Source organism: Somniosus microcephalus, chromosome 4 (assembly GCF_052327205.1).
Source record: "Somniosus microcephalus isolate GS21.2 chromosome 4, FLI_Smic_1.0, whole genome shotgun sequence".
NCBI classification, from domain to species: domain Eukaryota; kingdom Metazoa; phylum Chordata; class Chondrichthyes; order Squaliformes; family Somniosidae; genus Somniosus; species Somniosus microcephalus.
The window spans coordinates 22,356,137-22,428,225 of NC_140990.1; positions in this window are offsets into that span (position 1 = coordinate 22,356,137).

Below are 72,089 nucleotides of genomic sequence, written 5' to 3' on the forward strand. Positions count from 1 at the left end.
CCTGTTCCTATGCTGGTGTTACTGGCCTGCGGTCAGATGCGGTTGGAGTTACGATACAGGTTAAACATGATCTCATTGATTGGCGGAACAGGCTCGAGAGGCTGAACGGTCTCCTCATGTTCCTATGTTGGTGTTACTGGCCTGCGGTCAGATGCGGTTGGAGTTACGATACAGATTAAACATGATCTCAATGATTGGTGGAACAGGCTCGAGGGGCTGAACAGTCTCCTTCTGTTCCTATGTTGGTGTTACTGGCCTGCGGTCAGAGGCGGTTGGAGTTACGATACGGATTAAACATGACCTCATTGATTGGTGGAACAGGCTCGAGGTGCTGAACGGTCTACTCTTGTTCCTATGTTGGTGTTACTGGCATGCGGTGAGATGCGGTTGGAGTTATGATACAGATTAAACATGATCTCATTGATTGGTGGAACAGGCTCAAGGGGCTGCACGTTCTCCTCCTGATCCTATGTTGGTGTTACTGGCCTGCGGTCAGATGCGGTTGGAGTTACGATACAGATTAAACATGATCTCATTGATTGGCGGAAGAGGCTCGAGGGGCTGAACGGTCTCCTCCTGTTCCCTCCTGTTCCTATGATGGTGTTTCTGGCCTGCGGTCCGTTGCGGTTGGAGTTACGATACAGATTAAACATGATCTCATTGATTGGTGGAACAGGCTCAAGGGGCTGCACGTTCTCCTCCTGATCCTATGTTGGTGTTACTGGCCTGCGGTCAGATGCAGTTGGAGTTACGATACAGATTAAACATGATCTCATTGATTGGTGGAACAGGCTCGAGGGGCTGAACGGTCTCCTCCTGTTCCTATGTTGGTGTTACTGGCCTGCGGTTGGAGTTACGATACAGATTAAACATGATCTCATTGATTGGCAGAACAGGCGCGAGTGGCTGAACGGACTCCTCCTGTTCCTGTGTTGGTATTACTGGCCTACGGTCAGATGCGGATGGAGTTACGATACAGATTAAACATGATCTCATTGATTGGCGGAACAGGCTCGAGGGGCTGAACGGTCTCCTCCTGTTCTTATGTTGGTGTTACTGGCCTGCGGTCAGATGCGGTTGGAGTTACGACACAGATTAAACATGATCTCATTGATTGGCTGAACAGGTTCGAGAGACTGAACGGTCTCCTCCTGTTCCTATGTTGGTGTTACTGGCCTGTGGTCAGATGCGGTTGGAGTTACGATACAGATTAAACATGATCTCATTGATTGGCGGAACAGGCTCGAGGGACTGAACGGTCTCCTGTTCCTATGTTGGTGTTACTGGCCTGCGGTCAGATGCGGTTGGAGATACGATACAGATTAAACGTGATCTCATTGATTGGCGGAACAGTCTCGAGGGGCTGAACGGCCTCCTCCTGTTCCTATGTTGGTGTTACTGGCCTGCGGTCAGATGCGGTTGGAGTCACGATACAGATTAAACATGATCTCATTGATTGGCGGAACAGGCTCGAGGGGCTGAACGGTCTCCTCCTGTTCTTATGTTGGTGTTACTGGCCTGCGGTCAGATGCGGTTGGAGATACGATACAGATTAAACATGATCTCATTGATTGGCGGAACAGGCTCGAGGGGCTGAATGGTCTCCTCCTGTTCCTATGTTGGTGTTACTGGCCTGCGGTCAGATGCGGTTGGAGTTACGATACAGATTAAACATGATCTCATTGATTGGCGGAACAGGCTCGAGGGGCTGACCGGTCTCCTCCTGTTCCTATGTTGGTGTTCCTGGCCTGCGGTCAGATGCAGTTGGAGTTACGATACAGATTAAACATGATGTCATTGATTGGCAGAACAGGCTCGATGCGCTGAACGGTCTCCTCCTGTTCCTATGTTGGTGTTACTGGCCTGCAGTCAGATGCGGTTGGAGTTACGATACAGATTAAACATGATCTCATTGATTGGCGGAACAGGCTCCAGGAGCTGAACGGTCTCCTCCTGTTCCTGTGTTGGTGTTACTGGCCTGCGGTCAGATGCGGTTGGAGTTACGATACAGATTAAACATGATCTCATTGATTGGCGCAACAGGCTCGAGGGGCTGAACGGTCTCCTCCTGTTCCTATGTTGGTGTTACTGGCCTGCGGTCAGATGCGGTTGGAATTACGATACAGATTAAACATGATCTCATTGATTGGCGGAACAGGCTCGAGGGGCTGAACGGTCTCCTCCTGTCCTATGTTGGTGTTACTGGCCTGCGGTCAGATGCGGTTGGAGTTACGATACAGATTAAACATGATCTCATTGATTGGTGGAACAGGCTCGAGGGGCTGAACGGTCTCCTCCTGTTCCTATGTTGGTGTTACTGGCCTGCGGTCAGATGCGGTTGGAGTTACGATACAGATTAAACATGATCTCATTGATTGGCGGACCAGGCTCGAGGGGCTGAACGGTCTCCTCCTGTTCCTATGTTGGTGTTACTGGCCTGCGGTCAGATGCAGTTGGAGTTACGATACAGATTAAACATGATCTCATTGATTGGCGAACAGGCTCGAAGGGCTGAAACCTCTCCTCCTGTTCCTATGTTGGAGTTACTGGCCTGCGGTCAGATGCGGTTGGAGTTACGATACAGATTAAACATGATCTCATTGATTGGCGGAACAGGCTCGAGGGGCTGAACGGTCTCCTCCTGTTCCTATGTTGGTGTTGGTGGCCTGCGGTCAGATGCGGTTGGAGTTACGATACAGATTAAACATGATCTCATTGATTGGCGGAACAGGCTCGAGGGGCTGAACGGTCTCCTCCTGTTCCTATGTTGGTGTTATTGGCCTGCGGTCAGATGCGGTTGGAGTTACGATACAGATTAAACATGATCTCATTGAGTGGCGGAACAGGCTCGAGGGGCTGAACGGTCTCCTCCTGTTCCTATGTTGGTGTTACTGGCCTGCGGTCAGATGCGGTTGGAGTTACGATACAGATTCAACATGATCTCATTGATTGGCGGAACAGGCTCGAGAGGCTGAACGGTCTCCTCCTGTTCCTATGTTGGTGTTACTGGCCTGCGGTCAGATGCGGTTGGAGTTACGATACAGATTAAACATGATCTCATTGATTGGCGGAAGAGGCTCGAGGGGCTGAACGGTCTCCTCCTGTTCCTAAGTTGGTGTTACCGGCCTGCGGTCAGATGCGGTTGGAGTTACGATACAGATTAAACATGATCTCATTGATTGGCGGAACAGTCTCGAGGGGCTGAACGGTCTCCTCCTGTTCCTTACTGTTCCTATGTTGGTGTTTCTGGCCTGCGGTCCGTTGCGGTTGGAGTTACGATACAGATTAAACATGATCTCATTGATTGGCGGAACAGGCTCGAGGGGCTGAACGGTCTCCTCCTGTTCCTATGTTGGTGTTACTGGCCTGCTTTCAGATGCGGTTGGAGTTACGATACAGATTAAACATGATCTCATTGATTGGAGGAACAGGCTCGAAAGGCTGAACGGCCTCCTCCTGTTCCTATGTTGGTGTTACTGGCCTGCGGTCAGATGCGGTTGGAGTTACGATACAGATTAAACATGATCTCAATGATTGGTGGAACAGGCTCGAGGGGCTGAACAGTCTCCTCCTGTTCCTATGTTGGTGTTACTGACCTGAGGTCAGATGCGGTTGGAGATACGATACAGATTAAACATGATCTCATTGATTGGTGGAAGAGGCTCGAGGGGCTGAACGGTCTCCTCCTGTTCCTATGTTGGTGTTACTGGCCTGCGGTCAGAGGCGGTTGGAGTTACGATACAGATTAAACATGATCTCATTGATTGGCGGAACAGGCTCGAGGGGCTGAACGGTCTCCTCCTGTTCCCTCCTGTTCCTATGTTGGTGTTTCTGGCCTGCGGTCCATTGCGGTTGGAGTTACGATACAGATTAAACATGATCTCATTGATTGGTGGAACAGGCTCGAGGGGCTGAACAGTCTCCTCCTGTTCCTATGTTGGTGTTACTGACCTGAGGTCAGATGCGGTTGGAGATACGATACAGATTAAACATGATCTCATTGATTGGCGCAACAGGCTCGAGGGGCTGAACGGTCTCCTCCTGTTCCTATGTTGGTGTTACTGGCCTGCGGTCAGATGCGGTTGGAGTTACGATACAGATTAAACATGATCTCATTGATTGGCGGAACAGGCCCGAGGGGCTGAAACCTCTCCTCTTGTTCCTATGTTGGTGTTACTGGCCTGCGGTCAGATGCGGTTGGTGTTACGATACAGATTAAACATGATCTCATTGATTGGCTGAACAGGCTCGAGGGGCTGAACGGTCTCCTCCTGTTGCTATGTTGGTGTTACTGGCCTGCGGTCTGATGCGGCTGGAGTTACGATACAGATTAAACATGATCTCATTGATAGGCGGAACAGGCTCGAGGGGCTGAACGGTCTCCTCCTGTTCCTATGTTGGTGTTACTGGCCTGCGGTCAGATGCGGTTGGAGTTACGATACAGATTAAACATGATCTCATTGATTGGCGGAACAGGCTCGAGGGGCTGAATGGTCTCCTCCTGCTCCTATGTTGGAGTTACTGGCCTGCGGTCAGATGCGGTTGGAGTTACGATACAGATTAAACATGATCTCATTGATTGGCGGAACAGGCTCGAGGGGCTGAACGGTCTCCTCCTGTTCCTATGTTGGTGTTACTGGCCTGCGGTCAGATGCGGTTGGAGTTACGATACAGATTAAACATGATCTCATTGATTGGCGGAACAGGCTCCAGGAGCTGAACGGTCTCCTCCTGTTCCTGTGTTGGTATTACTGGCCTGCGGTCAGATGCGGTTGGAGTTACGATACAGATTAAACATGATCTCATTGATTGGCGCAACAGGCTCGAGGGGCTGAACGGTCTCCTCCTGTTCCTATGTTGGTTTTACTGGCCTGCGGTCTGATGCGGCTGGAGTTACGATACAGATTAAACATGATCTCATTGATTGGCGGAACAGGCTCGAGGGGCTGAACGGTCTCCTCCTGCTCCTATGTTGCAGTTACTGGCCTGCGGTCAGATGCGGTTGGAGTTACGATACAGATTGAACATGATCTCATTGATTGGCGGAACAGGCTCGAGGGGCTGAACGGTCTCCTCCTGTTCCTATGTTGGTGTTATTGGCCTGCGGTCAGATGCGGTTGGAGTTACGATACAGATTAAACATGATCTCATTGATTGGTGGAAGAGGCTCGAGGGGCTGAACGGTCTCCTCCTGTTCCTATGTTGGTGTTACTGGCCTGCGGTCAGATGCGGTTGGAGTTACGATACAGATTAAACATGATCTCATTGATTGGCGGAACAGGCTCGAGAGGCTGAACGGTCTCCTCCTGTTCCTATGTTGGTGTTACTGGCCTGCGGTCAGATGCGGTTGGAGTAACGAAACAGATTAAACATGATCTGATTGATTGCCGGAAGAGGCTAGAGGGGCTGAACGGTCTCCTCCTGTTCCTATGTTGGTGTTACTGGCCTGCGGTCAGATGCGGTTGGAGTTACGATACAGATTAAACATGATCTCATTGATTGGTGGAACAGGCTCGAGGGGCTGAACAGTCTCATCCTGTTCCTATGTTGGTGTTACTGACCTGCGGTCAGATGCGGTTGGAGTTACGATACAGATTAAACATGATCTCATTGATTGGTGGAACAGGCTCGAGGGGCTGAACGGTCTCCTCCTGTTCCTATGTTGGTGTTGCTGGCCTGCGGTCAGCTGAGGTTGGAGTTACGATACAGATTAAACATGATCTCATTGATTGGTGGAACAGGCTCGAGGGGCTGAACGGTCTCCTCCTGTTCCTATGTTGGTGTTACTGGCCTGCGGTCAGATGCGGTTGGAGTTACGATACAGATTAAACATGATCTCATTGATTGGCGGAAGAGGCTCGAGGGGCTGAACGGTCTCCTCCTGTTCCCTCCTGTTCCTATGTTGGTGTTTCTAGCCTGCGGTCCGTTGTGGTTGGAGTTACGATACAGATTAAACATGATCTCATTGATTGGCAGAGCAGCCTCGAGGGGCTGAACGATCTCCTCCTGTTCCTATGTTGGTGTTGCTGGCCTGCGGTCAGATGCGGTTGGAGTTACGATACAGATTAAACATGATCTCATTGATTGGCGGAACAGGCTCGAGGGGCTGAACGGTCTCCTCCTGTTCCTATGTTGGTGTTACTGGCCTGCGTTCAGATGCGGCTGGAGTCACGATACAGATTAAACATGATCTCATTGATTGGCGGAACAGGCTCGAGGGGCTGAACGGTCTCCTCCTGTTCCTATGTTGGCGATACTGGCCTGCGGTCAGATGCAGTTGGAGTTATGATACAGATTAAACATGATCTCATTGATTGGCGGAACAGGCTCGAGGGGCTGAACGGTCTCCTCCTGTTCCTATGTTGGTGTTACTGGCCTGCGGTCAGATGCGGTTGGAGTTACGATACAGATTAAACATGATCTCATTGATTGGTGGAACAGGCTCGAGGGGCTGAACGGTCTCTTCCTGTTCCTATGTTGGTGTTACTGGCCTGCGGTCAGATGCGGTTGGAGTTACGATACAGATTAAACATGATCTCATTGATTGGCGGACCAGGCTCGAGGGGCTGAACGGTCTCCTCCTGTTCCTATGTTGGTGTTACTGGCCTGCGGTCAGATGCAGTTGGAGTTACGATACAGATTAAACATGATCTCATTGATTGGCGAACAGGCTCGAAGGGCTGAAACCTCTCCTCCTGTTCCTATGTTGGAGTTACTGGCCTGCGGTCAGATGCGGTTGGAGTTACGATACAGGTTAAACATGATCTCATTGATTGGCGGAACAGGCTCGAGGGGCTGAATGGTCTCCTCCTGTTCCTATGTTGGTGTTGGTGGCCTGCGGTCAGATGCGGTTGGAGTTACGATACAGATTAAACATGATCTCATTGATTGGCGGAACAGGCTCGAGGGGCTGAACGGTCTCCTCCTGTTCCTATGTTGGTGTTATTGGCCTGCGGTCAGATGCGGTTGGAGTTACGATACAGATTAAACATGATCTCATTGAGTGGCGGAACAGGCTCGAGGGGCTGAACGGTCTCCTCCTGTTCCTATGTTGGTGTTACTGGCCTGCGGTCAGTTGCGGTTGGACTTACGATACAGATTCAACATGATCTCATTGATTGGCGGAACAGGCTCGAGAGGCTGAACGGTCTCCTCCTGTTCCTATGTTGGTGTTACTGGCCTGCGGTCAGATGCGGTTGGAGTTACGATACAGATTAAACATGATCTCATTGATTGGCGGAAGAGGCTCGAGGGGCTGAACGGTCTCCTCCTGTTCCTAAGTTGGTGTTACCGGCCTGCGGTCAGATGCGGTTGGAGTTACGATACAGATTAAACATGATCTCAGTGATTGGCGGAACAGTCTCGAGGGGCTGAACGGTCTCCTCCTGTTCCTTACTGTTCCTATGTTGGTGTTTCTGGCCTGCGGTCCGTTGCGGTTGGAGTTACGATACAGATTAAACATGATCTCATTGATTGGCGGAACAGGCTCGAGGGGCTGAACGGTCTCCTCCTGTTCCTATGTTGGTGTTACTGGCCTGCTATCAGATGCGGTTGGAGTTACGATACAGATTAAACATGATCTCATTGATTGGCGGAACAGGCTCGAGAGGCTGAACGGCCTCCTCCTGTTCCTATGTTGGTGTTACTGGCCTGCGGTCAGATGCGGTTGGAGTTACGATACAGATTAAACATGATCTCAATGATTGGTGGAACAGGCTCAAGGGGCTGAACAGTCTCCTCCTGTTCCTATGTTGGTGTTACTGACCTGCGGTCAGATGCGGTTGGAGATACGATACAGATTAAACATTGATGCACTATCAATTGCTACAAAAGACTGGAGATTGAGTAAGTAATAAACAGGCTTTTATTACCAAAGAACAGAGCATGCCTCTTGTGGTTGCCTGGTATCCAAAAGGGCTGGAGGCTTCTGAGCAGCGACCTTTATACCCAGCCATGAGGGTGGAGCCAGGGGCGGAGTCAGCTGAGGCATGCACAGACAAGTACAACAATATGCAAGAGTGAACAACAGTACTAACAGTGAACAACAATACTAACAACAGTGGTTTACCACATTCACCCCTTGTTTAGAATTGAGTCCGGCGGGGTGAAGTGCACTAAAAATTTGTGTACTGAAGTCTATCAGGAGGCCTTGTAAGCCGTCCTGAGCGTCGCAGCAGCGGCGGTGATGGTGCAGCATCCAATGGTGAACCCGGTGTCTCGTTCAGAGGAGGTGTAGCAGGTGGCGGACCCTGGGGCTGCTGCATGCCGTCTACAGGGGTCAGAGCATGGGTAATGGGAGGTAGCGATGGTGGTCTCTCAGAGGCACCCGAAGGTGCGAGGTCTCGTGCGGGGACTGTGTCCTGGGGGTAGGCAGGAGTAGCGGTGGGTGGCGAAGAGGGTGTTTCAGGAGCACCTGCAGGTGCGAGGTCTCGAATGGAGACTGTGTCCTCCCGCCCGTCCGGGTACACCACGTAAGCATACTGCGGGTTGGCGTGGAGGAGGCTCACCCTCTCGACCAGGGGGTCCGCCTTATGGGTCCTCACGTGCTTCCGCAGTAGGACGGGACCTGGAGAAGTCAGCCATGTTGGTAGCGAAATCCCCGACGTGGACTTCCTGGGGAAGGAGAACATTCTCTCGTGAGGAGTGGCATTGGTGGGTGTACAGAGCAGCGACCGAATGGAATGGAGCGCCGCAGGGAGGACCTCCTGCCAGCGGGAGGTCGGAAGGCCCTTAGATTTTAAGTTTAAAAGGACTGCCTTCCAGACTGTCGCATTCTCCCTTTCCACCTGGCCGTTACCCCGGGGGTTGTAGCTGGTGGTCCTGCTTGTAGCAATGCCTCTCGCGAGCAGGTACTGCCGAAGTTCGTCGCTCATAAAAGATGAGCCCCTGTCGCTATGGATATAGCTAGGGAAACCGAACAAGGCGAAGAGGTCATTCAGACATTTAATGACCGTGGTACTGGTCATGTCCGAGCAAGGGATGGCAAACGGGAAACGGGAGTACTCATCAATTATATTGAGGAAGTACACATTGCGGTCAGAGGAGGGGAGGGGCCCTTTAAAATCGATGCTCAGCCGCTCGAAGGGGCGCGTGGCTTTGATCAGGCTCGCTCTGTCTGGCCTATAAAAATGCGGCTTGCACTCGGCACAGATCTGGCAGTTCCTGGTCATGGTCCTGACCTCCTCGATGGAGTAGGGCAGGTTACGGGATTTGATAAAATGGAAGAACCTGGTGACCCCCGGGTGGCAGAGGTCATTGTGGAGGGTCTGTAGCCTATCAACCTGCGCGTTGGCGCACGTACCACGTGATAGGGCATCTGGGGGCTCATTGAGTTTCCCGGGCCGGTACAAGATATCGTAATTGTAGGTGGAGAGTTCGATTCTCCACCTTAAGATCTTGTCATTCTTGATTTTGCCCCGCTGCTTATTATGAAACATAAAAGCCACTGAATGCTGGTCAGTGAGCAGGGTAAATCGTTTTCCGGCCAGGTAATGCCGCCAATGTCGCACGGCTTCCACAATGGCCTGGGCCTCCTTTTCGACAGAGGAGTGTCGAATCTCGGGGCCCTGGAGGGTCCTTGAGAAAAAGGCCACGGGTCTCCCCGCCTGGTTAAGGGTTGCAGCTAGGGCAAAGTCGGATGCGTCGCTCTCCACTTGAAAAGGAAGGGACTCATCCACAGCGTGCATTGTGGCCTTCGCAATGTCTCCTTTTATGAGAGTGAAGGCTGCACAGGCCTCTGCTGTCAGGGGGAAGGAGGCGGACTTGATGAGGGGTCGGGCTTTATCCGCATAGTTGGGCACCCACTGAGCATAGTAAGAGAAAAACCCCAGGCATCTCTTCAGTGCTTTCTGGCAGTGGGGGAGGGGGAGCTCCATAAGGGGGCGCATTCTATCGGGGTCTGGGCCGATGACTCCGTTCTCCACTACGCAGCCAAGAATAGCGAGGCGCGTAGTACGAAACATACATTTGTCTTTGTTGTATGTGAGATTCAGCCGCTGGGCCGTCCGGAGGAATTTCTCTAGATTAACGTCGTGGTCCTGCTGGTCGTGGCCGCAGATGGTGACGTTGTCTAGATACGGGAAAGTGGCCTGGAGCGCGTTCTGGTCAACCATCCGGTCCATCTCCCGTTGGAAGACAGAAACTCCGTTGGTGACGCCGAAGGGAACTCTGAGAAAGTGATAGAGCCGACCGTCAGCTTCAAAAGCTGTGTACTGGCGGTCCTCAGCCCTGATGGGGAGCTGGTGGTATGCCGACTTCAGATCAATCGTCGAGAACACCCGGTATTGTGCTATCTGATTGACCATGTCAGATATGCGGGGGAGTGGGTATGCATCTAGTTGGGTGTAGCGATTGATCGTCTGGCTGTAGTCAATAACTAGGCGCTGTTTTTCGCCAGTCTTCACTACCACCACTTGTGCTCGCCATGGGCTGGTGCTACTTTCAATAATCCCTTCCTTCAGGAGTCTCGCTACCTCGGATTTAATGAAGCTCCTATCCCCAACACTGTAACGCCTGCTTTTGGTAGCGATGGGCTTACAGTCGCGGGTGAGGTTAGCGAACAAGGAGGGGGGGGGAACTTTAAGGGTGGAGAGGCTGCAAATGGTGCACGGCGGGCGATTTAAAAGCTGCTGGCTGCAGACTGTGAGTGGGGGGAGGGGTCCGTCATACGCTAATGTGACACTCTTAAGGTGGCACTGAAAATCCAACCCCAGTAGAACGGCAGCGCAGAGATGGGGCAGGACCAGAAGTTTAAAATGTTTGTATTCTGTGCCCCTTACTGAAAGGGTCACTACACAGTAGCCACCGACGTCCGCTGACTGGGCTTTGGAAGCCAAAGAGATCCGATGGCGCGTCGGCAGGACCGGGAGAGAGTAACTGCGCACCGTGTCGGGGTGGATAAAACTCTCCGTGCTCCCGCTGTCAAAAAGGCAGGTAGTGGCGCGGCCGTTTACCGTAATATCCATCATGGACCTGGACAGTTGATGAGGGAGAGATTGGTCCAGCGTCACGGAGGCCAGCGTATGGTCGAGCGAGTCGATGTGGTCGTCAGATGAGGCGGTGGTTGAGTCCGGCTCCCCCGTGGTTGAAGTCGGAGGCGTCCAAGATGGCGGACAAAATGGCGGCGCCCACGGTCCCGATCCCCACGCGGCTGGGGGAGCCCAAGATGGCGGACAAGATGGCTGCGCCCACGGTTCGCACGCAGCGCTGCTGGCGTTAGCGGTCTTCCCTTTGCAGGCGCTAACGTAGTGACCTTTCTTCCCGCAGCCGGAGCAGGTAGCATTCTTCGCGGGGCAGCGTGCTCTAGGGTGTTTAGCTTGGCCACAAAAATAGCATTTTTGTGCCTTGGACATCGCTGCAGCAGTCGGAGGTGGCGGTCCCATGGCCCAAGATTGCGGCGTCCACGGCGCGGGGCGATGAGGGGAGAAAGCGTCCATATTTCTGTGGGCCGCGTCGAGCGAGAGCGCGAGGGACACTGCCTTTGTCAGGTCTATTTCACCCTTCTCCAGCAGCCTCTGCCGGGAGTAGTCGGACCTTAGACCCGCAACGAAAGCGTCTCGTATCAGTCCCTCCGCATGTGCCGCGGCCGATACTTCCTTGCAGTCGCAGCCGCGTCCGAGTACCCGCAGTGCCCGTAGGAAGGCTTCCACCGATTCCCCGGGCTGCTGTCTGCGAGATCTTAAAAGGTGCCTGGCATAGACCGTGTTAACCGGGCGTGCATACTGCCCTTTCAGTAGGTCGATAGCCGCCGCGTAGGTCGTCGCATCTTGGATTAAAGTATAGACTTGGTGGCTCACCTTCGAGGCCAGGATTTTCAGTTTATTTTCATCAAGAGTCACGGTCGAGGCTTCCAGATACGCCTCAAAGCAACGCAGCCATTGTGCGAATTTAGTCGACGAACCCGCTTCTTGGGGGTCTAGGTCCAGGCATGTTGGTCTGAGGGCTCGCAGCAGCGCCTGCTGCTCAGCGTTTTGCGCCATCGGTTGATCAGCATCCGCAGCCAACATTTAACTTTGGTAATAAAATTGATGCACTATCAATTGCTACAAAAGACTGGAGATTGAGTAAGTAATAAACAGGCTTTTATTACCAAAGAACAGAGCATGCCTCTTGTGGTTGCCTGGTATCCAAAAGGGCTGGAGGCTTCTGAGCAGCGACCTTTATACCCAGCCATGAGGGTGGAGCCAGGGGCGGAGTCAGCTGAGGCATGCACAGACAAGTACAACAATATGCAAGAGTGAACAACAGTACTAACAGTGAACAACAATACTAACAACAGTGGTTTACCACAAACATGATCTCATTGATTGGTGGAAGAGGCTCGAGGGGCTGAACGGTCTCCTCCTGTTCCTATGTTGGTGTTACTGGCCTGCGGTCAGAGGCGGTTGGAGTTACGATACAGATTAAACATGATCTCATTGATTGGCGGAACAGGCTCGAGGGGCTGAACGGTCTCCTCCTGTTCCCTCCTGTTCCTATGTTGGTGTTTCTGGCCTGCGGTCCGTTGCGGTTGGAGTTACGATACAGATTAAACATGATCTCATTGATTGGCGGAACAGGCTCGAGGGGCTGAACGGTCTCCTCCTGTTCCCTCCTGTTCCTATGTTGGTGTTTCTGGCCTGCGATCCGTTGCGGTTGGAGTTACGATACAGATTAAACATGATCTCATTGATTGGCGGAACAGGCTCCAGGAGCTGAACGGTCTCCTCCTGTTCCTATATTGGTGTTACTGGCCTGCGGTCAGATGCGGTTGGAGTTAGGATACAGATTAAACATGATCTCATTGATTGGCGCAACAGGCTCGAGGGGCTGAATGGTCTCCTCCTGTTCCTGTGTTGGTGTTACTGGCCTGCGGTCAGATGTGGTTGGAGTTACGATACAGATTAAACATGATCTCATTGATTGGTGGAACAGGCCCGAGGGGCTGAAACCTCTCCTCCTGTTCCTATGTTGGTGTTACTGGCCTGCGGTCAGATGCGGTTGGTGTTACGATACACATTAAACATGATCTCATTGATTGGCTGAACAGGCTCGAGGGGCTGAACGGTCTCCTCCTGTTGCTATGCTGGTGTTACTGGCCTGCGGTCTGATGCGGCTGGAGTTACGATACAGAGTAAACATGATCTCATTGATTGGCGGAACAGGCTCGAGGGGCTGAATGGTCTCCTCCTGTTCCTATGTTGGTGTTACTGGCCTGCGGTCAGATGCGGTTGGAGTTACGATACAGATTAAACATGATCTCATTGATTGGCGGAACAGGCTCGAGGGGCTGAATGGTCTCCTCCTGCTCCTATGTTGGAGTTACTGGCCTGCGGTCAGATGCGGTTGGAGTTACGATACAGATTAAACATGATCTCATTGATTGGCGGAACAGGCTCGAGGGGCTGAACGGTCTCCTCCTGTTCCTATGTTGGTGTTACTGGCCTGCGGTCAGATGCGGTTGGAGTTACGATACAGATTAAACATGATCTCATTGATTGGCGGAACAGGCTCCAGGAGCTGAACGGTCTCCTCCTGTTCCTGTGTTGGTATTACTGGCCTGCGGTCAGATGCGGTTGGAGTTACGATACAGATTAAACATGATCTCATTGATTGGCGCAACAGGCTCGAGGGGCTGAACGGTCTCCTCCTGTTCCTATGTTGGTGTTACTGGCCTGCGGTCTGATGCGGCTGGAGTTACGATACAGATTAAACATGATCTCATTGATTGGCGGAACAGGCTCGAGGGGCTGAACGGTCTCCTCCTGCTCCTATGTTGCAGTTACTGGCCTGCGGTCAGATGCGGTTGGAGTTACGATACAGATTGAACATGATCTCATTGATTGGCGGAACAGGCTCGAGGGGCTGAACGGTCTCCTCCTGTTCCTATGTTGGTGTTATTGGCCTGCGGTCAGATGCGTTTGGAGTTACGATACAGATTAAACATGATCTCATTGATTGGTGGAAGAGGCTCGAGGGGCTGAACGGTCTCCTCCTGTTCCTATGTTGGTGTTACTGGCCTGCGGTCAGATGCGGTTGGAGTTACGATACAGATTAAACATGATCTCATTGATTGGCGGAACAGGCTCGAGGGGCGGAACGGTCTCCTCCTGTTCCTGTGTTGGTGTTACTGGCCTGCGGTCAGATGCGGTTGGAGAAACGATACAGATTAAACATGATCTGATTGATTGCCGGAAGAGGCTAGAGGGGCTGAACGGTCTCCTCCTGTTCCTATGTTGGTGTTACTGGCCTGCGGTCAGATGCGGTTGGAGTTACGATACAGATTAAACATGATCTCATTGATTGGTGGAACAGGCTCGAGGGGCTGAACAGTCTCATCCTGTTCCTATGTTGGTGTTACTGACCTGCGGTCAGAAGCGGTTGGAGTTACGATACAGATTAAACATGATCTCATTGATTGGTGGAACAGGCTCGAGGGGCTGAACGGTCTCCTCCTGTTCCTATGTTGGTGTTGCTGGCCTGCGGTCAGCTGAGGTTGGAGTTACGATACAGATTAAACATGATCTCATTGATTGGTGGAACAGGCTCGAGGGGCTGAACGGTCTCCTCCTGTTCCTATGTTGGTGTTACTGGCCTGCGGTCAGATGCGGTTGGAGTTACGATACAGATTAAACATGATCTCATTGATTGGCGGAAGAGGCTCGAGGGGCTGAACGGTCTCCTCCTGTTCCCTCCTGTTCCTATGTTGGTGTTTCTGGCCTGCGGTCCGTTGCGGTTGGAGTTACGATACAGATTAAACATGATCTCATTGATTGGCAGAGCAGCCTCGAGGGGCTGAACGATCTCCTCCTGTTCCTATGTTGGTGTTGCTGGCCTGCGGTCAGATGCGGTTGGAGTTACGATACAGATTAAACATGATCTCATTGATTGGCGGAACAGGCTCGAGGGGCTGAACGGTCTCCTCCTGTTCCTATGTTGGTGTTACTGGCCTGCGTTCAGATGCGGCTGGAGTCACGATACAGATTAAACATGATCTCATTGATTGGCGGAACAGGCTCGAGGGGCTGAACGGTCTCCTCCTGTTCCTATGTTGGCGATACTGGCCTGCGGTCAGATGCAGTTGGAGTTATGATACAGATTAAACATGATCTCATTGATTGGCGGAACAGGCTCGAGGGGCTGAACGGTCTCCTCCTGTTCCTATGTTGGTGTTACTGGCCTGCGGTCAGATGCGGTTGGAGTTACGATACAGATTAAACATGATCTCATTGATTGGTGGAACAGGCTCGAGGGGCTGAACGGTCTCTTCCTGTTCCTATGTTGGTGTTACTGGCCTGCGGTCAGATGCGGTTGGAGTTACGATACAGATTAAACATGATCTCATTGATTGGCGGACCAGGCTCGAGGGGCTGAACGGTCTCCTCCTGTTCCTATGTTGGTGTTACTGGCCTGCGGTCAGATGCAGTTGGAGTTACGATACAGATTAAACATGATCTCATTGATTGGCGAACAGGCTCGAAGGGCTGAAACCTCTCCTCCTGTTCCTATGTTGGAGTTACTGGCCTGCGGTCAGATGCGGTTGGAGTTACGATACAGGTTAAACATGGTCTCATTGATTGGCGGAACAGGCTCGAGGGGCTGAATGGTCTCCTCCTGTTCCTATGTTGGTGTTGGTGGCCTGCGGTCAGATGCGGTTGGAGTTACGATACAGATTAAACATGATCTCATTGATTGGCGGAACAGGCTCGAGGGGCTGAACGGTCTCCTCCTGTTCCTATGTTGGTGTTATTGGCCTGCGGTCAGATGCGGTTGGAGTTACGATACAGATTAAACATGATCTCATTGAGTGGCGGAACAGGCTCGAGGGGCTGAACGGTCTCCTCCTGTTCCTATGTTGGTGTTACTGGCCTGCGGTCAGTTGCGGTTGGACTTAGGATACAGATTCAACATGATCTCATTGATTGGCGGAACAGGCTCGAGAGGCTGAACGGTCTCCTCCTGTTCCTATGTTGGTGTTACTGGCCTGCGGTCAGATGCGGTTGGAGTTACGATACAGATTAAACATGATCTCATTGATTGGCGGAAGAGGCTCGAGGGGCTGAACGGTCTCCTCCTGTTCCTAAGTTGGTGTTACCGGCCTGCGGTCAGATGCGGTTGGAGTTACGATACAGATTAAACATGATCTCATTGATTGGCGGAACAGTCTCGAGGGGCTGAACGGTCTCCTCCTGTTCCTTACTGTTCCTATGTTGGTGTTTCTGGCCTGCGGTCCGTTGCGGTTGGAGTTACGATACAGATTAAACATGATCTCATTGATTGGCGGAACAGGCTCGAGCGGCTGAACGGTCTCCTCCTGTTCCTATGTTGGTGTAACTGGCCTGCTATCAGATGCGGTTGGAGTTACGATACAGATTAAACATGATCTCATTGATTGGCGGAACAGGCTCGAGAGGCTGAACGGCCTCCTCCTGTTCCTATGTTGGTGTTACTGGCCTGCGGTCAGATGCGGTTGGAGTTACGATACAGATTAAACATGATCTCAATGATTGGTGGAACAGGCTCAAGGGGCTGAACAGTCTCCTCCTGTTCCTATGTTGGTGTTACTGACCTGCGGTCAGATGCGGTTGGAGATACGATACAGATTAAACATGATCTCATTGATTGGTGGAAGAGGCTCGAGGGGCTGAACGGTCTCCTCCTGTTCCTATGTTGGTGTTACTGGCCTGCGGTCAGAGGCGGTTGGAGTTACGATACAGATTAAACATGATCTCATTGATTGGCGGAACAGGCTCGAGGGGCTGAACGGTCTCCTCCTGTTCCCTCCTGTTCCTATGTTGGTGTTTCTGGCCTGCGGTCCGTTGCGGTTGGAGTTACGATACAGATTAAACATGATCTCATTGATTGGCGGAACAGGCTCGAGGGGCTGAACGGTCTCCTCCTGTTCCCTCCTGTTCCTATGTTGGTGTTTCTGGCCTGCGGTCCGTTGCGGTTGGAGTTACGATACAGATTAAACATGATCTCATTGATTGGCGGAACAGGCTCCAGGAGCTGAACGGTCTCCTCCTGTTCCTATATTGGTGTTACTGGCCTGCGGTCAGATGCGGTTGGAGTTAGGATACAGATTAAACATGATCTCATTGATTGGCGCAACAGGCTCGAGGGGCTGAATGGTCTCCTCCTGTTCCTGTGTTGGTGTTACTGGCCTGCGGTCAGATGCGGTTGGAGTTACGATACAGATTAAACATGATCTCATTGATTGGTGGAACAGGCCCGAGGGGCTGAAACCTCTCCTCCTGTTCCTATGTTGGTGTTACTGGCCTGCGGTCAGATGCGGTTGGTGTTACGATACAGATTAAACATGATCTCATTGATTGGCTGAACAGGCTCGAGGGGCTGAACGGTCTCCTCCTGTTGCTATGCTGGTGTTACTGGCCTGCGGTCTGATGCGGCTGGAGTTACGATACAGAGTAAACATGATCTCATTGATTGGCGGAACAGGCTCGAGGGGCTGAATGGTCTCCTCCTGTTCCTATGTTGGTGTTACTGGCCTGCGGTCAGATGCGGTTGGAGTTACGATACAGATTAAACATGATCTCATTGATTGGCGGAACAGGCTCGAGGGGCTGAATGGTCTCCTCCTGCTCCTATGTTGGAGTTACTGGCCTGCGGTCAGATGCGGTTGGAGTTACGATACAGATTAAACATGATCTCATTGATTGGCGGAACAGGCTCCAGGAGCTGAACGGTCTCCTCCTGTTCCTGTGTTGGTATTACTGGCCTGCGGTCAGATGCGGTTGGAGTTACGATACAGATTAAACATGATCTCATTGATTGGCGCAACAGGCTCGAGGGGCTGAACGGTCTCCTCCTGTTCCTATGTTGGTGTTACTGGCCTGCGGTCTGATGCGGCTGGAGTTACGATACAGATTAAACATGATCTCATTGATTGGCGGAACAGGCTCGAGGGGCTGAACGGTCTCCTCCTGCTCCTATGTTGCAGTTACTGGCCTGCGGCCAGATGCGGTTGGAGTTACGATACAGATTGAACATGATCTCATTGATTGGCGGAACAGGCTCGAGGGGCTGAACGGTCTCCTCCTGTTCCTATGTTGGTGTTATTGGCCTGCGGTCAGATGCGTTTGGAGTTACGATACAGATTAAACATGATCTCATTGATTGGTGGAAGAGGCTCGAGGGGCTGAACGGTCTCCTCCTGTTCCTATGTTGGTGTTACTGGCCTGCGGTCAGATGCGGTTGGAGTTACGATACAGATTAAACATGATCTCATTGATTGGCGGAACAGGCTCGAGGGGCTGAACGGTCTCCTCCTGTTCCTATGTTGGTGTTACTGGCCTGCGGTCAGATGCGGTTGGAGTTACGATACAGATTAAACATGATCTCATTGATTGGCGGAAGAGGCTCGAGGGGCTGAACGGTCTCCTCCTGTTCCTGTGTTGGTGTTACTGGCCTGCGGTCAGGTGCTGTTGGAGTTACGATACAGATTAAAAATGATCTCATTGATTGGCGCAACAGGCTCGAGGGGCTGAACGGTCTCCTCCTGTTCCTATGTTGGTGTTACTGGCCTGCGGTCAGATGCGGTTGGAGTTACGATACACATTAAGCATGATCTCATTGATTGGCGGAACAGGCTCGAGGGGCTGAACGGTCTCCTCCTGTTCCTATGTTGGTGTTACTGGCCTGCGGTCAGATGCGGTTGGAGTTACGGTACAGATTAAACATGATCTCATTGATTGGCGGAACAGGCTCGAGGGGCGGAACGGTCTCCTCCTGTTCCTATGTTGGTGTTACTGGCCTGCGGTCAGATGCGGTTGGAGTAACGATACAGATTAAACATGATCTCATTGATTGCCGGAAGAGGCTCGAGGGGCTGAACGGTCTCCTCCTGTTCCTATGTTGGTGTTACTGGCCTGCGGTCAGATGCGGTTGGAGTTACGGTACAGATTAAACATGATCTCATTGATTGGTGGAACAGGCTCGAGGGGCTGAACAGTCTCATCCTGTTCCTATGTTGGTGTTACTGACCTGCGGTCAGATGCGGTTGGAGTTACGATACAGATTAAACATGATCTCATTGATTGGTGGAACAGGCTCGAGGGGCTGAACGGTCTCCTCCTGTTCCTATGTTGGTGTTGCTGGCCTGCGGTCAGCTGCGGTTGGAGTTACGATACAGATTAAACATGATCTCATTGATTGGCGGAACAGGCTCGAGGGGCTGAACGGTCTCCTCCTGTTCCTATGTTGGTGTTACTGGCCTGCGGTCAGATGCGGTTGGAGTTACGATACAGATTAAACATGATCTCATTGATTGGTGGAACAGGCTCGAGGGGCTGAACGGTCTCCTCCTGTTCCTATGTTGGTGTAACTGGCCTGCGGTCAGATGCGGTTGGAGTTACGATACAGATTAAACATGATCTCATTGATTGGCGGAAGAGGCTCGAGGGGCTGAACGGTCTCCTCCTGTTCCCTCCTGTTCCTATGTTGGTGTTTCTGGCCTGCGGTCCGTTGCGGTTGGAGTTACGATACAGATTAAACATGATCTCATTGATTGGCAGAGCAGCCTCGAGGGGCTGAACGATCTCCTCCTGTTCCTATGTTGGTGTTGCTGGCCTGCGGTCAGATGCGGTTGGAGTTACGATACAGATTAAACATGATCTCATTGATTGGCGGAACAGGCTCGAGGGGCTGAACGGTCTCCTCCTGTTCCTATGTTGGTGTTACTGGCCTGCGTTCAGATGCGGCTGGAGTTACGATACAGATTAAACATGATCTCATTGATTGGCGGAACAGGCTCGAGGGGCTGAACGGTCTCCTCCTGTTCCTATGTTGGCGATACTGGCCTGCGGTCAGATGCAGTTGGAGTTATGATACAGATTAAACATGATCTCATTGATTGGCGGAACAGGCTCGAGGGGCTGAACGGTCTCCTCCTGTTCCTATGTTGGTGTTACTGGCCTGCGGTCAGATGCGGTTGGAGTTACGATACAGATTAAACATGATCTCATTGATTGGCGGAACAGGCTCGAGGGGCTGAACGGTCTCCTCCTGTTCCTATCTTGGTGTTACTGGCCTGCGGTCAGATGCGGTTGGAGTTACGATACAGATTAAACATGATCTCATTGATTGGTGGAACAGGCTCGAGGGGCTGAACGGTCTCCTCCTGTTCCTATCTTGGTGTTACTGGCCTGCGGTCAGATGCGGTTGGAGTTACGATACAGATTAAACATGATCTCATTGATTGGCGGAACAGCCTCGAGGGGCTGAATGGTCTCCTCCTGTTCCTATGTTGGTGTTACTGGCCTGCGGTCAGATGCGGTTGGAGTTACGATGCAGATTAAACATGATCTCCTTGATTGGCGAACAGGCTCGAAGGGCTGAACGGTCTCCTCCTGTTCCTATGTTGGTGTTACTGGCCTGCGGTCAGATGCGGTTGGAGTTACGATACAGATTAAACATGATCTCATTGATTGGCTGAACAGGCTCGAGGGGCTGAATGGTCTCCTCCTGTTCCTATGTTGGTGTTACTGGCCTGCGGTCAGATGCTGTTGGAATTACGATACAGATTAAACATGATCTCATTGATTGGCGGAACAGGCTCGAGGGGCTGAACGGTCTCCTCTTGTTCCTATGTTGGTGTTACTGGCCTGCGGTCAGATGCGGTTGGAGTTACGATACAGATTAAACATGATCTCATTGATTGGCGGAACAGGCTCGAGGGGCTGAACGGACACCTCCTGTTCCTATGTTGGTGTTACTGGCCTGCAGTCAGATGCGGTTGGAGTTACGATACAGATTAAACATGATCTCATTGATTGGTGGAACAGGCTCGAGGGGCTGAATGGTCTCCTCCTGTTCCTATGTTGGTGTTACTGGCCTGCGGTCAGATGCGGTTGGAGTTACGATACAGATTAAACATGATCTCATTGATTGGTGGAACAGGCTTGAGGGGCTGAACGGTCTCCTGCTGTTCCTATGTTGTACTGGCCTGCGGTCAGATGCGGTTGGAGTTACGATACAGATTCATAATGATCTCATTGATTGACTGAACAAGCTCGAGGGGCTGAACGGTCTCCTCCTGTTCCTATGTTGGTGTTACTGGCCTGCGGTCTGATGCGGTTGGAGTTACGATACAGATTAAACATGATCTAATTGATCGGCGGAACAGGCTCGAGGGGCTGAACGGTCTCCTCCTGTTCCTATGTTGGTGTTACTGGCCTGCGGTCAGATGCGTTTGGAGTTACGATACAGATTAAACATGATCTCATTGATTGGCGGAAGAGGCTCGAGGGGCTGAACGGTCTCCTCCTGTCCCTAAGTTGGTGTTACTGGCCTGCGGTCAGATGCGGTTGGAGTTACGATACAGATTAAACATGGTCTCATTGATTGGCGGAACTGGCTCGAGGGGCTGAACGGCCTCCTCCTGTTCCTATGTTGGTGTTACTGGCCTGCGGTCAGATGCGGTTGGACTTACGATACAGATTAAACATGATCTCATTGATTGGCGGAACAGGCTCGAGGGGCTGACCGGTCTCCTCCTGTTCCTATGTTGGTGTTCCTGGCCTGCGGTCAGATGTGGTTGGAGTTAGGATACAGATTAAACATGATCTCATTGATTGGCGGAACAGGCTCGAGGGGCTGAACGGTCTCCTCCTGTTCCTATGTTGGTGTTACTGGCCTGCAGTCAGATGCGGTTGGAGTTACGATAAAGATTAAACATGATCTCATTGATTGGCGGAACAGGCTCCAGGAGCTGAACGGTCTGCTCCTGTTCCTGTGTTGGTGTTACTGGCCTGCGGTCAGATGCTGTTGGAGTTGCGATACAGATTAAACATGATCTCATTGATTGGCGCAACAGGCTCGAGGGGCTGAACGGTCTCCTCCTGTTCCTATGTTGGTGTTACTGGCCTGCGGTCAGATGCGGTTGGAGTTACGATACAGATTAAACATGATCTCATTGATTGGCGGAACAGGCTCGAGGGGCTGAACGGTCTCCTCCTGTTCCTATGTTGGTGTTACTGGCCTGCGGTCAGATGCGGTTGGAGTTACGATACAGAATAAACATGATCTCATTGATTGGCGGAACAGGCTCGAGGGGCTGAACGGTCTCCTCCTGTTCCTATGTTGGTGTTACTGGCCTGCGGTCAGATGCGGTTGGAGTTACGATACAGATTAAACATGATCTCCTTGATTGGCGAACAGGCTCGAAGGGCTGAAACCTCTCCTCCTGTTCCTATGTTGGTGTTACTGGCCTCCGGTCAGATGCGGTTGGAGTTCCGATACAGATTAAACATGATCTCATTGATTGGCTGAACAGGCTCGAGGGGCTGAACGCTCTCCTCCTGTTCCTATGTTGGTGTTACTGGCCTGCGGTCAGATGCGGTTGGAGTTACGATACAGATTAATCATGATCTCATTGATTGGCGGAACAGGCTCGAGGGGCTGAACGGTCTCCTCCTGTTCCTATGTTGGTGTTACTGGCCTGCGGTCAGATGCGGTTGGAGTTACGATACAGATTCAACATGATCTCATTGATTGGCGGAACAGGCTCGAGAGGCTGAACGGTCTCCTCCTGTTCCTATGTTGGTGTTACTGGCCTGCGGTCAGATGCGGTTGGAGTTACGATACAGATTAAACATGATCTCATTGATTGGCGGAAGAGGCTCGAGGGGCTGAACGGTCTCCTCCTGTTCCTGTGTTGGTGTTACTGGCCTGCGGTCAGGTGCTGTTGGAGTTACGATACAGATTAAAAATGATCTCATTGATTGGCGCAACAGGCTCGAGGGGCTGAACGGTCTCCTCCTGTTCCTATGTTGGTGTTACTGGCCTGCGGTCAGATGCGGTTGGAGTTACGATACACATTAAGCATGATCTCATTGATTGGCGGAACAGGCTCGAGGGGCTGAACGGTCTCCTCCTGTTCCTATGTTGGTGTTACTGGCCTGCGGTCAGATGCGGTTGGAGTTACGGTACAGATTAAACATGATCTCATTGATTGGCGGAACAGGCTCGAGGGGCGGAACGGTCTCCTCCTGTTCCTATGTTGGTGTTACTGGCCTGCGGTCAGATGCGGTTGGAGTAACGATACAGATTAAACATGATCTCATTGATTGCCGGAAGAGGCTCGAGGGGCTGAACGGTCTCCTCCTGTTCCTATGTTGGTGTTACTGGCCTGCGGTCAGATGCGGTTGGAGTTACGGTACAGATTAAACATGATCTCATTGATTGGTGGAACAGGCTCGAGGGGCTGAACAGTCTCATCCTGTTCCTATGTTGGTGTTACTGACCTGCGGTCAGATGCGGTTGGAGTTACGATACAGATTAAACATGATCTCATTGATTGGTGGAACAGGCTCGAGGGGCTGAACGGTCTCCTCCTGTTCCTATGTTGGTGTTGCTGGCCTGCGGTCAGCTGCGGTTGGAGTTACGATACAGATTAAACATGATCTCATTGATTGGCGGAACAGGCTCGAGGGGCTGAACGGTCTCCTCCTGTTCCTATGTTGGTGTTACTGGCCTGCGGTCAGATGCGGTTGGAGTTACGATACAGATTAAACATGATCTCATTGATTGGTGGAACAGGCTCGAGGGGCTGAACGGTCTCCTCCTGTTCCTATGTTGGTGTAACTGGCCTGCGGTCAGATGCGGTTGGAGTTACGATACAGATTAAACATGATCTCATTGATTGGCGGAAGAGGCTCGAGGGGCTGAACGGTCTCCTCCTGTTCCCTCCTGTTCCTATGTTGGTGTTTCTGGCCTGCGGTCCGTTGCGGTTGGAGTTACGATACAGATTAAACATGATCTCATTGATTGGCAGAGCAGCCTCGAGGGGCTGAACGATCTCCTCCTGTTCCTATGTTGGTGTTGCTGGCCTGCGGTCAGATGCGGTTGGAGTTACGATACAGATTAAACATGATCTCATTGATTGGCGGAACAGGCTCGAGGGGCTGAACGGTCTCCTCCTGTTCCTATGTTGGTGTTACTGGCCTGCGTTCAGATGCGGCTGGAGTTACGATACAGATTAAACATGATCTCATTGATTGGCGGAACAGGCTCGAGGGGCTGAACGGTCTCCTCCTGTTCCTATGTTGGCGATACTGGCCTGCGGTCAGATGCAGTTGGAGTTATGATACAGATTAAACATGATCTCATTGATTGGCGGAACAGGCTCGAGGGGCTGAACGGTCTCCTCCTGTTCCTATGTTGGTGTTACTGGCCTGCGGTCAGATGCGGTTGGAGTTACGATACAGATTAAACATGATCTCATTGATTGGCGGAACAGGCTCGAGGGGCTGAACGGTCTCCTCCTGTTCCTATCTTGGTGTTACTGGCCTGCGGTCAGATGCGGTTGGAGTTACGATACAGATTAAACATGATCTCATTGATTGGTGGAACAGGCTCGAGGGGCTGAACGGTCTCCTCCTGTTCCTATCTTGGTGTTACTGGCCTGCGGTCAGATGCGGTTGGAGTTACGATACAGATTAAACATGATCTCATTGATTGGCGGAACAGCCTCGAGGGGCTGAATGGTCTCCTCCTGTTCCTATGTTGGTGTTACTGGCCTGCGGTCAGATGCGGTTGGAGTTACGATGCAGATTAAACATGATCTCCTTGATTGGCGAACAGGCTCGAAGGGCTGAACGGTCTCCTCCTGTTCCTATGTTGGTGTTACTGGCCTGCGGTCAGATGCGGTTGGAGTTACGATACAGATTAAACATGATCTCATTGATTGGCTGAACAGGCTCGAGGGGCTGAATGGTCTCCTCCTGTTCCTATGTTGGTGTTACTGGCCTGCGGTCAGATGCTGTTGGAATTACGATACAGATTAAACATGATCTCATTGATTGGCGGAACAGGCTCGAGGGGCTGAACGGTCTCCTCTTGTTCCTATGTTGGTGTTACTGGCCTGCGGTCAGATGCGGTTGGAGTTACGATACAGATTAAACATGATCTCATTGATTGGCGGAACAGGCTCGAGGGGCTGAACGGACACCTCCTGTTCCTATGTTGGTGTTACTGGCCTGCAGTCAGATGCGGTTGGAGTTACGATACAGATTAAACATGATCTCATTGATTGGTGGAACAGGCTCGAGGGGCTGAATGGTCTCCTCCTGTTCCTATGTTGGTGTTACTGGCCTGCGGTCAGATGCGGTTGGAGTTACGATACAGATTAAACATGATCTCATTGATTGGTGGAACAGGCTTGAGGGGCTGAACGGTCTCCTGCTGTTCCTATGTTGTACTGGCCTGCGGTCAGATGCGGTTGGAGTTACGATACAGATTCAAAATGATCTCATTGATTGACTGAACAAGCTCGAGGGGCTGAACGGTCTCCTCCTGTTCCTATGTTGGTGTTACTGGCCTGCGGTCTGATGCGGTTGGAGTTACGATACAGATTAAACATGATCTAATTGATCGGCGGAACAGGCTCGAGGGGCTGAACGGTCTCCTCCTGTTCCTATGTTGGTGTTACTGGCCTGCGGTCAGATGCGTTTGGAGTTACGATACAGATTAAACATGATCTCATTGATTGGCGGAAGAGGCTCGAGGGGCTGAACGGTCTCCTCCTGTCCCTAAGTTGGTGTTACTGGCCTGCGGTCAGATGCGGTTGGAGTTACGATACAGATTAAACATGGTCTCATTGATTGGCGGAACTGGCTCGAGGGGCTGAACGGCCTCCTCCTGTTCCTATGTTGGTGTTACTGGCCTGCGGTCAGATGCGGTTGGACTTACGATACAGATTAAACATGATCTCATTGATTGGCGGAACAGGCTCGAGGGGCTGACCGGTCTCCTCCTGTTCCTATGTTGGTGTTCCTGGCCTGCGGTCAGATGTGGTTGGAGTTAGGATACAGATTAAACATGATCTCATTGATTGGCGGAACAGGCTCGAGGGGCTGAACGGTCTCCTCCTGTTCCTATGTTGGTGTTACTGGCCTGCAGTCAGATGCGGTTGGAGTTACGATAAAGATTAAACATGATCTCATTGATTGGCGGAACAGGCTCCAGGAGCTGAACGGTCTGCTCCTGTTCCTGTGTTGGTGTTACTGGCCTGCGGTCAGATGCTGTTGGAGTTGCGATACAGATTAAACATGATCTCATTGATTGGCGCAACAGGCTCGAGGGGCTGAACGGTCTCCTCCTGTTCCTATGTTGGTGTTACTGGCCTGCGGTCAGATGCGGTTGGAGTTACGATACAGATTAAACATGATCTCATTGATTGGCGGAACAGGCTCGAGGGGCTGAACGGTCTCCTCCTGTTCCTATGTTGGTGTTACTGGCCTGCGGTCAGATGCGGTTGGAGTTACGATACAGAATAAACATGATCTCATTGATTGGCGGAACAGGCTCGAGGGGCTGAACGGTCTCCTCCTGTTCCTATGTTGGTGTTACTGGCCTGCGGTCAGATGCGGTTGGAGTTACGATACAGATTAAACATGATCTCCTTGATTGGCGAACAGGCTCGAAGGGCTGAAACCTCTCCTCCTGTTCCTATGTTGGTGTTACTGGCCTCCGGTCAGATGCGGTTGGAGTTCCGATACAGATTAAACATGATCTCATTGATTGGCTGAACAGGCTCGAGGGGCTGAACGCTCTCCTCCTGTTCCTATGTTGGTGTTACTGGCCTGCGGTCAGATGCGGTTGGAGTTACGATACAGATTAATCATGATCTCATTGATTGGCGGAACAGGCTCGAGGGGCTGAACGGTCTCCTCCTGTTCCTATGTTGGTGTTACTGGCCTGCGGTCAGATGCGGTTGGAGTTACGATACACATTAAGCATGATCTCATTGATTGGCGGAACAGGCTCGAGGGGCTGAACGGTCTCCTCCTGTTCCTATGTTGGTGTTACTGGCCTGCGGTCAGATGCGGTTGGAGTTACGGTACAGATTAAACATGATCTCATTGATTGGCGGAACAGGCTCGAGGGGCGGAACGGTCTCCTCCTGTTCCTATGTTGGTGTTACTGGCCTGCGGTCAGATGCGGTTGGAGTAACGATACAGATTAAACATGATCTCACTGATTGCCGGAAGAGGCTAGAGGGGCTGAACGGTCTCCTCCTGTTCCTATGTTGGTGTTGCTGGCCTGCGGTCAGCTGCGGTTGGAGTTACGATACAGATTAAACATGATCTCATTGATTGGCGGAACAGGCTCGAGGGGCTGAACGGTCTCCTCCTGTTCCTATGTTGGTGTTACTGGCCTGCGGTCAGATGCGGTTGGAGTTACGATACAGAATAAACATGATCTCATTGATTGGCGGAACAGGCTCGAGGGGCTGAACGGTCTCCTCCTGTTCCTATGTTGGTGTTACTGGCCTGCGGTCAGATGCGGTTGGAGTTACGATACAGATTAAACATGATCTCCTTGATTGGCGAACAGGCTCGAAGGGCTGAAACCTCTCCTCCTGTTCCTATGTTGGTGTTACTGGCCTCCGGTCAGATGCGGTTGGAGTTCCGATACAGATTAAACATGATCTCATTGATTGGCTGAACAGGCTCGAGGGGCTGAACGCTCTCCTCCTGTTCCTATGTTGGTGTTACTGGCCTGCGGTCAGATGCGGTTGGAGTTACGATACAGATTAATCATGATCTCATTGATTGGCGGAACAGGCTCGAGGGGCTGAACGGTCTCCTCCTGTTCCTATGTTGGTGTTACTGGCCTGCGGTCAGATGCGGTTGGAGTTACGATACACATTAAGCATGATCTCATTGATTGGCGGAACAGGCTCGAGGGGCTGAACGGTCTCCTCCTGTTCCTATGTTGGTGTTACTGGCCTGCGGTCAGATGCGGTTGGAGTTACGGTACAGATTAAACATGATCTCATTGATTGGCGGAACAGGCTCGAGGGGCGGAACGGTCTCCTCCTGTTCCTATGTTGGTGTTACTGGCCTGCGGTCAGATGCGGTTGGAGTAACGATACAGATTAAACATGATCTCACTGATTGCCGGAAGAGGCTAGAGGGGCTGAACGGTCTCCTCCTGTTCCTATGTTGGTGTTGCTGGCCTGCGGTCAGCTGCGGTTGGAGTTACGATACAGATTAAACATGATCTCATTGATTGGCGGAACAGGCTCGAGGGGCTGAACGGTCTCCTCCTGTTCCTATGTTGGTGTTACTGGCCTGCGGTCAGATGCGGTTGGAGTTACGATCCGGATTAAACATGATCTCATTGATTGGTGGAACAGGCTCGAGGGGCTGAACGGTCTCCTCCTGTTCCTATGTTGGTGTTACTGGCCTGCGGTCAGATGCGGTTGGAGTTACGATACAGATTAAACATGATCTCATTGATTGGTGGAACAGGCTCGAGGGGCTGCACGGTCTCCTCCTGTTCCCTCCTGTTCCTATGTTGGTGTTTCTGGCCTGCGGTCCGTTGCGGTTGGAGTTACGATACAGATTAAACATGATCTCATTGATTGGCAGAGCAGCCTCGAGGGGCTGAACGATCTCCTCCTGTTCCTATGTTGGTGTTGCTGGCCTGCGGTCAGATGCGGTTGGAGTTACGATACAGATTAAACATGATCTCATTGATTGGCGGAACAGGCTCGAGGGGCTGAACGGTCTCCTCCTGTTCCTATGTTGGTGTTACTGGCCTGCGGTCAGATGCGGTTGGAGTTACGATACAGATTAAACATGATCTCATTGATTGGCGGAACAGGCTCGAGGGGCTGACCGGTCTCCTCCTGTTCCTATGTTGGTGTTACTGGCCTGCGGTCAGCTGCGGTTGGAGTTACGATACAGATTAAACATGATCTCATTGATTGGCGGAACAGGCTCGAGGGGCTGAACGGTCTCCTCCTGTTCCTATGTTGGTGTTACTGGCCTGCGGTCAGATGCGGTTGGAGTTACGATACAGAATAAACATGATCTCATTGATTGGCGGAACAGGCTCGAGGGGCTGAACGGTCTCCTCCTGTTCCTATGTTGGTGTTACTGGCCTGCGGTCAGATGCGGTTGGAGTTACGATACAGATTAAACATGATCTCCTTGATTGGCGAACAGGCTCGAAGGGCTGAAACCTCTCCTCCTGTTCCTATGTTGGTGTTACTGGCCTCCGGTCAGATGCGGTTGGAGTTCCGATACAGATTAAACATGATCTCATTGATTGGCTGAACAGGCTCGAGGGGCTGAACGCTCTCCTCCTGTTCCTATGTTGGTGTTACTGGCCTGCGGTCAGATGCGGTTGGAGTTACGATACAGATTAATCATGATCTCATTGATTGGCGGAACAGGCTCGAGGGGCTGAACGGTCTCCTCCTGTTCCTATGTTGGTGTTACTGGCCTGCGGTCAGATGCGGTTGGAGTTACGATACACATTAAGCATGATCTCATTGATTGGCGGAACAGGCTCGAGGGGCTGAACGGTCTCCTCCTGTTCCTATGTTGGTGTTACTGGCCTGCGGTCAGATGCGGTTGGAGTTACGGTACAGATTAAACATGATCTCATTGATTGGCGGAACAGGCTCGAGGGGCGGAACGGTCTCCTCCTGTTCCTATGTTGGTGTTACTGGCCTGCGGTCAGATGCGGTTGGAGTAACGATACAGATTAAACATGATCTCACTGATTGCCGGAAGAGGCTAGAGGGGCTGAACGGTCTCCTCCTGTTCCTATGTTGGTGTTGCTGGCCTGCGGTCAGCTGCGGTTGGAGTTACGATACAGATTAAACATGATCTCATTGATTGGCGGAACAGGCTCGAGGGGCTGAACGGTCTCCTCCTGTTCCTATGTTGGTGTTACTGGCCTGCGGTCAGATGCGGTTGGAGTTACGATCCGGATTAAACATGATCTCATTGATTGGTGGAACAGGCTCGAGGGGCTGAACGGTCTCCTCCTGTTCCTATGTTGGTGTTACTGGCCTGCGGTCAGATGCGGTTGGAGTTACGATACAGATTAAACATGATCTCATTGATTGGTGGAACAGGCTCGAGGGGCTGCACGGTCTCCTCCTGTTCCCTCCTGTTCCTATGTTGGTGTTTCTGGCCTGCGGTCCGTTGCGGTTGGAGTTACGATACAGATTAAACATGATCTCATTGATTGGCAGAGCAGCCTCGAGGGGCTGAACGATCTCCTCCTGTTCCTATGTTGGTGTTGCTGGCCTGCGGTCAGATGCGGTTGGAGTTACGATACAGATTAAACATGATCTCATTGATTGGCGGAACAGGCTCGAGGGGCTGAACGGTCTCCTCCTGTTCCTATGTTGGTGTTACTGGCCTGCGGTCAGATGCGGTTGGAGTTACGATACAGATTAAACATGATCTCATTGATTGGCGGAACAGGCTCGAGGGGCTGACCGGTCTCCTCCTGTTCCTATGTTGGTGTTACTGGCCTGCGGTCAGATGCGGTTGGAGTTACGATACAGATTAAACATGATCTCATTGATTGGCGGAACAGGCTCGAGGGGCTGACCGGTCTCCTCCTGTTCCTATGTTGGTGTTACTGGCCTGCGGTCAGATGCGGTTGGAGTTACGATACAGATTAAACATGATCTCATTGATTGGCGGAACAGGCTCGAGGGGCTGAACGGTCTCCTCCTGATCCTATGTTGGTGTTACTGGCCTGCGTTCAGATGCGGTTGGAGTTACGATACAGATTAAACATGATCTCATTGATTGGCGGAACAGGCTCGAGGGGCTGAACGGACACCTCCTGTTCCTATGTTGGTGTTACTGGCCTGCAGTCAGATGCGGTTGGAGTTACGATACAGATTAAACATGATCTCATTGATTGGTGGAACAGGCTCGAGGGGCTGAATGGTCTCCTCCTGTTCCTATGTTGGTGTTACTGGCCTGCGGTCAGATGCGGTTGGAGTTACGATACAGATTAAACATGATCTCATTGATTGGTGGAACAGGCTTGAGGGGCTGAACGGTCTGCTGCTGTTCCTATGTTGGTGTTACTGGCCTGCGGTCAGATGCGGTTGGAGTTACGATACAGATTCAAAATGATCTCATTGATTGACTGAACAGGCTCGAGGGGCTGAACGGTCTCCTCCTGTTCCTATGTTGGTGTTACTGGCCTGCGGTCTGATGCGGTTGGAGTTACGATACAGATTAAACATGATCTAATTGATCGGCGGTACAGGCCCGAGCGGCTGAACGGTCTCCTCCTGTTCCTATGTTGGTGTTACTGGCCTGCGGTCAGATGCGGTTGGAGTTACGATACACATTAAGCATGATCTCATTGACTGGCGGAACAGGCTCGAGGGGCTGAACGGTCTCCTCCTTTTCCTATGTTGGTGTTACTGGCCTGCGGTCATATGCGGTTGGAGTTACGATACAGATTAAACATGATCTCATTGATTGGTGGAACAGTCTCGAGGGGCTGAACGATCTCCTCCTGTTCCTATGTTGGTGTTGCTGGCCTGCGGTCAGATGCGGTTGGAGTTATGATACAGATTAAACATGATCTCATTGATTGGCGGAACAGGCTCGAGGGGCTGAACGGTCTCCTCCTGTTCCTATGTTGGTGTTACTGGCCTGCGGTCAGATGCGGTTGGAGTTACGATACGGATTAAACATGATCTCATTGATTGGTGGAACAGGCTCGAGGGACTGAACGGTCCCCTCCTGTTCCTATGTTGGTGTTACTGGCCTGCGGTCAGATGCGGTTGGAGTTACGATACAGATTAAACATGATCTCATTGATTGGTGGAACAGGCTCGAGGGGCTGCACGGTCTCCTCCTGTTCCTTCCTGTTCCTATGTTGGTGTTTCTGGCCTGCGGTCCGTTGCGGTTGGAGTTACGATACAGATTAAACATGATCTCATTGATTGGCGGAACAGGCTCGAGGGGCTGAACGGTCTCCTCCTGTTCCTATGTTGGTGTTACTGGCCTGCGGTCAGATGCGGTTGGAGTTACAATACAGATTAAAAATGATCTCATTGATTGGCGGAACAGGCTCGAGGGGCTGAACGGTCTCCTCCTGTTCCCTCCTGTTCCTATGTTGGTGTTTCTGGCCTGCGGTCCGTTGCGGTTGGAGTTACGATACAGATTAAACATGATCTCATTGATTGGTGGAACAGGCTCAAGGGGCTGCACGTTCTCCTGATCCTATGTTGGTGTTACTGGCCTGCGGTCAGATGCAGTTGGAGTTATGATACAGATTAAACATGATCTCATTGATTGGTGGAACAGGCTCGAGGGGCTGAACGGTCTCCTCCTGTTCCTATGTTGGTGTTACTGGCCTGCGGTCAGATGCGGTTGGAGTTACGATACAGATTAAACATGATCTCATTGATTGGTTGAACAGGCTCGAGGGGCTGCACGGTCTCCTCCTGTTCCTATGTTGGTGTTACTGGCCTGCGGTCAGATGCGCTTGGAGTTACGATACAGATTAAACATGATCTCATTGATTGGCTGAACAGGTTCGAGAGACTGAACGGTCTCCTCCTGTTCCTATGTTGGTGTTACTGGCCTGCGGTCAGATGCGGTTGGAGTTACGATACAGATTAAACATGATCTCATTGATTGGCGGAACAGGCTCGAGGGGCTGAACGGCCTCCTCCTGTTCCTATGTTGGTGTTACTGGTCTGCGGTCAGATGCGGTTGGAGTTACGATACAGATTAAACATGATCTCATTGATTGGCAGAACAGGCTCGAGGGGCTGAACGGTCTCCTCCTGTTCCCTCCTGTTCCTATGTTGGTGTTTCTGGCCTGCGGTCCGTTGCGGTTGGAGTTACGATACAGATTAAACATGATCTCATTGATTGGCGGAACAGGCTCCAGGAGCTGAACGGTCTCCTCCTGTTCCTGTGTTGGTATTACTGGCCTGCGGTCAGATGCGGTTGGAGTTACGATACAGATTAAACATGATCTCATTGATTGGCGCAACAGGCTCGAGGGGCTGAACGGTCTCCTCCTGTTCCTATGTTGGTGTTACTGGCCTGCGGTCTGATGCGGCTGGAGTTACGATACAGATTAAACATGATCTCATTGATTGGCGGAACAGGCTCGAGGGGCTGAACGGTCTCCTCCTGTTCCTATGTTGGTGTTACTGGCCTGCAGTCAGATGCGGTTGGAGTTACGATACAGATTAAACATGATCTCATTGATTGGCGGAACAGGTTCCAGGAGCTGAACGGTCTCCTCCTGTTGCTATGTTGGTGTTACTGGCCTGCGGTCAGATGCGGTTGGAGTTACGATACAGATTAAACATGATCTCATTGATTGGCGGAACAGGCTCGAGGGGCTGAACGGTCTCCTCCTGTTCTATGTTGGTGTTACTGGCCTGCGGTCAGATGCGGTTGGAGTTACGATACAGATTAAACATGATCTCATTGATTGGCGGAACAGGCTCGAGGGGCTGAACGGTCTCCTCCTGTTCCTATGTTGGTGTTACTGGCCTGCGGTCAGATGCGGTTGGAGTTACGATACAGATTAAACATGATCTCACTGATTGGCGGAACAGGCTCGAGGGGCTGAACGGTCTACTCCTGTTCCTATGTTGGTGTTACTGGCCTGCGGTCCGATGCGGTTGGAGTTACGATACAGATTAAACATGATCTCCTTGATTGGCGAACAGGCTCGAAGGGCTGAAACCTCTCCTCCTGTTCCTATGTTGGTGTTACTGGCCTGCGGTCAGATGCGGTTGGTGTTACGATACAGATTAAACATGATCTCATTGATTGGCGGAACAGGCTCGAGGGGCTGAACGGTCTCCTCCTGTTCCTATGTTGGTGTTACTGGCCTGCGGTCAGATGCGGTTGGAGTTACGATACAGATTAAACATGATCTCATTGATTGGCGGAACAGGCTCGAGGGGCTGAACGGTCTACTCCTGCTCCTATGTTGGAGTTACTGGCCTGCGGTCAGATGCGGTTGGAGTTACGATACAGATTAAACATGATCTCATTGATTGGCGGAACAGGCTCGAGGGGCTGAACGGTCTCCTCCTGTTCCTATGTTGGTGTTACTGGCCTGCGGTCAGATGCGGTTGGAGTTACGATACAGATTAAACATGATCTCATTGATTGGCGGAACAGGCTCCAGGAGCTGAACGGTCTCCTCCTGTTCCTATATTGGTGTTACTGGCCTGCGGTCAGATGCGGTTGGAGTTACGATACAGATTAAACATGATCTCATTGATTGGCGCAACAGGCTCGAGGGGCTGAACGGTCTCCTCCTGTTCCTATGTTGGTGTTACTGGCCTGCGGTCTGATGCGGCTGGAGTTACGATACAGATTAAACATGATCTCATTGATTGGCGGAACAGGCTCGAGGGGCTGAACGGTCTCCTCCTGTTCCTATGTTGGTGTTACTGGCCTGCGGTCAGATGCGGTTGGAGTTACGATACAGATTAAACATGATCTCATTGATTGGCGGAACAGGCTCCAGGAGCTGAACGGTCTCCTCCTGTTCCTGTGTTGGTGTTACTGGCCTGCGGTCAGATGCTGTTGGAGTTACGATACAGATTAAACATGATCTCATTGATTGGCGCAACAGGCTCGAGGGGCTGAACGGTCTCCTCCTGTTCCTATGTTGGTGTTACTGGCCTGCGGTCAGATGCGGTTGGAGTTACGATACAGATTAAACATGATCTCAATGATTGGCGGAACAGGCTCGAGGGGCTGAACGGTCTCCTCCTGTTCCTATGTTGGTGTTACTGGCCTGCGGTCAGATGCGGTTGGAGTTACGATACAGATTAAACATGATCTCATTCATTGGCGGAACAGGCTCGAGGGGCTGAACGGTCTCCTCCTGTTCCTATGTTGGTGTTACTGGCCTGCGGTCAGATGCGGTTGGAGTTACGATACAGATTAAACATGATCTCATTGATTGGCGGAACAGGCTCGAGAGGCTGAACGGTCTCCTCCTGTTCCTATGTTGGTGTTACTGGCCTGCGGTCAGATGCGGTTAGAGTTACGATACAGATTAAACATGATCTCATTGATTGGCGGAAGAGGCTCGAGGGGCTGAACGGTCTCCTCCTGTCCCTAAGTTGGTGTTACTGGCCTGCGGCCAGATGCGGTTGGAGTTACGATACAGATTAAACATGATCTCATTGATTGGCGGAACAGGCTCGAGAGGCTGAACGGCCTCCTCCTGTTCCTATGTTGGTGTTACTGGCCTGCGGTCAGATGCGGTTGGAGTTACGATACAGATTAAACATGATCTCATTGATTGGCGGAACAGGCTCGAGGGGCTGACCGGTCTCCTCCTGTTCCTATGTTGGTGTTCCTGGCCTGCGGTCAGATGTGGTTGGAGTTAGGATACAGATTAAACATGATCTCATTGATTGGCGGAACAGGCTCGAGGGGCTGAACGGTCTCCTCCTGTTCCTATGTTGGTGTTACTGGCCTGCAGTCAGATGCGGTTGGAGTTATGATAAAGATTAAACATGATCTCATTGATTGGCGGAACAGGCTCCAGGAGCTGAACGGTCTCCTCCTGTTCCTGTGTTGGTGTTACTGGCCTGCGGTCAGATGCTGTTGGAGTTACGATACAGATTAAACATGATCTCATTGATTGGCGCAACAGGCTCGAGGGGCTGAACGGTCTCCTCCTGTTCCTATGTTGGTGTTACTGGCCTGCGGTCAGATGCGGTTGGAGTTATGATACAGATTAAACATGATCTCATTGATTGGTGGAACAGGCTCGAGGGGCTGAACGGTCTCCTCCTGTTCCTATGTTGGTGTTACTGGCCTGCGGTCAGATGCGGTTGGAGTTACGATACAGATTAAACATGATCTCATTGATTGGCGGAACAGGCTCGAGGCGCTGAACGGTCTCCTCCTGTTCCTATGTTGGTGTTACTGGCCTGCGGTCAGATGCGGTTGGAGTTACGATACAGAATAAACATGATCTCATTGATTGGTGGAACAGGCTCGAGAGGCTGAACGGTCTCCTCCTGTTCCTATGTTGGTGTTACTGGCCTGCGGTCAGATGCGGTTGGAGTTACGATACAGATTAAACATGATCTCCTTGATTGGCGAACAGGCTCGAAGGGCTGAAACCTCTCCCCCTGTTCCTATGTTGGTGTTACTGGCCTCCGGTCAGATGCGGTTGGAGTTACGATACAGATTAAACATGATCTCATTGATTGGCTGAACAGGCTCGAGGAGCTGAACGCTCTCCTCCTGTTCCTATGTTGGTGTTACTGGCCTGCGGTCAGATGCGGTTGGAGTTACGATACAGATTAAACATGATCTCATTGATTGGCGGAACAGGCTCGAGGGGCTGAACGGTCTCCTCCTGTTCCTATGTTGGTGTTACTGGCCTGCGGTCAGATGCGGTTGGAGTTACGATACACATTAAGCATGATCTCATTGATTGGCGGAACAGGCTCGAGGGGCTGAATGGTCTCCTCCTGTTCCTATGTTGGTGTTACTGGCCTGCGGTCAGATGCGGTTGGAGTTACGGTACAGATTAAACATGATCTCATTGATTGGCGGAACAGGCTCGAGGGGCTGAATGGTCTCCTCCTGTTCCTATGTTGGTGTTACTGGCCTGCGGTCAGATGCGGTTGGAGTAACGATACAGATTAAACATGATCTCATTGATTGGCGGAAGAGGCTAGAGGGGCTGAACGGTCTCCTCCTGTTCCTATGTTGGTGTTACTGGCCTGCGGTCAGATGCGGTTGGAGTTACGATACAGATTAAACATGATCTTATTGATTGGTGGAACAGGCTCGAGGGGCTGAACAGTCTCATCCTGTTCCTATGTTGGTGTTACTGACCTGCGGTCAGATGCGGTTGGAATTACGATACAGATTAAACATGATCTCATTGATTGGTGGAACAGGCTCGAGGGGCTGAACGGTCTCCTCCTGTTCCTATGTTGGTGTTGCTGGCCTGCGGTCAGCTGCGGTTGGAGTTACGATACAGATTAAACATGATCTCATTGATTGGCGCAACAGGCTCGAGGGGCTGAATGGTCTCCTCCTGTTCCTATGTTGGCGTTACTGGCCTGCGGTCAGATGCGGTTGGAGTTACGATACAGATTAAACATGATCTCATTGATTGGCGGAACAGGCTCGAGGGGCTGAATGGTCTCCTCCTGTTCCTATGTTGGTGTTACTGGCCTGCGGTCAGATGCGGTTGGAGTTACGATACAGATTAAACATGATCTAATTGATTGGTGGAACAGGCTCGAGGGGCTGAACGGTCTCCTCCTGTTCCTATCTTGGTGTTACTGGCCTGCGGTCAGATGCGGTTGGAGTTACGATACAGATTAAACATGATCTCATTGATTGGCGGAACAGGCTCGAGGGGCTGAACGGTCTCCTCCTGTTCCTATGTTGGTGTTACTGGCCTGCGGTCAGATGCGGTTGGAGTTACGATACAGATTAAACATGATCTCCTTGATTGGCGAACAGGCTCGAAGAGCTGAACGGTCTCCTCCTGTTCCTATGTTGGTGTTACTGGCCTGCGGTCAGATGCGGTTGGAGTTACGATACAGATTAAACATGATCTCATTGATTGGCTGAACAGGCTCGAGGGGCTGAATGGTCTCCTCCTGTTCCTATGTTGGTGTTACTGGCCTGCGGTCAGATGCGGTTGGAATTACGATACAGATTAAACATGATCTCATTGATTGACGGAACAGGCTCGAGGGGCTGAACGGTCTCCTCTTGTTCCTATGTTGGTGTTACTGGCCTGCGGTCAGATGCGGTTGGAGTTACGATACAGATTAAACATGATCTCATTGATTGGCGGAACAGGCTCGAGGGTCTGAACGGACACCTCCTGTTCCTATGTTGGTGTTACTGGCCTGCAGTCAGATGCGGTTGGAGATACGATACAGATTAAACATGATCTCATTGATTGGTGGAACAGGCTCGAGGGGCTGAATGGTCTCCTCCTGTTCCTATGTTGGTGTTACTGGCCTGCGGTCAGATGCGGTTGGAGTTACGATACAGATTAAACATGATCTCATTGATTGACTGAACAGGCTCGAGGGGCTGAACGGTCTCCTCCTGTTCCTATGTTGGTGTTACTGGCCTGCGGTCTGATGCGGTTGGAGTTACGATACAGATTAAACATGATCTAATTGAATGGCGGAACAGGCTCGAGGGGCTGAACGGTCTCCTCCTGTTCCTATGTTGGTGTTACTGGCCTGCGGTCAGATGCGGTTGGAGTTATGATACACATTAAGCATGATCTCATTGATTGGCGGAACAGGCTCGAGGGGCTGAACGGTCTCCTCCTGTTCCTATGTTGGTGTTACTGGCCTGCGGTCAGATGCGGTTGGAGTTACGATACAGATTAAACATGATCTCATTGATTGGCGGAACAGGCTCGAGGGGCTGGAAGGTCTCCTCCTGTTCCTATGTTCGTGTTACTGGCCTGCGGTCAGATGCGGTTGGAGTTACGATACAGATTAAACATGATCTCATTGATTGGTGGAACAGTCTCGAGGGGCTGAACGATCTCCTCCTGTTCCTATGTTGGTGTTACTGGCCTGCGTTCAGATGCGGTTGGAGTTACGATACAGATTAAACATGATCTCATTGATTGGCGGAACAGGCTCGAGGGGCTGAACTGTCTCCTCCTGTTCCTATGTTGGCGTTACTGGCCTGCGGTCAGATGCAGTTGGAGTTATGATACAGATTAAACATGATCTCATTGATTGGCGGAACAGGCTCGAGGGGCTGAATGGTCTCCTGTTCCTATGTTGGTGTTACTGGCCTGCGGTCAGATGCGGTTGGAGTTACGATACAGATTAAACATGATCTCATTGATTGGCGGAACAGGCTCGAGGGGCTGACTGGTCTCCTCCTGTTCCTATGTTGGTGTTACTGGCCTGCGGTCAGATGCGATTGGAGTTACGATACAGATTAAACATGATCTCATTGATTGGCGGAACAGGCTCGAGGGGCTGAACGGTCTCCTCCTGATCCTATGTTGGTGTTACTGGCCTGCGTTCAGATGCGGTTGGAGTTACGATACAGATTAAACGTGATCTCATTGATTGGCGGAACAGGCTCCAGGAGCTGAACGGTCTCCTCCTGTTCCTATGTTGGTGTTACTGGCCTGCGGTCAGATGCGGTTGGAGTTACGATACAGATTAAACATGATCTCATTGATTGGCGCAACAGGCTCGAGGGGCTGAATGGTCTCCTCCTGTTCCTATGTTGGCGTTACTGGCCTGCGGTCAGATGCGGTTGGAGTTACGATACAGATTAAACATGATCTCATTGATTGGCGGAACAGGCTCGAGGGGCTGAACGGTCTCCTCCTGTTCCTACGTTGGTGTTCCTGGCCTGCGGTCAGATGCGGTTGGAGTTACGATACAGATTAAACATGATCTCCTTGATTGGCGAACAGGCTCGAAGGGATGAACGGTCTCCTCCTGTTCCTATATTGGTGTTACTGGCCTGCGGTCAGATGCGGTTGGAGTTACGATACAGATTAAACATGATCTCATTGATTGGCGGAACAGGCTCGAGGGGCTGACCGGTCTCCTCCTGTTCCTATGTTGGTGATACTGGCCTGCGGTTAGATGCAGTTGGAGTTACGATACAGATTAAACATGATCTCATTGATTGGCGGAACAGGCTCGAGGGGCTGAACGGTCTCCTCCTGATCCTATGTAGGTGTTACTGGCCTGCGTTCAGATGCGGTTGGAGTTACGATACAGATTAAACATGATCTCAGTGATTGGCGGAACAGGCTCGAGGGGCTGAATGGTCTCCTCCTGTTCCTATGTTAGTGTTACTGGCCTGCGGTCAGATGCGGTTGGAGTTACGATACAGATTAAACATGATCTCATTGATTGGCGGAACAGGCTCGAGGGGCTGAATGGTCTCCTCCTGTTCCTATGTTTCTGTTACTGGCCTGCGGTCAGATGCGGTTGGAGTTACGATACAGATTAAACATGATCTCCTTGATTGGCGATCAGGCTCGAAGGGCTGAACGGTCTCCTCCTGTTCCTATGTTGGTGCAACTGGCCTGCGGTCAGATGCGGTTGGAGTTACGATACAGATTAAACATGATCTCATTGATTGGCGGAACAGGCTCGAGGGGCTGAACGGTCTCCTCCTGTTCCTATGTTGGTGTTCCTGGCCTGCGGTCAGATACGGTTGGAGTTACGATACAGATTAAACATGATCTCATTGATTGACGGAACAGGCTCGAGGGGCTGAATGGACACCTCCTGTTCCTATGTTGGTGTTACTGGCCTGCGGTCAGATGCGGTTGGAGTTACGATACAGATTAAACATGATCTCATTGATTGGTGGAACAGGCTCGAGGGGCTGAACGGTCTCCTCCTGTTCCTATGTTGGTGTTACTGGCCTGCGGTCAGATGCGGTTGGAGTTACGATACAGATTAAACATGATCTCATTGATTGGCGGAACAGGCTCGAGGGGCTGAACGGTCTCCTGCTGTTCCTATGTTGGTGTTACTGGCCTGCGGTCAGATGCGGTTGGAGTTACGATACAGATTAAACATGATCTCATTGATTGGCGGAACAGGCTCGAGAGGCTGAACGGTCTCCTGCTGTTCCTATGTTGGTGTTACTGGCCTGCGGTCAGATGCGGTTGGAGTTACGATACAGATTAAACATGATCTCATTGACTGGCGGAACAGGCTTGAGGGGCTGAACGGTCTCCTCCTGTTCCTAAGTTGGTGTTACTGGCCTGCGGTCAGATGCGGTTGGAGTTACGATACAGATTAAACATGATCTCATTGATTGGCGGAACAGGCTCGAGGGGCTGAACGGTCTCCTCCTTTTCCTATGTTGGTGTTACTGGCCTGCGGTCATATGCGGTTGGAGTTACGATACAGATTAAACATGATCTCATTGATTGGCGGAAGAGGCTAGAGGGGCTGGACGGTCTACTCCTGTTCCTATGTTGGTGTTACTGGCCTGCGGTCAGATGCGGTTGGAGTAACGATACAGATTAAACATGATCTCATTGATTGGCGGAAGAGGCTAGAGGGGCTGAACGGTCTACTCCTGTTCCTATGTTGGTGTTACTGGCCTGCGGTCAGATGCGGTTGGAGTTACGATACAGATTAAACATGATCTCATTGATTGGTGGAACAGGCTCGAGGGGCTGAACAGTCTCATCCTGTTCCTATGTTGGTGTTACTGACCTGCGGTCAGATGCGGTTGGAGTTACGATACAGATTAAACATGATCTCATTGATTGGTGGAACAGGCTCGAGGGGCTGAACGGTCTCCTCCTGTTCCTATGTTGGTGTTGCTGGCCTGCGGTCAGCTGCGGTTGGAGTTACGATACAGCTTAAACATGATCTCATTGATTGGCGGAACAGGCTCGAGGGGCTGAACGGTCTCCTCCTGTTCCTATGTTGGTGTTACTGGCCTGCGGTCAGATGCGGTTGGAGTTACGATACGGATTAAACATGATCTCATTGATTGGTGGAACAGGCTCGAGTGGCTGAACTGTCTCCTCCTGTTCCTATGTTGGTGTAACTGGCCTGCGGTCAGATGCGGTTGGAGTTACGATACAGATTAAACATGATCTCATTGATTGGTGGAACAGGCTCGAGGGGCTGCACGGTCTCCTCCTGATCCTATGTTGGTGTTACTAGCCTGTGGTCAGATGCGGTTGGCGTTACGATACGGATTAAATATGATCTCATTGATTGGCGGAACAGGCTCAAGGGGCTGAACGGTCTCCTCCTGTTCCTATGCTTGTGATACTGGCCTGTGGTCAGATGCGGTTGGAGTTACGAGACAGATTAAACATGATCTCATTGATTGGCGGAAGAGGCTCGAGGGGCTGAACGGTCTCCTCCTGTTCCCTCCTGTTCCTATGTTGGTGTTTCTGGCCTGCGGTCCGTTGCGGCTGGAGTTACGATACAGATTAAACATGATCTCATTGATTGGCAGAACAGGCTCGAGGGGCTGAACAGTCTCCTCCTTTTCCTATGTTGGTGTTACTGGCCTGCTATCAGATGCGGTTGGAGTTACGATACAGATTAAACATGATCTCATTGATTGGTGGAACAGTCTCGAGGGGCTGAACGATCTCCTCCTGTTCCTATGTTGGTGTTGCTGGCCTGCGGTCAGATGCGGTTGGGGTTATGATACAGATTAAACATGATCTCATTGATTGGCGGAACAGGCTCGAGTGGCTGAACGGTCTCCTCCTGTTCCTATGTTGGTGTTACTGGCCTGCGGTCAGATGCAGTTGGAGTTATGATACAGATTAAACATGATCTCATTGATTGGTGGAACAGGCTCGAGGGGCTGACCGGTCTCCTCCTGTTCCTATGTTGGTGTTACTGGCCTGCGGTCAGATGCGGTTGGAGTTACGATACGGATTAAACATGATCTCATTGATTGGTGGAACAGGCTCGAGGGGCTGAACGGTCCCCTCCTGTTCCTATGTTGGTGTTACTGGCCTGCGGTCAGATGCGGTTGGAGTTACGATACAGATTAAACATGATCGCATTGATTGGCGGAACAGGCTCGAGTGGCTGAACGGTCTCCTCCTGTTCCTATGTTGGTGTTACTGGCCTGCGTTCAGATGCGGTTGGAGTTACGATAGAGATTAAACATGATCTCATTGATTGGCAGAACAGGCTCCAGGAGCTGAACGGTCTCCTCCTGTTCCTATGTTGGTGTTACTGGCCTGCGGTCAAATGCGGATGGAGTTACGATACAGATTAAACATGATCTCATTGATTGGTGGAACAGGCTCGAGGGGCTGAACAGTCTCATCCTGTTCCTATGTTGGTGTTACTGACCTGCGGTCAGATGCGGTTGGAGTTACGATACAGATTAAACATGATCTCATTGATTGGTGGAACAGGCTCGAGGGGCTGAACGGTCTCCTCCTGTTCCTATGTTGGTGTTGCTGGCCTGCGGTCAGCTGCGGTTGGAGTTACGATACAGCTTAAACATGATCTCATTGATTGGCGGAACAGGCTCGAGGGGCTGAACGGTCTCCTCCTGTTCCTATGTTGGTGTTACTGGCCTGCGGTCAGATGCGGTTGGAGTTACGATACGGATTAAACATGATCTCATTGATTGGTGGAACAGGCTCGAGTGGCTGAACGGTCTCCTCCTGTTCCTATGTTGGTGTAACTGGCCTGCGGTCAGATGCGGTTGGAGTTACGATACAGATTAAACATGATCTCATTGATTGGTGGAACAGGCTCGAGGGGCTGCACGGTCTCCTCCTGATCCTATGTTGGTGTTACTAGCCTGTGGTCAGATGCGGTTGGCGTTACGATACGGATTAAATATGATCTCATTGATTGGCGGAACAGGCTCAAGGGGCTGAACGGTCTCCTCCTGTTCCTATGCTTGTGATACTGGCCTGTGGTCAGATGCGGTTGGAGTTACGAGACAGATTAAACATGATCTCATTGATTGGCGGAAGAGGCTCGAGGGGCTGAACGGTCTCCTCCTGTTCCCTCCTGTTCCTATGTTGGTGTTTCTGGCCTGCGGTCCGTTGCGGCTGGAGTTACGATACAGATTAAACATGATCTCATTGATTGGCAGAACAGGCTCGAGGGGCTGAACAGTCTCCTCCTTTTCCTATGTTGGTGTTACTGGCCTGCTATCAGATGCGGTTGGAGTTACGATACAGATTAAACATGATCTCATTGATTGGTGGAACAGTCTCGAGGGGCTGAACGATCTCCTCCTGTTCCTATGTTGGTGTTGCTGGCCTGCGGTCAGATGCGGTTGGGGTTATGATACAGATTAAACATGATCTCATTGATTGGCGGAACAGGCTCGAGTGGCTGAACGGTCTCCTCCTGTTCCTATGTTGGTGTTACTGGCCTGCGGTCAGATGCAGTTGGAGTTATGATACAGATTAAACATGATCTCATTGATTGGTGGAACAGGCTCGAGGGGCTGACCGGTCTCCTCCTGTTCCTATGTTGGTGTTACTGGCCTGCGGTCAGATGCGGTTGGAGTTACGATACGGATTAAACATGATCTCATTGATTGGTGGAACAGGCTCGAGGGGCTGAACGGTCCCCTCCTGTTCCTATGTTGGTGTTACTGGCCTGCGGTCAGATGCGGTTGGAGTTACGATACAGATTAAACATGATCGCATTGATTGGCGGAACAGGCTCGAGTGGCTGAACGGTCTCCTCCTGTTCCTATGTTGGTGTTACTGGCCTGCGTTCAGATGCGGTTGGAGTTACGATAGAGATTAAACATGATCTCATTGATTGGCAGAACAGGCTCCAGGAGCTGAACGGTCTCCTCCTGTTCCTATGTTGGTGTTACTGGCCTGCGGTCAAATGCGGATGGAGTTACGATACAGATTAAACATGATCTCATTGATTGGCGGAACAGGCTCGAGGGGCTGAACGATCTCCTCCAGTTCCTATGTTGGTGTTACTGGCCTGCGGTCAGATGCGGTTGGAGTTACGATACAGATTAAACATGATCTCCTTGATTGGCGAACAGGCTCGAAGGGCTGAACGGTCCCCTCCTGTTCTTATGTTGGTGTTACTGGCCTGCGGTCAGATGCGGTTGGAGTTACGATACAGATTAAACATGATCTCATTGATTGGCGGAACAGGCTCGAGGGGCTGAACGGTCTGGTCCTGTTCCTATGTTGGTGTTACTGGCCTGCGGTCAGATGCGGTTGGAGTTACGATACAGATTAAACATGATCTCATTGATTGGCGGAACAGGCACGAGGGGCTGAATGGTCTCCTCCTGTTCCTATGTTGGTGTTACTGGCCTGCGGTCAGATGCGGTTGGAGTTACGATACAGATTAAACATGATCTCATTGATTGGCGGAACGGGCTCGAGGGGCTGAACGGTCTCCTCCTGTTCCTATTTTGGTGTTATTGGCCTGCGGTCAGATGCAGTTGGAGATACGATACAGATTAAACATGATCTCATTGATTGGCGGAACAGGCTCGAGGGGCTGAACGGTCTCCTCCTGTTCCTATGTTGGTGTTACTGGCCTGCGGTCAGATGCGGTTGGAGTTACGATACAGATTAAACATGATCTCATTGATTGGCGGAACAGGCTCGAGAGGCTGAACGGTCTCCTCCTGTTCCTATGTTGGTGTAACTGCCCTGCGGTCAGGTGCGGTTCGAGGTACGATACAGATTAAACATGATCTCATTGATTGACGGAAGAGGCTCGAGGGGCTGAACGGCCTCCTCCTGTTCCTAAGTTGGTCTTACTGGCCTGCGGTCAGATGCGGTTGAAGTTACGATACAGATTAAACATGATCTAATTGATTGGTGGAACAGGCTCGAGGGGCTGAACGGTCTCCTCCTGTTCCTATGTTGATGTTACTGGCCTGCGGTCAGATGCAGTTGGAGTTACGATACAGATTAAACATGATCTCATTGATTGGCGGAACAGGCTCGAGGGGCTGAACGGTCTCCTCCTGTTCCTATGTTCGTGTTACTGGCCTGCGGTCAGATGCGGTTGGAGTTACGATACAGATTAAACATGATCTCATTGATTGGTGGAACAGTCTCGAGGGGCTGAACGATCTCCTCCTGTTCCTATGTTGGTGTTACTGGCCTGCGTTCAGATGCGGTTGGAGTTACGATACAGATTAAACATGATCTCATTGATTGGCGGAACAGGCTCGAGGGGCTGAACGGTCTCCTCCTGTTCCTATGTTGGCGTTACTGGCCTGCGGTCAGATGCAGTTGGAGTTATGATACAGATTAAACATGATCTCATTGATTGGCGGAACAGGCTCGAGGGGCTGAACGGTCTCCTGTTCCTATGTTGGTGTTACTGGCCTGCGGTCAGATGCGGTTGGAGTTACGATACAGATTAAACATGATCTCATTGATTGGCGGAACAGGCTCGAGGGGCTGACCGGTCTCCTCCTGTTCCTATGTTGGTGTTACTGGCCTGCGGTCAGATGCGGTTGGAGTTACGATACAGATTAAACATGATCTCATTGATTGGCGGAACAGGCTCGAAGGGCTGAACGGTCTCCTCCTGATCCTATGTTGGTGTTACTGGCCTGCGTTCAGATGCGGTTGGAGTTACGATACAGGTTAAACGTGATCTCATTGATTGGCGGAACAGGCTCCAGGAGCTGAACGGTCTCCTCCTGTTCCTATGTTGGTGTTACTGGCCTGCGGTCAGATGCGGTTGGAGTTACGATACAGATTAAACATGATCACATTGATTGGCGCAACAGGCTCGAGGGGCTGAATGGTCTCCTCCTGTTCCTATGTTGACGTTACTGGCCTGCGGTCAGATGCGGTTGGAGTTACGATACAGATTAAACATGATCTCATTGATTGGCGGAACAGGCTCGAGGGGCTGAACGGTCTCCTCCTGTTCCTACGTTGGTGTTCCTGGCCTGCGGTCAGATGCGGTTGGAGTTACGATACAGATTAAACATGATCTCCTTGATTGGCGAACAGGCTCGAAGGGCTGAACGGTCTCCTCCTGTTCCTATATTGGTGTTACTGGCCTGCGGTCAGATGCGGTTGGAGTTACGATACAGATTAAACATGATCTCATTGATTGGCGGAACAGGCTCGAGGGGCTGACCGGTCTCCTCCTGTTCCTATGTTGGTGTTACTGGCCTGCGGTCAGATGCGATTGGAGTTACGATACAGATTAAACATGATCTCATTGATTGGCGGAACAGGCTCGAGGGGCTGAACGGTCTCCTCCTGATCCTATGTTGGTGTTACTGGCCTGCGTTCAGATGCGGTTGGAGTTACGATAGAGATTAAACATGATCTCAGTGATTGGCGGAACAGGCTCCAGGAGCTGAACGGTCTCCTCCTGTTCCTATGTTGGTGTTATTGGCCTGCGGTCAGATGCGGTTGGAGTTACGATACAGATTAAACATGATCTCATTGATTGGTGCAACAGGCTCGAGGGGCTGAATGGTCTCCTCCTGTTCCTATGTTGGCGTTACTGGCCTGCGGTCAGATGCGGTTGGAGTTACGATACAGATTAAACATGATCTCATTGATTGGCGGAACAGGCTCGAGGGGCTGAACGGTCTCCTCCTGTTCCTATGTTGGTGTTACTGGCCTGCTGTCAGATGCGGTTGGAGTTACGATACTGATTAAACATGATCTCATTGATTGGCGGAACAGGCTCGAGGGGCTGAATGGTCTCCTCCTGTTCCTATGTTAGTGTTACTGGCCTGCGGTCAGATGCGGTTGGAGTTACGATACAGATTAAACATGATCTCATTGATTGGCGGAACAGGCTCGAGGGGCTGAATGGTCTCCTCCTGTTCCTATGTTGGTGTTACTGGCCTGCGGTCAGATGCGGTTGGAGTTACGATACAGATTAAACATGATCTCCTTGATTGGCGATCAGGCTCGAAGGGCTGAACGGTCTCCTCCTGTTCCTATGTTGGTGTTACTGGCCTGCGGTCAGATGCGGTTGGAGTTACGATACAGATTCAACATGATCTCATTGATTGGCGGAACAGGCTCGAGAGGCTGAACGGTCTCCTCCTGTTCCTATGTTGGTGTTACTGGCCTGCGGTCAGATGCGGTTGGAGTTACGATACAGATTAAACATGATCTCATTGATTGGCGGAAGAGGCTCGAGGGGCTGAACGGTCTCCTCCTGTTCCTAAGTTGGTGTTACCGGCCTGCGGTCAGATGCGGTTGGAGTTACGATACAGATTAAACATGATCTCATTGATTGGCGGAACAGTCTCGAGGGGCTGAACGGTCTCCTCCTGTTCCTTACTGTTCCTATGTTGGTGTTTCTGGCCTGCGGTCCGCTGCGGTTGGAGTTACGATACAGATTAAACATGATCTCATTGATTGGCGGAACAGGCTCGAGGGGCTGAACGGTCTCCTCCTGTTCCTATGTTGGTGTTACTGGCCTGCTTTCAGATGCGGTTGGAGTTACGATACAGATTAAACATGATCTCATTGATTGGCGGAACAGGCTCGAAAGGCTGAACGGCCTCCTCCTGTTCCTATGTTGGTGTTACTGGCCTGCGGTCAGATGCGGTTGGAGTTACGATACAGATTAAACATGATCTCAATGATTGGTGGAACAGGCTCGAGGGGCTGAACAGTCTCCTCCTGTTCCTATGTTGGTGTTACTGACCTGAGGTCAGATGCGGTTGGAGATACGATACAGATTAAACATGATCTCATTGATTGGTGGAAGAGGCTCGAGGGGCTGAACGGTCTCCTCCTGTTCCTATGTTGGTGTTACTGGCCTGCGGTCAGAGGCGGTTGGAGTTACGATACAGATTAAACATGATCTCATTGATTGGCGGAACAGGCTCGAGGGGCTGAACGGTCTCCTCCTGTTCCCTCCTGTTCCTATGTTGGTGTTTCTGGCCTGCGGTCCATTGCGGTTGGAGTTACGATACAGATTAAACATGATCTCATTGATTGGTGGAACAGGCTCGAGGGGCTGAACAGTCTCCTCCTGTTCCTATGTTGGTGTTACTGACCTGAGGTCAGATGCGGTTGGAGATACGATACAGATTAAACATGATCTCATTGATTGGCGCAACAGGCTCGAGGGGCTGAACGGTCTCCTCCTGTTCCTATGTTGGTGTTACTGGCCTGCGGTCAGATGCGGTTGGAGTTACGATACAGATTAAACATGATCTCATTGATTGGCGGAACAGGCCCGAGGGGCTGAAACCTCTCCTCTTGTTCCTATGTTGGTGTTACTGGCCTGCGGTCAGATGCGGTTGGTGTTACGATACAGATTAAACATGATCTCATTGATTGGCTGAACAGGCTCGAGGGGCTGAACGGTCTCCTCCTGTTGCTATGTTGGTGTTACTGGCCTGCGGTCTGATGCGGCTGGAGTTACGATACAGATTAAACAAGATCTCATTGATTGGCGGAACAGGCTCGAGGGGCTGAACGGTCTCCACCTGTTCCTATGTTGGTGTTACTGGCCTGCGGTCAGATGCGGTTGGAGTTACGATACAGATTAAACATGATCTCATTGATTGGCGGAACAGGCTCGAGGGGCTGAATGGTCTCCTCCTGCTCCTATGTTGGAGTTACTGGCCTGCGGTCAGATGCGGTTGGAGTTACGATACAGATTAAACATGATCTCATTGATTGGCGGAACAGGCTCGAGGGGCTGAACGGTCTCCTCCTGTTCCTATGTTGGTGTTACTGGCCTGCGGTCAGATGCGGTTGGAGTTACGATACAGATTAAACATGATCTCATTGATTGGCGGAACAGGCTCCAGGAGCTGAACGGTCTCCTCCTGTTCCTGTGTTGGTATTACTGGCCTGCGGTCAGATGCGGTTGGAGTTACGATACAGATTAAACATGATCTCATTGATTGGCGCAACAGGCTCGAGGGGCTGAACGGTCTCCTCCTGTTCCTATGTTGGTTTTACTGGCCTGCGGTCTGATGCGGCTGGAGTTACGATACAGATTAAACATGATCTCATTGATTGGCGGAACAGGCTCGAGGGGCTGAACGGTCTCCTCCTGCTCCTATGTTGCAGTTACTGGCCTGCGGTCAGATGCGGTTGGAGTTACGATACAGATTGAACATGATCTCATTGATTGGCGGAACAGGCTCGAGGGGCTGAACGGTCTCCTCCTGTTCCTATGTTGGTGTTATTGGCCTGCGGTCAGATGCGGTTGGAGTTACGATACAGATTAAACATGATCTCATTGATTGGTGGAAGAGGCTCGAGGGGCTGAACGGTCTCCTCCTGTTCCTATGTTGGTGTTACTGGCCTGCGGTCAGATGCGGTTGGAGTTACGATACAGATTAAACATGATCTCATTGATTGGCGGAACAGGCTCGAGAGGCTGAACGGTCTCCTCCTGTTCCTATGTTGGTGTTACTGGCCTGCGGTCAGATGCGGTTGGAGTTATGATACAGATTAAACATGATCTCATTGATTGGCGGAAGAGGTTCGAGGGGCTGAACGGTCTCCTCCTGTTCCTATGTTGGTGTTACTGGCCTGCGGTCAGATGCGGTTGGAGTTACGATACAGATTAAACATGATCTCATTGATTGGCGGAACAGGCTCGAGGGGCTGAACGGTCTCCTCCTGTTCCTATGTTGGTGTTACTGGCCTGCGGTCAGATGCGGTTGGAGTTACGATACAGAATTAACATGATCTCATTGATTGGCGGAACGGGCTCGAGGGGCTGAACGGTCTCCTCCTGTTCCTATGTTGGTGTTACTGGCCTGCGGTCAGATGCGGTTGGAGTTACGATACAGATTAAACATGATCTCCTTGATTGGCGAACAGGCTCGAAGGGCTGAAACCTCTCCTCCTGTTCCGATGTTGGTGTTACTGGCCTCCGGTCAGATGCGGTTGGAGTTACGATACAGATTAAACATGATCTCATTGATTGGCTGAACAGGCTCGAGGGGCTGAACGCTCTCCTCCTGTTCCTATGTTGGTGTTACTGGCCTGCGGTCAGATGCGGTTGGAGTTACGATACAGATTAATCATGATCTCATTGATTGGCGGAACAGGCTCGAGGGGCTGAACGGTCTCCTCCTGTTCCTATGTTGGTGTTACTGGCCTGCGGTCAGATGCGGTTGGAGTTACGATACACATTAAGCATGATCTCATTGATTGGCGGAACAGGCTCGAGGGGCTGAACGGTCTCCTCCTGTTCCTATGTTGGTGTTACTGGCCTGCGGTCAGATGCGGTTGGAGTTACGGTACAGATTAAACATGATCTCATTGATTGGCGGAACAGGCTCGAGGGGCGGAACGGTCTCCTCCTGTTCCTGTGTTGGTGTTACTGGCCTGCGGTCAGATGCGGTTGGAGTAACGATACAGATTAAACATGATCTGATTGATTGCCGGAAGAGGCTAGAGGGGCTGAACGGTCTCCTCCTGTTCCTATGTTGGTGTTACTGGCCTGCGGTCAGATGCGGTTGGAGTTACGATACAGATTAAACATGATCTCATTGATTGGTGGAACAGGCTCGAGGGGCTGAACAGTCTCATCCTGTTCCTATGTTGGTGTTACTGACCTGCGGTCAGATGCGGTTGGAGTTACGATACAGATTAAACATGATCTCATTGATTGGTGGAACAGGCTCGAGGGGCTGAACGGTCTCCTCCTGTTCCTTTGTTGGTGTTGCTGGCCTGCGGTCAGCTGAGGTTGGAGTTACGATACAGATTAAACATGATCTCATTGATTGGTGGAACAGGCTCGAGGGGCTGAACGGTCTCCTCCTGTTCCTATGTTGGTGTTACTGGCCTGCGGTCAGATGCGGTTGGAGTTACGATACAGATTAAACATGATCTCATTGATTGGCGGAAGAGGCTCGAGGGGCTGAACGGTCTCCTCCTGTTCCCTCCTGTTCCTATGTTGGTGTTTCTGGCCTGCGGTCCGTTGCGGTTGGAGTTACGATACAGATTAAACATGATCTCATTGATTGGCAGAGCAGCCTCGAGGGGCTGAACGATCTCCTCCTGTTCCTATGTTGGTGTTGCTGGCCTGCGGTCAGATGCGGTTGGAGTTACGATACAGATTAAACATGATCTCATTGATTGGCGGAACAGGCTCGAGGGGCTGAACGGTCTCCTCCTGTTCCTATGCTGGTGTTACTGGCCTGCGTTCAGATGCGGCTGGAGTCACGATACAGATTAAACATGATCTCATTGATTGGCGGAACAGGCTCGAGGGGCTGAACGGTCTCCTCCTGTTCCTATGTTGGCGATACTGGCCTGCGGTCAGATGCAGTTGGAGTTATGATACAGATTAAACATGATCTCATTGATTGGCGGAACAGGCTCGAGGGGCTGAACGGTCTCCTCCTGTTCCTATGTTGGTGTTACTGGCCTGCGGTCAGATGCGGTTGGAGTTACGATACAGATTAAACATGATCTCCTTGATTGGCGATCAGGCTCGAAGGGCTGAACGGTCTCCTCCTGTTCCTATGTTGGTGTTACTGGCCTGCGGTCAGATGCGGTTGGAGTTACGATACAGATTCAACATGATCTCATTGATTGGCGGAACAGGCTCGAGAGGCTGAACGGTCTCCTCCTGTTCCTATGTTGGTGTTACTGGCCTGCGGTCAGATGCGGTTGGAGTTACGATACAGATTAAACATGATCTCATTGATTGGCGGAAGAGGCTCGAGGGGCTGAACGGTCTCCTCCTGTTCCTAAGTTGGTGTTACCGGCCTGCGGTCAGATGCGGTTGGAGTTACGATACAGATTAAACATGATCTCATTGATTGGCGGAACAGTCTCGAGGGGCTGAACGGTCTCCTCCTGTTCCTTACTGTTCCTATGTTGGTGTTTCTGGCCTGCGGTCCGTTGCGGTTGGAGTTACGATACAGATTAAACATGATCTCATTGATTGGCGGAACAGGCTCGAGGGGCTGAACGGTCTCCTCCTGTTCCTATGTTGGTGTTACTGGCCTGCTTTCAGATGCGGTTGGAGTTACGATACAGATTAAACATGATCTCATTGATTGGCGGAACAGGCTCGAAAGGCTGAACGGCCTCCTCCTGTTCCTATGTTGGTGTTACTGGCCTGCGGTCAGATGCGGTTGGAGTTACGATACAGATTAAACATGATCTCAATGATTGGTGGAACAGGCTCGAGGGGCTGAACAGTCTCCTCCTGTTCCTATGTTGGTGTTACTGACCTGAGGTCAGATGCGGTTGGAGATACGATACAGATTAAACATGATCTCATTGATTGGTGGAAGAGGCTCGAGGGGCTGAACGGTCTCCTCCTGTTCCTTCCTGTTCCTATGTTGGTGTTTCTGGCCTGCGGTTGGAGTTACGATACAGATTAAGCATGATCTCATTGATTGGCGGAACAGGCCCGAGGGGCTGAAACCTCTCCTCTTGTTCCTATGTTGGTGTTACTGGCCTGCGGTCAGATGCGGTTGGTGTTACGATACAGATTAAACATGATCTCATTGATTGGCTGAACAGGCTCGAGGGGCTGAACGGTCTCCTCCTGTTGCTATGTTGGTGTTACTGGCCTGCGGTCTGATGCGGCTGGAGTTACGATACAGATTAAACATGATCTCATTGATTGGCGGAACAGGCTCGAGGGGCTGAACGGTCTCCTCCTGTTCCTATGTTGGTGTTACTGGCCTGCGGTCAGATGCGGTTGGAGTTACGATACAGATTAAACATGATCTCATTGATTGGCGGAACAGGCTCGAGGGGCTGAATGGTCTCCTCCTGCTCCTATGTTGGAGTTACTGGCCTGCGGTCAGATGCGGTTGGAGTTACGATACAGATTAAACATGATCTCATTGATTGGCGGAACAGGCTCGAGGGGCTGAACGGTCTCCTCCTGTTCCTATGTTGGTGTTACTGGCCTGCGGTCAGATGCGGTTGGAGTTACGATACAGATTAAACATGATCTCATTGATTGGCGGAACAGGCTCCAGGAGCTGAACGGTCTCCTCCTGTTCCTGTGTTGGTATTACTGGCCTGCGGTCAGATGCGGTTGGAGTTACGATACAGATTAAACATGATCTCATTGATTGGCACAACAGGCTCGAGGGGCTGAACGGTCTCCTCCTGTTCCTATGTTGGTTTTACTGGCCTGCGGTCTGATGCGGCTGGAGTTACGATACAGATTAAACATGATCTCATTGATTGGCGGAAGAGGCTCGAGGGGCTGAACGGTCTCCCCCTGTTCCTATGTTGGTGTTACTGGCCTGCGGTCAGATGCGGTTGGAGTTACGATACAGATTAAACATGATCTCATTGATTGGCGGAACAGGCTCGAGGGGCTGAACGGTCTCCTCCTGTTCCTATGTTGGTGTTACTGGCCTGCGGTCAGATGCGGTTGGAGTTACGATACAGAATTAACATGATCTCATTGATTGGCGGAACGGGCTCGAGGGGCTGAACGGTCTCCTCCTGTTCCTATGTTGGTGTTACTGGCCTGCGGTCAGATGCGGTTGGAGTTACGATACAGATTAAACATGATCTCCTTGATTGGCGAACAGGCTCGAAGGGCTGAAACCTCTCCTCCTGTTCCGATGTTGGTGTTACTGGCCTCCGGTCAGATGCGGTTGGAGTTACGATACAGATTAAACATGATCTCATTGATTGGCTGAACAGGCTCGAGGGGCTGAACGCTCTCCTCCTGTTCCTATGTTGGTGTTACTGGCCTGCGGTCAGATGCGGTTGGAGTTACGATACAGATTAATCATGATCTCATTGATTGGCGGAACAGGCTCGAGGGGCTGAACGGTCTCCTCCTGTTCCTATGTTGGTGTTACTGGCCTGCGGTCAGATGCGGTTGGAGTTACGATACACATTAAGCATGATCTCATTGATTGGCGGAACAGGCTCGAGGGGCTGAACGGTCTCCTCCTGTTCCTATGTTGGTGTTACTGGCCTGCGGTCAGATGCGGTTGGAGTTACGGTACAGATTAAACATGATCTCATTGATTGGCGGAACAGGCTCGAGGGGCGGAACGGTCTCCTCCTGTTCCTGTGTTGGTGTTACTGGCCTGCGGTCAGATGCGGTTGGAGTAACGATACAGATTAAACATGATCTGATTGATTGCCGGAAGAGGCTAGAGGGGCTGAACGGTCTCCTCCTGTTCCTATGTTGGTGTTACTGGCCTGCGGTCAGATGCGGTTGGAGTTACGATACAGATTAAACATGATCTCATTGATTGGTGGAACAGGCTCGAGGGGCTGAACAGTCTCATCCTGTTCCTATGTTGGTGTTACTGACCTGCGGTCAGATGCGGTTGGAGTTACGATACAGATTAAACATGATCTCATTGATTGGTGGAACAGGCTCGAGGGGCTGAACGGTCTCCTCCTGTTCCTTTGTTGGTGTTGCTGGCCTGCGGTCAGCTGAGGTTGGAGTTACGATACAGATTAAACATGATCTCATTGATTGGTGGAACAGGCTCGAGGGGCTGAACGGTCTCCTCCTGTTCCTATGTTGGTGTTACTGGCCTGCGGTCAGATGCGGTTGGAGTTACGATACAGATTAAACATGATCTCATTGATTGGCGGAAGAGGCTCGAGGGGCTGAACGGTCTCCTCCTGTTCCCTCCTGTTCCTATGTTGGTGTTTCTGGCCTGCGGTCCGTTGCGGTTGGAGTTACGATACAGATTAAACATGATCTCATTGATTGGCAGAGCAGCCTCGAGGGGCTGAACGATCTCCTCCTGTTCCTATGTTGGTGTTGCTGGCCTGCGGTCAGATGCGGTTGGAGTTACGATACAGATTAAACATGATCTCATTGATTGGCGGAACAGGCTCGAGGGGCTGAACGGTCTCCTCCTGTTCCTATGCTGGTGTTACTGGCCTGCGTTCAGATGCGGCTGGAGTCACGATACAGATTAAACATGATCTCATTGATTGGCGGAACAGGCTCGAGGGGCTGAACGGTCTCCTCCTGTTCCTATGTTGGCGATACTGGCCTGCGGTCAGATGCAGTTGGAGTTATGATACAGATTAAACATGATCTCATTGATTGGCGGAACAGGCTCGAGGGGCTGAACGGTCTCCTCCTGTTCCTATGTTGGTGTTACTGGCCTGCGGTCAGATGCGGTTGGAGTTACGATACAGATTAAACATGATCTCCTTGATTGGCGATCAGGCTCGAAGGGCTGAACGGTCTCCTCCTGTTCCTATGTTGGTGTTACTGGCCTGCGGTCAGATGCGGTTGGAGTTACGATACAGATTCAACATGATCTCATTGATTGGCGGAACAGGCTCGAGAGGCTGAACGGTCTCCTCCTGTTCCTATGTTGGTGTTACTGGCCTGCGGTCAGATGCGGTTGGAGTTACGATACAGATTAAACATGATCTCATTGATTGGCGGAAGAGGCTCGAGGGGCTGAACGGTCTCCTCCTGTTCCTAAGTTGGTGTTACCGGCCTGCGGTCAGATGCGGTTGGAGTTACGATACAGATTAAACATGATCTCATTGATTGGCGGAACAGTCTCGAGGGGCTGAACGGTCTCCTCCTGTTCCTTACTGTTCCTATGTTGGTGTTTCTGGCCTGCGGTCCGTTGCGGTTGGAGTTACGATACAGATTAAACATGATCTCATTGATTGGCGGAACAGGCTCGAGGGGCTGAACGGTCTCCTCCTGTTCCTATGTTGGTGTTACTGGCCTGCTTTCAGATGCGGTTGGAGTTACGATACAGATTAAACATGATCTCATTGATTGGCGGAACAGGCTCGAAAGGCTGAACGGCCTCCTCCTGTTCCTATGTTGGTGTTACTGGCCTGCGGTCAGATGCGGTTGGAGTTACGATACAGATTAAACATGATCTCAATGATTGGTGGAACAGGCTCGAGGGGCTGAACAGTCTCCTCCTGTTCCTATGTTGGTGTTACTGACCTGAGGTCAGATGCGGTTGGAGATACGATACAGATTAAACATGATCTCATTGATTGGTGGAAGAGGCTCGAGGGGCTGAACGGTCTCCTCCTGTTCCTTCCTGTTCCTATGTTGGTGTTTCTGGCCTGCGGTCCATTGCGGTTGGAGTTACGATACAGATTAAACATGATCTCATTGATTGGTGTAACAGGCTCGAGGGGCTGAACAGTCTCCTCCTGTTCCTATGTTGGTGTTACTGACCTGAGGTCAGATGCGGTTGGAGATACGATACAGATTAAACATGATCTCATTGATTGGCGCAACAGGCTCGAGGGGCTGAACGGTCTCCTCCTGTTCCTATGTTGGTGTTACTGGCCTGCGGTCAGATGCGGTTGGAGTTACGATACAGATTAAACATGATCTCATTGATTGGCGGAACAGGCCCGAGGGGCTGAAACCTCTCCTCTTGTTCCTATGTTGGTGTTACTGGCCTGCGGTCAGATGCGGTTGGTGTTACGATACAGATTAAACATGATCTCATTGATTGGCTGAACAGGCTCGAGGGGCTGAACGGTCTCCTCCTGTTGCTATGTTGGTGTTACTGGCCTGCGGTCTGATGCGGCTGGAGTTACGATACAGATTAAACATGATCTCATTGATTGGCGGAACAGGCTCGAGGGGCTGAACGGTCTCCTCCTGTTCCTATGTTGGTGTTACTGGCCTGCGGTCAGATGCGGTTGGAGTTACGATACAGATTAAACATGATCTCATTGATTGGCGGAACAGGCTCGAGGGGCTGAATGGTCTCCTCCTGCTCCTATGTTGGAGTTACTGGCCTGCGGTCAGATGCGGTTGGAGTTACGATACAGATTAAACATGATCTCATTGATTGGCGGAACAGGCTCGAGGGGCTGAACGGTCTCCTCCTGTTCCTATGTTGGTGTTACTGGCCTGCGGTCAGATGCGGTTGGAGTTACGATACAGATTAAACATGATCTCATTGATTGGCGGAACAGGCTCCAGGAGCTGAACGGTCTCCTCCTGTTCCTGTGTTGGTATTACTGGCCTGCGGTCAGATGCGGTTGGAGTTACGATACAGATTAAACATGATCTCATTGATTGGCACAAAAGGCTCGAGGGGCTGAACGGTCTCCTCCTGTTCCTATGTTGGTTTTACTGGCCTGCGGTCTGATGCGGCTGGAGTTACGATACAGATTAAACATGATCTCATTGATTGGCGGAACAGGCTCGAGGGGCTGAACGGTCTCCTCCTGCTCCTATGTTGCAGTTACTGGCCTGCGGTCAGATGCGGTTGGAGTTACGATACAGATTGAACATGATCTCATTGATTGGCGGAACAGGCTCGAGGGGCTGAACGGTCTCCTCCTGTTCCTATGTTGGTGTTATTGGCCTGCGGTCAGATGCGGTTGGAGTTACGATACAGATTAAACATGATCTCATTGATTGGTGGAAGAGGCTCGAGGGGCTGAACGGTCTCCTCCTGTTCCTATGTTGGTGTTACTGGCCTGCGGTCAGATGCGGTTGGAGTTACGATACAGATTAAACATGATCTCATTGATTGGCGGAACAGGCTCGAGAGGCTGAACGGTCTCCTCCTGTTCCTATGTTGGTGTTACTGGCCTGCGGTCAGATGCGGTTGGAGTTATGATACAGATTAAACATGATCTCATTGATTGGCGGAAGAGGCTCGAGGGGCTGAACGGTCTCCTCCTGTTCCTATGTTGGTGTTACTGGCCTGCGGTCAGATGCGGTTGGAGTTACGATACAGATTAAACATGATCTCATTGATTGGCGGAACAGGCTCGAGGGGCTGAACGGTCTCCTCCTGTTCCTATGTTGGTGTTACTGGCCTGCGGTCAGATGCGGTTGGAGTTACGATACAGAATTAACATGATCTCATTGATTGGCGGAACGGGCTCGAGGGGCTGAACGGTCTCCTCCTGTTCCTATGTTGGTGTTACTGGCCTGCGGTCAGATGCGGTTGGAGTTACGATACAGATTAAACATGATCTCCTTGATTGGCGAACAGGCTCGAAGGGCTGAAACCTCTCCTCCTGTTCCGATGTTGGTGTTACTGGCCTCCGGTCAGATGCGGTTGGAGTTACGATACAGATTATACATGATCTCATTGATTGGCTGAACAGGCTCGAGGGGCTGAACGCTCTCCTCCTGTTCCTATGTTGGTGTTACTGGCCTGCGGTCAGATGCGGTTGGAGTTACGATACAGATTAATCATGATCTCATTGATTGGCGGAACAGGCTCGAGGGGCTGAACGGTCTCCTCCTGTTCCTATGTTGGTGTTACTGGCCTGCGGTCAGATGCGGTTGGAGTTACGATACACATTAAGCATGATCTCATTGATTGGCGGAACAGGCTCGAGGGGCTGAACGGTCTCCTCCTGTTCCTATGTTGGTGTTACTGGCCTGCGGTCAGATGCGGTTGGAGTTACGGTACAGATTAAACATGATCTCATTGATTGGCGGAACAGGCTCGAGGGGCGGAACGGTCTCCTCCTGTTCCTGTGTTGGTGTTACTGGCCTGCGGTCAGATGCGGTTGGAGTAACGATACAGATTAAACATGATCTGATTGATTGCCGGAAGAGGCTAGAGGGGCTGAACGGTCTCCTCCTGTTCCTATGTTGGTGTTACTGGCCTGCGGTCAGATGCGGTTGGAGTTACGATACAGATTAAACATGATCTCATTGATTGGTGGAACAGGCTCGAGGGGCTGAACAGTCTCATCCTGTTCCTATGTTGGTGTTACTGACCTGCGGTCAGATGCGGTTGGAGTTACGATACAGATTAAACATGATCTCATTGATTGGTGGAACAGGCTCGAGGGGCTGAACGGTCTCCTCCTGTTCCTATGTTGGTGTTGCTGGCCTGCGGTCAGCTGAGGTTGGAGTTACGATACAGATTAAACATGATCTCATTGATTGGTGGAACAGGCTCGAGGGGCTGAACGGTCTCCTCCTGTTCCTATGTTGGTGTTACTGGCCTGCGGTCAGATGCGGTTGGAGTTACGATACAGATTAAACATGATCTCATTGATTGGCGGAAGAGGCTCGAGGGGCTGAACGGTCTCCTCCTGTTCCCTCCTGTTCCTATGTTGGTGTTTCTGGCCTGCGGTCCGTTGCGGTTGGAGTTACGATACAGATTAAACATGATCTCATTGATTGGCAGAGCAGCCTCGAGGGGGTGAACGATCTCCTCCTGTTCCTATGTTGGTGTTGCTGGCCTGCGGTCAGATGCGGTTGGAGTTACGATACAGATTAAACATGATCTCATTGATTGGCGGAACAGGCTCGAGGGGCTGAACGGTCTCCTCCTGTTCCTATGTTGGTGTTACTGGCCTGCGTTCAGATGCGGCTGGAGTCACGATACAGATTAAACATGATCTCATTGATTGGCGGAACAGGCTCGAGGGGCTGAACGGTCTCCTCCTGTTCCTATGTTGGCGATACTGGCCTGCGGTCAGATGCAGTTGGAGTTATGATACAGATTAAACATGATCTCATTGATTGGCGGAACAGGCTCGAGGGGCTGAACGGTCTCCTCCTGTTCCTATGTTGGTGTTACTGGCCTGCGGTCAGATGCGGTTGGAGTTACGATACAGATTAAACATGATCTCATTGATTGGTGGAACAGGCTCGAGGGGCTGAACGGTCTCCTCCTGTTCCTATGTTGGTGTTACTGGCCTGCGGTCAGATGCGGTTGGAGTTACGATACAGATTAAACATGATCTCATTGATTGGCGGACCAGGCTCGAGGGGCTGAACGGTCTCCTCCTGTTCCTATGTTGGTGTTACTGGCCTGCGGTCAGATGCAGTTGGAGTTACGATACAGATTAAACATGATCTCATTGATTGGCGAACAGGCTCGAAGGGCTGAAACCTCTCCTCCTGTTCCTATGTTGGAGTTACTGGCCTGCGGTCAGATGCGGTTGGAGTTACGATACAGGTTAAACATGATCTCATTGATTGGCGGAACAGGCTCGAGGGGCTGAATGGTCTCCTCCTGTTCCTATGTTGGTGTTGGTGGCCTGCGGTCAGATGCGGTTGGAGTTACGATACAGATTAAACATGATCTCATTGATTGGCGGAACAGGCTCGAGGGGCTGAACGGTCTCCTCCTGTTCCTATGTTGGTGTTATTGGCCTGCGGTCAGATGCGGTTGGAGTTACGATACAGATTAAACATGATCTCATTGAGTGGCGGAACAGGCTCGAGGGGCTGAACGGTCTCCTCCTGTTCCTATGTTGGTGTTACTGGCCTGCGGTCAGTTGCGGTTGGACTTACGATACAGATTCAACATGATCTCATTGATTGGCGGAACAGGCTCGAGAGGCTGAACGGTCTCCTCCTGTTCCTATGTTGGTGTTACTGGCCTGCGGTCAGATGCGGTTGGAGTTACGATACAGATTAAACATGATCTAATTGATTGGCGGAAGAGGCTCGAGGGGCTGAACGGTCTCCTCCTGTTCCTAAGTTGGTGTTACCGGCCTGCGGTCAGATGCGGTTGGAGTTACGATACAGATTAAACATGATCTCATTGATTGGCGGAACAGTCTCGAGGGGCTGAACGGTCTCCTCCTGTTCCTTACTGTTCCTATGTTGGTGTTTCTGGCCTGCGGTCCGTTGCGGTTGGAGTTACGATACAGATTAAACATGATCTCATTGATTGGCGGAACAGGCTCGAGGGGCTGAACGGTCTCCTCCTGTTCCTATGTTGGTGTTACTGGCCTGCTATCAGATGCGGTTGGAGTTACGATACAGATTAAACATGATCTCATTGATTGGCGGAACAGGCTCGAGAGGCTGAACGGCCTCCTCCTGTTCCTATGTTGGTGTTACTGGCCTGCGGTCAGATGCGGTTGGAGTTACGATACAGATTAAACATGATCTCAATGTTTGGTGGAACAGGCTCAAGGGGCTGAACAGTCTCCTCCTGTTCCTATGTTGGTGTTACTGACCTGCGGTCAGATGCGGTTGGAGATACGATACAGATTAAACATGATCTCATTGATTGGTGGAAGAGGCTCGAGGGGCTGAACGGTCTCCTCCTGTTCCTATGTTGGTGTTACTGGCCTGCGGTCAGAGGCGGTTGGAGTTACGATACAGATTAAACATGATCTCATTGATTGGCGGAACAGGCTCGAGGGGCTGAACGGTCTCCTCCTGTTCCCTCCTGTTCCTATGTTGGTGTTTCTGGCCTGCGGTCTGTTGCGGTTGGAGTTACGATACAGATTAAACATGATCTCATTGATTGGCGGAACAGGCTCGAGGGGCTGAACGGTCTCCTCCTGTTCCCTCCTGTTCCTATGTTGGTGTTTCTGGCCTGCGGTCCGTTGCGGTTGGAGTTACGATACAGATTAAACATGATCTCATTGATTGGCGGAACAGGCTCCAGGAGCTGAACGGTCTCCTCCTGTTCCTATATTGGTGTTACTGGCCTGCGGTCAGATGCGGTTGGAGTTAGGATACAGATTAAACATGATCTCATTGATTGGCGCAACAGGCTCGAGGGGCTGAATGGTCTCCTCCTGTTCCTGTGTTGGTGTTACTGGCCTGCGGTCAGATGCGGTTGGAGTTACGATACAGATTAAACATGATCTCATTGATTGGTGGAACAGGCCCGAGGGGCTGAAACCTCTCCTCCTGTTCCTATGTTGGTGTTACTGGCCTGCGGTCAGATGCGGTTGGTGTTACGATACAGATTAAACATGATCTCATTGATTGGCTGAACAGGCTCGAGGGGCTGAACGGTCTCCTCCTGTTGCTATGCTGGTTTTACTGGCCTGCGGTCTGATGCGGCTGGAGTTACGATACAGAGTAAACATGATCTCATTGATTGGCGGAACAGGCTCGAGGGGCTGAATGGTCTCCTCCTGTTCCTATGTTGGTGTTACTGGCCTGCGGTCAGATGCGGTTGGAGTTACGATACAGATTAAACATGATCTCATTGATTGGCGGAACAGGCTCGAGGGGCTGAATGGTCTCCTCCTGCTCCTATGTTGGAGTTACTGGCCTGCGGTCAGATGCGGTTGGAGTTACGATACAGATTAAACATGATCTCATTGATTGGCGGAACAGGCTCGAGGGGCTGAACGGTCTCCTCCTGTTCCTATGTTGGTGTTACTGGCCTGCGGTCAGATGCGGTTGGAGTTACGATACAGATTAAACATGATCTCATTGATTGGCGGAACAGGCTCCAGGAGCTGAACGGTCTCCTCCTGTTCCTGTGTTGGTATTACTGGCCTGCGGTCAGATGCGGTTGGAGTTACGATACAGATTAAACATGATCTCATTGATTGGCGCAACAGGCTCGAGGGGATGAACGGTCTCCTCCTGTTCCTATGTTGGTGTTACTGGCCTGCGGTCTGATGCGGCTGGAGTTATGATACAGATTAAACATGATCTCATTGATTGGCGGAACAGGCTCGAGGGGCTGAACGGTCTCCTCCTGCTCCTATGTTGCAGTTACTGGCCTGCGGTCAGATGCGGTTGGAGTTACGATACAGATTGAACATGATCTCATTGATTGGCGGAACAGGCTCGAGGGGCTGAACGGTCTCCTCCTGTTCCTATGTTGGTGTTATTGGCCTGCGGTCAGATGCGTTTGGAGTTACGATACAGATTAAACATGATCTCATTGATTGGTGGAAGAGGCTCGAGGGGCTGAACGGTCTCCTCCTGTTCCTATGTTGGTGTTACTGGCCTGCGGTCAGATGCGGTTGGAGTTACGATACAGATTAAACATGATCTCATTGATTGGCGGAAGAGGCTCGAGGGGCTGAACGGTCTCCTCCTGTTCCTGTGTTGGTGTTACTGGCCTGCGGTCAGGTGCTGTTGGAGTTACGATACAGATTAAAAATGATCTCATTGATTGGCGCAACAGGCTCGAGGGGCTGAACGGTCTCCTCCTGTTCCTATGTTGGTGTTACTGGCCTGCGGTCAGATGCGGTTGGAGTTACGATACACATTAAGCATGATCTCATTGATTGGCGGAACAGGCTCGAGGGGCTGAACGGTCTCCTCCTGTTCCTATGTTGGTGTTACTGGCCTGCGGTCAGATGCGGTTGGAGTTACGGTACAGATTAAACATGATCTCATTGATTGGCGGAACAGGCTCGAGGGGCGGAACGGTCTCCTCCTGTTCCTATGTTGGTGTTACTGGCCTGCGGTCAGATGCGGTTGGAGTAACGATACAGATTAAACATGATCTCATTGATTGCCGGAAGAGGCTAGAGGGGCTGAACGGTCTCCTCCTGTTCCTATGTTGGTGTTACTGGCCTGCGGTCAGATGCGGTTGGAGTTACGATACAGATTAAACATGATCTCATTGATTGGTGGAACAGGCTCGAGGGGCTGAACAGTCTCATCCTGTTCCTATGTTGGTGTTACTGACCTGCGGTCAGATGCGGTTGGAGTTACGATACAGATTAAACATGATCTCATTGATTGGTGGAACAGGCTCGAGGGGCTGAACGGTCTCCTCCTGTTCCTATGTTGGTGTTGCTGGCCTGCGGTCAGCTGCGGTTGGAGTTACGATACAGATTAAACATGATCTCATTGATTGGCGGAACAGGCTCGAGGGGCTGAACGGTCTCCTCCTGTTCCTATGTTGGTGTTACTGGCCTGCGGTCAGATGCGGTTGGAGTTACGATACAGATTAAACATGATCTCATTGATTGGTGGAACAGGCTCGAGGGGCTGAACGGTCTCCTCCTGTTCCTATGTTGGTGTAACTGGCCTGCGGTCAGATGCGGTTGGAGTTACGATACAGATTAAACATGATCTCATTGATTGGCGGAAGAGGCTCGAGGGGCTGAACGGTCTCCTCCTGTTCCCTCCTGTTCCTATGTTGGTGTTTCTGGCCTGCGGTCCGTTGCGGTTGGAGTTACGATACAGATTAAACATGATCTCATTGATTGGCAGAGCAGCCTCGAGGGGCTGAACGATCTCCTCCTGTTCCTATGTTGGTGTTGCTGGCCTGCGGTCAGATGCGGTTGGAGTTACGATACAGATTAAACATGATCTCATTGATTGGTGGAACAGGCTCGAGGGGCTGAACGGTCTCCTCCTGTTCCTATCTTGGTGTTACTGGCCTGCGGTCAGATGCGGTTGGAGTTACGATACAGATTAAACATGATCTCATTGATTGGCGGAACAGCCTCGAGGGGCTGAATGGTCTCCTCCTGTTCCTATGTTGGTGTTACTGGCCTGCGGTCAGATGCGGTTGGAGTTACGATGCAGATTAAACATGATCTCCTTGATTGGCGAACAGGCTCGAAGGGCTGAACGGTCTCCTCCTGTTCCTATGTTGGTGTTACTGGCCTGCGGTCAGATGCGGTTGGAGTTACGATACAGATTAAACATGATCTCATTGATTGGCTGAACAGGCTCGAGGGGCTGAATGGTCTCCTCCTGTTCCTATGTTGGTGTTACTGGCCTGCGGTCAGATGCTGTTGGAATTACGATACAGATTAAACATGATCTCATTGATTGGCGGAACAGGCTCGAGGGGCTGAACGGTCTCCTCTTGTTCCTATGTTGGTGTTACTGGCCTGCGGTCAGATGCGGTTGGAGTTACGATACAGATTAAACATGATCTCATTGATTGGCGGAACAGGCTCGAGGGGCTGAACGGACACCTCCTGTTCCTATGTTGGTGTTACTGGCCTGCAGTCAGATGCGGTTGGAGTTACGATACAGATTAAACATGATCTCATTGATTGGTGGAACAGGCTCGAGGGGCTGAATGGTCTCCTCCTGTTCCTATGTTGGTGTTACTGGCCTGCGGTCAGATGCGGTTGGAGTTACGATACAGATTAAACATGATCTCATTGATTGGTGGAACAGGCTTGAGGGGCTGAACGGTATCCTGCTGTTCCTATGTTGTACTGGCCTGCGGTCAGATGCGGTTGGAGTTACGATACAGATTCAAAATGATCTCATTGATTGACTGAACAAGCTCGAGGGGCTGAACGGTCTCCTCCTGTTCCTATGTTGGTGTTACTGGCCTGCGGTCTGATGCGGTTGGAGTTACGATACAGATTAAACATGATCTAATTGATCGGCGGAACAGGCTCGAGGGGCTGAACGGTCTCCTCCTGTTCCTATGTTGGTGTTACTGGCCTGCGGTCAGATGCGTTTGGAGTTACGATACAGATTAAACATGATCTCATTGATTGGCGGAAGAGGCTCGAGGGGCTGAACGGTCTCCTCCTGTCCCTAAGTTGGTGTTACTGGCCTGCGGTCAGATGCGGTTGGAGTTACGATACAGATTAAACATGGTCTCATTGATTGGCGGAACTGGCTCGAGGGGCTGAACGGCCTCCTCCTGTTCCTATGTTGGTGTTACTGGCCTGCGGTCAGATGCGGTTGGACTTACGATACAGATTAAACATGATCTCATTGATTGGCGGAACAGGCTCGAGGGGCTGACCGGTCTCCTCCTGTTCCTATGTTGGTGTTCCTGGCCTGCGGTCAGATGTGGTTGGAGTTAGGATACAGATTAAACATGATCTCATTGATTGGCGGAACAGGCTCGAGGGGCTGAACGGTCTCCTCCTGTTCCTATGTTGGTGTTACTGGCCTGCAGTCAGATGCGGTTGGAGTTACGATAAAGATTAAACATGATCTCATTGATTGGCGGAACAGGCTCCAGGAGCTGAACGGTCTGCTCCTGTTCCTGTGTTGGTGTTACTGGCCTGCGGTCAGATGCTGTTGGAGTTGCGATACAGATTAAACATGATCTCATTGATTGGCGCAACAGGCTCGAGGGGCTGAACGGTCTCCTCCTGTTCCTATGTTGGTGTTACTGGCCTGCGGTCAGATGCGGTTGGAGTTACGATACAGATTAAACATGATCTCATTGATTGGCGGAACAGGCTCGAGGGGCTGAACGGTCTCCTCCTGTTCCTATGTTGGTGTTACTGGCCTGCGGTCAGATGCGGTTGGAGTTACGATACAGAATAAACATGATCTCATTGATTGGCGGAACAGGCTCGAGGGGCTGAACGGTCTCCTCCTGTTCCTATGTTGGTGTTACTGGCCTGCGGTCAGATGCGGTTGGAGTTACGATACAGATTAAACATGATCTCCTTGATTGGCGAACAGGCTCGAAGGGCTGAAACCTCTCCTCCTGTTCCTATGTTGGTGTTACTGGCCTCCGGTCAGATGCGGTTGGAGTTCCGATACAGATTAAACATGATCTCATTGATTGGCTGAACAGGCTCGAGTGGCTGAACGCTCTCCTCCTGTTCCTATGTTGGTGTTACTGGCCTGCGGTCAGATGCGGTTGGAGTTACGATACAGATTAATCATGATCTCATTGATTGGCGGAACAGGCTCGAGGGGCTGAACGGTCTCCTCCTTTTCCTATGTTGGTGTTACTGGCCTGCGGTCAGATGCGGTTGGAGTTACGATACACATTAAGCATGATCTCATTGATTGGCGGAACAGGCTCGAGGGGCTGAACGGTCTCCTCCTGTTCCTATGTTGGTGTTACTGGCCTGCGGTCAGATGCGGTTGGAGTTACGGTACAGATTAAACATGATCTCATTGATTGGCGGAACAGGCTCGAGGGGCGGAACGGTCTCCTCCTGTTCCTATGTTGGTGTTACTGGCCTGCGGTCAGATGCGGTTGGAGTAACGATACAGATTAAACATGATCTCACTGATTGCCGGAAGAGGCTAGAGGGGCTGAACGGTCTCCTCCTGTTCCTATGTTGGTGTTACTGGCCTGCGGTCAGATGCGGTTGGAGTTACGATACAGATTAAACATGATCTCATTGATTGGTGGAACAGGCTCGAGGGGCTGAACAGTCTCATCCTGTTCCTATGTTGGTGTTACTGACCTGCGGTCAGATGCGGTTGGAGTTACGATACAGATTAAACATGATCTCATTGATTGGTGGAACAGGCTCGAGGGGCTGAACGGTCTCCTGTTCCTATGTTGGTGTTGCTGGCCTGCGGTCAGCTGCGGTTGGAGTTACGATACAGATTAAACATGATCTCATTGATTGGCGGAACAGGCTCGAGGGGCTGAACGGTCTCCTCCTGTTCCTATGTTGGTGTTACTGGCCTGCGGTCAGATGCGGTTGGAGTTACGATCCGGATTAAACATGATCTCATTGATTGGTGGAACAGGCTCGAGGGGCTGAACGGTCTCCTCCTGTTCCTATGTTGGTGTTACTGGCCTGCGGTCAGATGCGGTTGGAGTTACGATACAGATTAAACATGATCTCATTGATTGGTGGAACAGGCTCGAGGGGCTGCACGGTCTCCTCCTGTTCCCTCCTGTTCCTATGTTGGTGTTTCTGGCCTGCGGTCCGTTGCGGTTGGAGTTACGATACAGATTAAACATGATCTCATTGATTGGCAGAGCAGCCTCGACGGGCTGAACGATCTCCTCCTGTTCCTATGTTGGTGTTGCTGGCCTGCGGTCAGATGCGGTTGGAGTTACGATACAGATTAAACATGATCTCATTGATTGGCGGAACAGGCTCGAGGGGCTGAACGGTCTCCTCCTGTTCCTATGTTGGTGTTACTGGCCTGCGGTCAGATGCGGTTGGAGTTACGATACAGATTAAACATGATCTCATTGATTGGCGGAACAGGCTCGAGGGGCTGACCGGTCTCCTCCTGTTCCTATGTTGGTGTTACTGGCCTGCGGTCAGATGCGGTTGGAGTTACGATACAGATTAAACATGATCTCATTGATTGGCGGAACAGGCTCGAGGGGCTGACCGGTCTCCTCCTGTTCCTATGTTGGTGTTACTGGCCTGCGGTCAGATGCGGTTGGAGTTACGATACAGATTAAACATGATCTCATTGATTGTCGGAACAGGCTCGAGGGGCTGACCGGTCTCCTCCTGTTCCTATGTTGGTGTTACTGGCCTGCGGTCAGATGCGGTTGGAGTTACGATACAGATTAAACATGATCTCATTGATTGGCGGAACAGGCTCGAGGGGCTGAACGGTCTCCTCCTGATCCTATGTTGGTGTTACTGGCCTGCGTTCAGATGCGGTTGGAGTTACGATACAGATTAAACATGATCTCATTGATTGGCGGAACAGGCTCGAGGGGCTGAACGGACACCTCCTGTTCCTATGTTGGTGTTACTGGCCTGCAGTCAGATGCGGTTGGAGTTACGATACAGATTAAACATGATCTCATTGATTGGTGGAACAGGCTCGAGGGGCTGAATGGTCTCCTCCTGTTCCTATGTTGGTGTTACTGGCCTGCGGTCAGATGCGGTTGGAGTTACGATACAGATTAAACATGATCTCATTGATTGGTGGAACAGGCTTGAGGGGCTGAACGGTCTGCTGCTGTTCCTATGTTGGTGTTACTGGCCTGCGGTCAGATGCGGTTGGAGTTACGATACAGATTCAAAATGATCTCATTGATTGACTGAACAGGCTCGAGGGGCTGAACGGTCTCCTCCTGTTCCTATGTTGGTGTTACTGGCCTGCGGTCTGATGCGGTTGGAGTTACGATACAGATTAAACATGATCTAATTGATCGGCGGAACAGGCCCGAGCGGCTGAACGGTCTCCTCCTGTTCCTATGTTGGTGTTACTGGCCTGCGGTCAGATGCGGTTGGAGTTACGATACACATTAAGCATGATCTCATTGACTGGCGGAACAGGCTCGAGGGGCTGAACGGTCTCCTCCTTTTCCTATGTTGGTGTTACTGGCCTGCGGTCATATGCGGTTGGAGTTACGATACAGATTAAACATGATCTCATTGATTGGTGGAACAGTCTCGAGGGGCTGAACGATCTCCTCCTGTTCCTATGTTGGTGTTGCTGGCCTGCGGTCAGATGCGGTTGGAGTTATGATACAGATTAAACATGATCTCATTGATTGGCGGAACAGGCTCGAGGGGCTGAACGGTCTCCTCCTGTTCCTATGTTGGTGTTACTGGCCTGCGGTCAGATGCGGTTGGAGTTACGATACGGATTAAACATGATCTCATTGATTGGTGGAACAGGCTCGAGGGACTGAACGGTCCCCTCCTGTTCCTATGTTGGTGTTACTGGCCTGCGGTCAGATGCGGTTGGAGTTACGATACAGATTAAACATGATCTCATTGATTGGTGGAACAGGCTCGAGGGGCTGCACGGTCTCCTCCTGTTCCTTCCTGTTCCTATGTTGGTGTTTCTGGCCTGCGGTCCGTTGCGGTTGGAGTTACGATACAGATTAAACATGATCTCATTGATTGGCGGAACAGGCTCGAGGGGCTGAACGGTCTCCTCCTGTTCCTATGTTGGTGTTACTGGCCTGCGGTCAGATGCGGTTGGAGTTACAATACAGATTAAAAATGATCTCATTGATTGGCGGAACAGGCTCGAGGGGCTGAACGGTCTCCTCCTGTTCCCTCCTGTTCCTATGTTGGTGTTTCTGGCCTGCGGTCCGTTGCGGTTGGAGTTACGATACAGATTAAACATGATCTCATTGATTGGTGGAACAGGCTCAAGGGGCTGCACGTTCTCCTGATCCTATGTTGGTGTTACTGGCCTGCGGTCAGATGCAGTTGGAGTTATGATACAGATTAAACATGATCTCATTGATTGGTGGAACAGGCTCGAGGGGCTGAAGGGTCTCCTCCTGTTCCTATGTTGGTGTTACTGGCCTGCGGTCAGATGCGGTTGGAGTTACGATACAGATTAAACATGATCTCATTGATTGGTTGAACAGGCTCGAGGGGCTGCACGGTCTCCTCCTGTTCCTATGTTGGTGTTACTGGCCTGCGGTCAGATGCGCTTGGAGTTACGATACAGATTAAACATGATCTCATTGATTGGCTGAACAGGTTCGAGAGACTGAACGGTCTCCTCCTGTTCCTATGTTGGTGTTACTGGCCTGCGGTCAGATGCGGTTGGAGTTACGATACAGATTAAACATGATCTCATTGATTGGCGGAACAGGCTCGAGGGGCTGAACGGCCTCCTCCTGTTCCTATGTTGGTGTTACTGGTCTGCGGTCAGATGCGGTTGGAGTTACGATACAGATTAAACATGATCTCATTGATTGGCAGAACAGGCTCGAGGGGCTGAACGGTCTCCTCCTGTTCCTATGTTGGTGTTACTGGCCTGCAGTCAGATGCGGTTGGAGTTACGATACAGATTAAACATGATCTCATTGATTGGCGGAACAGGTTCCAGGAGCTGAACGGTCTCCTCCTGTTGCTATGTTGGTGTTACTGGCCTGCGGTCAGATGCGGTTGGAGTTACGATACAGATTAAACATGATCTCATTGATTGGCGGAACAGGCTCGAGGGGCTGAACGGTCTCCTCCTGTTCTATGTTGGTGTTACTGGCCTGCGGTCAGATGCGGTTGGAGTTACGATACAGATTAAACATGATCTCATTGATTGGCGGAACAGGCTCGAGGGGCTGAACGGTCTCCTCCTGTTCCTATGTTGGTGTTACTGGCCTGCGGTCAGATGCGGTTGGAGTTACGATACAGATTAAACATGATCTCACTGATTGGCGGAACAGGCTCGAGGGGCTGAACGGTCTCCTCCTGTTCCTATGTTGGTGTTACTGGCCTGCGGTCCGATGCGGTTGGAGTTACGATACAGATTAAACATGATCTCCTTGATTGGCGAACAGGCTCGAAGGGCTGAAACCTCTCCTCCTGTTCCTATGTTGGTGTTACTGGCCTGCGGTCAGATGCGGTTGGTGTTACGATACAGATTAAACATGATCTCATTGATTGGCGGAACAGGCTCGAGGGGCTGAACGGTCTCCTCCTGTTCCTATGTTGGTGTTACTGGCCTGCGGTCAGATGCGGTTGGAGTTACGATACAGATTAAACATGATCTCACTGATTGGCGGAACAGGCTCGAGGGGCTGAACGGTCTCCTCCTGTTCCTATGTTGGTGTTACTGGCCTGCGGTCCGATGCGGTTGGAGTTACGATACAGATTAAACATGATCTCCTTGATTGGCGAACAGGCTCGAAGGGCTGAAACCTCTCCTCCTGTTCCTATGTTGGTGTTACTGGCCTGCGGTCAGATGCGGTTGGTGTTACGATACAGATTAAACATGATCTCATTGATTGGCGGAACAGGCTCGAGGGGCTGAACGGTCTCCTCCTGTTCCTATGTTGGTGTTACTGGCCTGCGGTCAGATGCAGTTGGAGTTACGATACAGATTAAACATGATCTCATTGATTGGCGGAACAGGCTCGAGGGGCTGAACGGTCTACTCCTGCTCCTATGTTGGAGTTACTGGCCTGCGGTCAGATGCGGTTGGAGTTACGATACAGATTAAACATGATCTCATTGATTGGCGGAACAGGCTCGAGGGGCTGAACGGTCTCCTCCTGTTCCTATGTTGGTGTTACTGGCCTGCGGTCAGATGCGGTTGGAGTTACGATACAGATTAAACATGATCTCATTGATTGGCGGAACAGGCTCCAGGAGCTGAACGGTCTCCTCCTGTTCCTATATTGGTGTTACTGGCCTGCGGTCAGATGCGGTTGGAGTTACGATACAGATTAAACATGATCTCATTGATTGGCGCAACAGGCTCGAGGGGCTGAACGGTCTCCTCCTGTTCCTATGTTGGTGTTACTGGCCTGCGGTCTGATGCGGCTGGAGTTACGATACAGATTAAACATGATCTCATTGATTGGCGGAACAGGCTCGAGGGGCTGAACGGTCTCCTCCTGTTCCTATGTTGGTGTTACTGGCCTGCGGTCAGATGCGGTTGGAGTTACGATACAGATTAAACATGATCTCACTGATTGGCGGAACAGGCTCGAGGGGCTGAACGGTCTCCTCCTGTTCCTATGTTGGTGTTACTGGCCTGCGGTCCGATGCGGTTGGAGTTACGATACAGATTAAACATGATCTCCTTGATTGGCGAACAGGCTCGAAGGGCTGAAACCTCTCCTCCTGTTCCTATGTTGGTGTTACTGGCCTGCGGTCAGATGCGGTTGGTG